Genomic DNA, 72,089 nt, shown 5'->3' with positions numbered 1-72,089 from the left:
TATAATCCATGTTTTACAGCATGAAATCACTCATTTGAAGTAAGTTTCTATCATTGTGAATATAAAAAACAATTCATGTTCCCTTGACATGTGATATATCATGTAATTTTAACTATAATAAAAATAAATTATTAGTCAATACCAGAATCTGCATGTAAAGGCATGCAGTACTTTTGTTTATTTAATTTAATAACAATTATATATATATATATATATATCCCAAGGCGTTCCCAGGCCAGCTGAGAGACGTAGTCTCTCCAGCGCGTCCTGGGTCGTCCCCGGGGTCTCCTACCGGTGGGACATGCCCGGAACACCTCCCCAGGGAGGCGTCCAGGAGGCATCCTGATAAAATGCCCGAGCCACCTCATCTGGCTCCTCTCAACGTGGAGGAGTAGCGACTCTACTCCGAGTCTCTCCCGGATGACCGCGCTTCTCACCCTATCTCTAAGGGAGAGCCCGGACATCCTGCGGAGAAAACTCATTTCGGCCGCTTGTATCCGAGATCTCGTTCTTTCGGTCACGACCCATAGCTCGTGACCATAGGTGAGGGTAGGAGCGTAAATCGACCGGTAAATTGAGAGCTTTGCCTTTTGGCTCAGCTCTCTCTTCACCACAACGGACCGGTACAGGGTCCGCATTACTGCCGACGCTGCACCGATCCGCCTGTCGATCTCACGCTCCATCCTCCCCTCACTCGTGAACAAGACTCCAAGATACTTGAACTCCTCCACTTGGGGCAGGATCTCATCCCCGATCCGGAGAGGGCATTCCACCCTTTTCCGATCGAGGACCATGGACTCGGATTTGGAGGTGCTGACCCTCATCCCGACCGCTTCACACTCGGCTGCGAACCGTTCCAGCGAGAGCTGGAGATCACGGCCTGAAGAAGCCAACAGCACCACGTCATCTGCAAAAAGCAGAGACGCGATGCTGAGGTCCCCAAACCGGACCCCCTCAACGCCTCGGCTGCGCCTAGAAATTCTGTCCATAAAAATTATGAACAGAATCGGTGACAAAGGGCAGCCTTGGCGGAGTCCAACCCTCACTGGGAACGAATCCGACTTACTGCCGGAAATGCGGACCAGACTCTGGCATCGGTGATACAGGGAGCGAACCGCCCTTATCAGTTGGCTCGGCACCCCGTACTCCCGAAGCACCCTCCACAGAACCTCCCGAGGGACACGGTCGAACGCCTTCTCCAAGTCCACAAAACACATGTGGACTGGTTGGGCGAACTCCCATGCACCCTCGAGGATCCTGCCGAGGGTGTAGAGCTGGTCCACTGTTCCACGGCCAGGACGAAAGCCACACTGCTCCTCCTGAATCCGAGGTTCGACCTCCCGACGGACCCTCCTCTCCAGCACCCCTGAATAGACCTTACCAGGGAGGCTGAGGAGTGTGATTCCCCTGTAATTGGAACACACCCTCCGGTCCCCCTTCTTAAAGAGGGGAACCACCACCCCAGTCTGCCAATCCAGAGGCACTGTCCCCGATGCCCACGCAACGTTGTAGAGGCGTGTCAGCCATGACAGCCCCACAACATCCAGAGCCTTTAAGAACTCCGGGCGGATCTCATCCACCCCCGTGGCCTTGCCACCGAGGAGTTTTTTAACTACCTCAGTGACTTCGACCCCAGAGATTGGAGAATCCGCCTCAGAGTCTCCAGGCCCTGCTTCCTCAATGGAAGGCGTGTAGGTGGAATTGAGGAGGTCTTCGAAGTATTCTCCCCACCGACTCACGACGTCCCTAGTCGAGGTCAGCAGCACGCCATCCCCACTGTAAACAGTGTTGACGTTGCACTGCTTCCCCCTCCTGAGACGCCGGATGGTGGACCAGAATTTCCTCGAAGCCGTCCGAAAGTCATTCTCCATGGCCTCACCAAACTCCTCCCACGCCCGGGTTTTTGCCTCAGCAACCGCCGAAGCCGCGTTCCGCTTGGCCATCCGGTACCTGTCAGCTGCCTCCGGAGTCCCGCAGGCCAAAACGGCCCGATAGGACTCCTTCTTCAGCTTGACGGCATCCCTTACCGCCGGTGTCCACCAGCGGGTTCGGGGATTGCCGCCACGACAGGCGCCAACGACCTTACGGCCACAGCTCTGGTCGGCGGCCTCAACAATGGAGGCGCGGAACATGGTCCACTCAGACTCAATGTCCCCCGCCTCCCCCGGGACGTGGGAAAAGCTCTGCCGGAGGTGGGAGTTGAAGCTCTTCCTGACAGGAGATTCTGCCAGACGTTCCCAGCAGACCCTCACAGAGCGTTTGGGTCTGCCAGGTCGGACCGGCATCTTCCCCCACCATCGGAGCCAACCCACCACCAGGTGGTGATCAGTTGACAGCTCCGCCCCTCTCTTCACCCGAGTGTCCAAAACATGCGGCCGCAAATCCGATGACACGACTACAAAGTCGATCATCGAACCGCGGCCTAGGGTGTCCTGGTGCCAAGTGCACACATGGACACCCTTATGTTTGAACATGGTGTTCATTATTGAAAATCCGTGTCGAGCACAGAAGTCCAACAATAGAACACCACTCGGGTTCAGATCGGGGGAGCCGTTCCTCCCAATCACGCCCTTCCAGGTCTCACTGTCATTGCCCACGTGAGCATTGAAGTCACCCAGTAGAACGATGGAGTCCCCAGAAGGAGCGCTCTCCAGCACTTCTTCCAGGGACCCCAAGAAGGGTGGGTACTCTGAGCTGCCGTTTGGTGCATAGACACAAACAACAGTCAGGACCCGTCCCCCCACCCGAAGGCGGAGGGAGGCTACCCTCTCGTTCACCGGGGTGAACCCCAATGTGCAGGCGCCCAGCCGGGGGGCAATAAGTATACCCACACCTGCTCGACGCCTCTCACCGTGGGCAACTCCAGAGTGGAAGAGAGTCCAGCCCCTCTCGAGAGGGCTTGTACCGGAACCCAAACTGTGCGTGGAGGCTAGTCCGACTATATCTAGTCGGAATCTTTCTGCCTCGCACACCAGCTCGGGCTCCTTTCTAGCCAGAGAGGTGACATTCCATGTCCCAAGAGCCAGCTTCTGCAGCCGGGGATCAGACCGCCAAGGTCCCTGCCTTTGGCTGCCGCCCAGCTCACATTGCACCCGACCCCTTCGGCCCCTCCCACAGGTGGTGAGCCCATGGGAAGATATATGTATATATATATATATATATATATATATATATATATATATATATATATATATATATATATATATATATATATATATATATGTATGTATATAAAACACACACATGCTGTTATACATACCTGTCGCCATGGACAGTTGGTGTCCCCATAGTCGTACACAATTTCTTCTCCTTTGTTTATTTTTGTGATTGCAAAAGCACACAGATGTGGTTTTTTCTGTTTATCCAGTATCTGTTGGTCATATAGGCACAGACAATAAATAGTAGGAATTACAGTCATTAACAGTAATTTTTCTGTCTGACGGTTTCAACAGTGTATACATATATATTGTTACTTACTATTCTAATTTTGCTGTTTGGCTTTATGTGATCATCATTTATGAATCTTCCAAGTCTTGCTGTGTGCTTGCTGCCATCCACGCTGTATAGGGGATTTATTGCACTTATTTAGTCTTTGTTGCATTTCAGCGATATTATCAAACATAGCTGAAGCATCTATAACTAAATGATTCATTTAATTGTTCTTACCAGAAAATCTGTCCCCGGAAAGAGTAAAAATACAGAAATGCCGCATCTGTATCTGAGTATTGTTTGAACAGGGCTTCTCCTTCTGAACCTGTCACGTGCCTTCCAACGTATTCAAGCAAGAACTCTCCTGCCTCCATGTTTTTGGTGGCAATTATTCCATAACCTGAAAAATGTGAGTATTTACATTTAATTATAGTATGATAAAAAGAAAAAAAAAAAGTTTTGCATAGCAGACCCGTAGTAGAGCCTTAAATTCTAATGTGATAACATACCTTTCTCTTTGTTGACTATTCTTTTTTGAAATGTGGGTGTTAGGTTCAGATTCAGCAAAAGGATCAGCAGACAAAACCAATGAGACAGAATGTTGATCTTTTCTCGCGAGGAGTGCATCCAGACTTACAGCAATCCAAAATACACTAAAGGTCTTGTTTACACTCCTCTCTTTTTATTAAGGAAATGCCCTACCTACAATGTGAGACTAGCCCCTGATAGGTGGGGGGGAAAGCGTGGGCTAGTCTCAAGAGTGAAGAAACGAGATTCTATGTGAAACTAGAAGTCGCAAGGATAAAATGTTATGGGAAACAAAGTAGTCATGTGAAAAGAGTGCATAGACAAAATGACATGTGCAGACATCAACAACTTTCTTGGATTCCCAGATGTGTAGAAGGTCAGGAAGCTCCAGCCAGCATCGTTTGACTTGTTGTGGACTAGGTGATGTCTGCAAGAAGAAACAGCAAGCATTCTGCGCAATAACTTTATTAATAAGTACTCATTAGGGAACGCATGATAACATATATATACAATTTATCTAACAATTCCCCCCTGTTTTATCATAAGTTCCCGGAGAACAACCCATCACCCATATGGCCACTTCAAAAAAGATTTTCAGCCAAGGGATCACATTTCGCAAGAACTAACTTACACTCAGGAGGAAACTGAGCCATAATCGGCAAAGCTAGGGTCAAGAAACAAACCGGACAGGTTTACCACAATAGAGTCGCCGACCGGGTCGTCACTAGAGAAGGAACCCGCGTCGATCGAAAGGTCATCCCTTTGGAGCAACGGGAAAGTCTCAGCTGGTGGAGAGATAGCAGTTGTAATTAGCCTGTTAATTAGGGATCGGAGACAAGGAATGCAACAACATCCACACAAGGTCAAAATGGCAGAGAAAACGGCTATGGAGACCAGGGCAGAGGAAACCAGGGTGCGGTACTTTCCGAACACGTTCAACCAGTCGGTCCAAACCTCTGTGTTCACCCCACTGTGCTCCTTCATCTTCCCGTTCAAGGTCCGCAGGCCCTCAAGGGCCTGGGACAGGCTTCCGCCGGCTGCAGTATTATTCGGAATAAACGTGCAACATTGCTCACCGAACATGGCGCAGACACCGCCCCCCTTTGAGAGTAGCATGTCAAGGGCCATTCGATTCTGGAAAGCCATGAGGGAAGTAGCGGCCAGTTGGGAGTGGACCGCCTTGAAAACCCGCCTCGGACCAGTTTCCAAGCCTCTGCACGTTGTAATGGACGTAGTTAATCCTGTCAACATTTTTGTTAATAGTACACCACCAACACAGGGCGGATTCAAAACCAGCTGCTATCTGATTCACCAGCTTATACTCATCCGGTACTCCTCTAGGAACACCAATGGCGTCAATGTAAGTTGGATTAGCCGCGCCCCGCCATTCGGCGCTTCGTTTTGTTCTCGGCCAGAATACGGGAACCACGGACTTAGCAAAAGATGTCAGATCATAAGACGACATCGGTATCAAATGAACGGGCAGCAATAGGGTTGCCAAAGCGCAAATTCCGGAGCTGTCGAAAGGCAACCTATCATAAAGTTTGTTACTATTACACCAAAACCAAACATCACTACGAGCAATGGGCAAAAAAGGGGCAGTGACATTGGTCACGGACCCACACCATAGAGGAGGCAGGGCGCCGAGCTTCTCACCGGTACCAGGTAATCTAAGACATGTAAAATTACCCTTAGCTACATCGGACGAAAAAAAAGGGGTTTATACTTTGTCATAGAGGGAACAGGGTAAACCTTATCACATTTAAAACAATCATGAGTGGGTGAAATGGATGAGTTTTACATTAAAGCAACAGCACACTTAGGAACTATATTTGCAGGTATGATTTTCAAAAGAGGTCTTCGACCCATGCATGCAATGCAACTGGTGTTAGCCATCTTCGCGGCCCGCTCAGCCAGAAGAAGCCAGTTGTTGGTTTGACCGCTGATTCCTGTGGAGGCTACAAAATAGCCGTCTACATCAGTGAGGAGCATACTTGTGATTTATGCTCCTGCTGACAGGGTGTAATCATTTGTAACGGGACGGTCAGCGATCGACATTGTTTTATTAAGGCAAATAGCAATAGGAAAGCGAGGATCGATTTCAGAGGACCAAGCCCACAGTTGAAAACCCCAACAAGAAGTGTTAAACAAGGTGGCATTTGGAGGAAGAATTTGACCATCAGCGATTGTAAGAGACAAAAGGAGGCTTTTGCCCTGATTTTTCAAAGTCACTCGTTTAGCAAAGAACACAGCCTCTTCACTGGAACCAGAGAGCGGGGTGACCATTTCGAAACCTTTCAAACTCTTCATAGGTAAAATAATAGAAGAAGATGTATTAGGAGCCACAGTAAACATTAATGACTTATTGTAAGTCCAAGACAAAAGCCATGGTACGCAAGTTGGAACGCAGACGGTTCCTGGAATACAAACAACCTGATCAAAAGGGGATTTAGTGTCGCGCTTATGTCTAGCAATTTTTCCCCCATGAGCCATATCAATTAGAATTAGCGTTGGTAGCTGCCTGAGAAAAGAATGTTCGAGGCTAATGGTACTCTATCCCTCCAAATAAAATAACCCCCGAAAAAAACACAATGGTAACACAAACCAGCAAAAGCAACCAAAAACACATGGCAGACTTAGCGCAGGCCACACCCTGATTAAAGCACACACCAAATGACTCTCTAATGCTCATGTTTTTTGGATCTCCTCAGAGTCAACACCCTGAGCTTCGGGTTGGTGTCTTGGAAATTGGCTTCTGCTAGCTTTCGTGTCAACCCTGGATCTTGGCACCAGGATCAGGCACTATTACCAGACTTTGCTCACCTTCCGTACTTTAGGTTGGGTCTGCAGAGATCATCTTTTTACAATGAGATAAATGAATCCACGTGTTGCGTTCGGCTATTTCCAAAGCATTAGGTGTCGTGAGTAGTACCAAAAAAGGACCTTCCCACTTGGGTGAATGCCAATTCTTCCTCTTGATACTCTTGATCAAGACCCAGTCTCCCGGTACCACTTTGGGGTCTTCCTGCGGAGAAATGGGTTCATCATCAGTGTTATTGGTTAGATTCTTTTGACGTTCCAACATTTTTCTCATGTAATCAGCTAACGTGGCTTCCTCGGGGATCTCCCATGTGTTCTTGAACTGAGGAAGCCTGTAAGGCCTTCCAAACATAGTTTCATAGGGAGTTAGCCCTGTTGTACTTGTAATATCTATGTACATTTTGACCAGGTCTAAGCACTGAGTCCATGGTCGTTTGGTTTCTTCCATACATTTCTTTAATCTGTTTTTTATAGTCGCGTTAGATCTCTCAACAACTGATTGTGAACGATAGGAACAATGGTTCTTTAGATTTATGTGGAACATTCTCCCAATGTGATCTGATTTACAAAATGTGGACCATTGTCGCTGTAAATTTTTCTGGAATACCGTATCTTGTCTTTGCATAAGGCCTTTGCCACCGTGAGTGCATCAGCATGTTTGGTAGGAAATGTTTCTACCCATTTAGAAAATGCGTCTATTATGACTAAACAATATTCTTTCCCTTCACATTTATGTAATTGGATATAATCCATATGTATTATCTGAAACGGATACAATGGAGTCGGGAATTTCCCTCTCTGAGGTCTTAAATTGCCTTGTGGGTTATGTTTAGCACAGATCAAACACGCTCTGCAAAATTGTTTTGAAAAAGCTGCAAAGCCGTATGTTGTATAAATAGCCTCAACTTGTTTCACCATACCCCCCGTCGAGACATGGGTGACCCCATGACTCGAAATAGCAGCCCATTTGAACAAGTTATGAGGCAAGACAGGTTTGCCCAAAGGTCACACAAGGGAGATGTGTGACATCGAATCATGAGCTGTGAGAGACGAGAGGACATGGAGCAGGCCTTCTGCAGCGGCCTTTGCGGATTTGTCAGCAAAAGCATTACCGAGAGAAACAGGATCAGAGCATGCAGTGTGAGCAGCACACTTGCAAACCGCTACCTTTAAAGGTAGCTGGACAGCGTCCAAAAATTGAGCCAGTAATGTGGAATGGGCGACGGGCTTCCCTGCAGAAGTGATCATGCCACGGTTGCTCCACTGGTGAGCAAACACGTGTACTGTAGCAAAAGCATACTGACTATCAGTCCAGATAGTGACGGATTTGTTTACAAACAATTTGCAGGCCCCAGTCAAAGCAATGAGCTCAGCGGCCTGTGCAGACATATTGGATGGCAGTTTAGCAGCCTCCAAAACCATGTCGGCAGCAACAATGGCATACCCAGTAAGGGTCACACCAGATTCATTTTTCTTAGAAGACCCATCAACAAAAAACACATGACCATCTGGCAGAGGCGTATCTTCCAAATCAGGCCGAGCCTTAGCAACTTGTTGGGCAGCATCGACGCAATCATGGAATTCGCCGCCGTCAGGAAGGGGAATGAGAGTGGCAGGAATGAGTGTCGTGCATCTTTCAACGGTCAGATGTGGCTGAGACAGCAACGTAGCCATGCAAGAAAGATGACGCGCAGGCGACAGAAAAGTCACTCACTCACTCACTCACTCACTCACTCACTCACTCACTCACTCACTCACTCACTCGCTCACTCACTCACTCGCTCACTCACTCACTCGCTCGCTCACTCACTCACTCGCTCGCTCGCTCACTCGCTCGCTCGCTCGCTCGCTCAATCAATCAATCAATCAACCAATCAACCAACCAATCAATCAATCAATCAATCAATCAATCAATCAATCACACAGGTGTTAATTAAATCGCAATTAAATTGCAAGCAATTTAAACTCTAATGGAATATGTGGATGTCCATATCCGTTTCATCAAATTCCAATCCAACTTTACCTTTGTATAAGGCGCAGGTGTCAAATTGTGCTTCACATACATGCGCCATCACTCGAATCGCAAATTATCTTCACTTTTAGTAATATGTTAAATTTCAAATATCAGACCAGTTTTTACTTGTCTGATTTGAAAGCGAGGTACTCGTCAGCTTGTTCCGCAGCCCCCACAATATGAGGCGCTCACACATCTATTCGGGTATGACAGTCATACTGGCCCTCCAAAAGAAGCCATGACTAAACCTCGGCCCGCGAACAAATGAGTTTGACACCCCTGGCACAAGGGTCTTCCCATTGATCAATCGCGTATCTTAAATCATGCTTTTCCTCCTTTGAAGCGACTATGTACTTCAAACCCAAACGGCACCATTTTCTAGGGAAAAAAATTGTCGAATTTATTCGTTGTCGACATAATACTGGTCGCAAATTTGCATGTAGAGCATTTTTGAGATGTTGATCATAGACATCAGTTGAACACTCTTTCTAGTCTGTGTCTAAAGTCTTCAAACAACTTATCTTGTTTTTGTTTAGTCCGGCCAATGTCTGTGTAATTTGCTCTACGTTGAAATATTATTTCTATCCTGCAATAGTTGGTCAATTTGTATTTGTAATGGCACCTCGTTATAGTCCAATGGACGGCCCTGGAGATCAAAAGGACTCCAGGTGTCTTTAACGCTTGCCCAATGTTTGGTTAAGGATGCCATGAAAACCTGTTGTATTTCATCACCTCTCAAATTATAGGAAGCAATGAGTTGTTTAATTTGGGGTACAAAGACGGAAAGGATGGTTCGCTTTGCCGTGCCACAACATCTGTCTCTGTAATTTGATCATTTTTCTCATTTTCATTCATCACATTCTCAGCTGCGGGTCTTAAGCGAGCTCGCGCTGACACTGTGTCATCATCTTCCTGTCTGTGCAACAGCAAGTTCTTTTTTATCTTTTCTTCGTCGTCCTTATCTTCCAATTTCCCTCACATCTGGGAAAATGAGAATGCAATTTTGCTTTTTAATTTTTTAATTTTAAGTCTTGGAAAATTTCTATATCCTTACTGCACCGAGATAAACTGTTAAACATATCTTAAAAAATAAACAAACAAAAACAATTTATGCTCTTCAAAAATGGGACCCAAATTTCAGATTACAAATCAAACCTCCTCCTTCACTCTCACATTTCTTTTTTTTTTTTAGAACAGTCTACTTAGCTAGACACTGTCATATCATACCAAATAATGGCCTGGAAATTAAATATAATGTTGTTGCTGTGGTCCCTCAAAACATGTGACTAGAATTTGGACAATTACTAACCCCCATCAATCGACAAATTATCTCCTCACTAAAGTCCCAGCCTGTTAACCTATCAGCTTCAAGAAGACATTTGCAATGCAGGGGATAAGAGAATAACAAGGGACACCTTAACAATAAACAAAATAAACCCAAACCACAAACAAAACCAAATAAACTAGGCCCATGACCTATGTAGACCAACACAGTACTCCAAATATTTCCCCATTAAAATTTAAGCCTTATTGTGTAGAGCACCATTGATTTCTAATCATTGACCTAATTTTATCCTTAATTCAATCCCAATCACGAATGCCCACTACTTAATACTTTACTTGGTGTTCTTTTGATAAAAAGCGCCCCCCTTGCAATGTTGTTTCTAACTCTAAATGATTCAAATCTTTGACTTGTCTTTACATGTGTCCTTGTATAGTTTTATGCCATAACGAATCAATAATTTCATTTTATCCAATACTACAATGTATGTTCTCTCCTACTCTCACAAATTTTATGAGGGCTGGGCACTCTCCTCGTTGGACGAGTTTCTGACCACAACCCTCAGATTATTCTATCATTTCTAATTTTTACATTTAACAATGCAAATCTGATAAACCATTGTCTAACACACCGCTTTTGTGCACCAATTTAACGCAATTCCAACCTTTATAACAAACTGATACACAAAGACAAACATACACAGAAACACACACACGGGCCCACAACATAGACATGTCAATCTTCCCAGCTGATAACAAGGGTGGGGGGAGCAACTGAAGTGCGGAGAGCCTCGCCACCGCCACGTCACATAATGCAACCCCCTCTGTCCAAAATATGCATTTGTCAAGATATTTTATATTGTCGGTGCCGACCCCTTGCATTTCAATTCATGTCGGGGTAGCGGCTTTTGTTTGCTATTTGATTTTCCCATGGTTTATTTCTCTAAATTTCGGAGTTGGCAATTCGAATGGCACCTACAGTGTCCTAAAGCCAACTTTATTCACCGGACAGTGGTAAAATATTCAATGAGTGGTAAGTCTCCTTTCCTCTGCTTTTACACAAAACCACTGTTTACATAAAGGAGAGCTCAAATGAGATCACTCTCAGTCAAATCACACACACACACACACAATGCGCACTCTTATCTTCCCACAGGCAAGCAGGGGAGTCCGCCCTCCCGTGGAACTTAACAAAATCTAAACTCTCTAACCTTCCTACTGTGTAAGAAAAACGTATTTTTGCCTTTTTCTCAAAGTAGATATAAAACCTATCTTTTCATGGATAAAGAAGCCAAACCAGCTAAACAAGAGTAAAAAAAAAAAAACCACCCCAGATGGCAGAAGAAAGCTAGGAAGGTTAACTAGGAGGCCCACGACACCTCAGCGGAATTTAACTGCTCCAAATTACCTGTACTTCTCTAGAAAACAGATGGGTCCGCTTTCCCATGGAATTTAACTGACTCATCAGTCAGGGGACTCCAACATCCCAGCAGAATTTACTGTTTCTAATTGCACTTGATAGGGTCTAGAATTGTCAAGGTTTTAAGTGACCTCTTGTCACTGCACTTTCATTACTTCAACAGAATCAAGATTCGTACTCACAGTCTGCTGGGCCTTCTCCTCGGATGATCTCGTCAACCACTCCGGTGTCCAACCGACTGATCGAGACAGCCCCGTGAAAAGGGTTTCTATATGCCTTGGCCAAGGACTTGTCCTGCGTCGAAAAGTCGGCCGGAACCAGAAATAGTCCTATTGAGATCCCGGACGAGCCCCCAAAAATCTGTTAGGTTCAGATTCAGCAAAAGGATCAGCAGACAAAACCAATGAGACAGAATGTTGATCTTTTCTCGCGAGGAGTGCATCCAGACTTACAGCAATCCAAAATACACTAAAGGTCTTGTTTACACTCCTCTCTTTTTATTAAGGAAATGCCCTACCTACAATGTGAGACTAGCCCCTGATAGGTGGGGGGGAAAGCGTGGGCTAGTCTCAAGAGTGAAGAAACGAGATTCTATGTGAAACTAGAAGTCGCAAGGATAAAATGTTATGGGAAACAAAGTAGTCATGTGAAAAGAGTGCATAGACAAAATGACATGTGCAGACATCAACAACTTTCTTGGATTCCCAGATGTGTAGAAGGTCAGGAAGCTCCAGCCAGCATCGTTTGACTTGTTGTGGACTAGGTGATGTCTGCAAGAAGAAACAGCAAGCATTCTGCGCAATAACTTTATTAATAAGTACTCATTAGGGAACGCATGATAACATATATATACAATTTATCTAACAGTGGGTTTATCTTTATCAGCAGAAATGAACTCCAAGGCTTCCTTTTCAGGGCAGATCCTTCTTGGTCGCATTTTCTGTCAAAATTGACTGCAAGCAGGGAAAAACATTAACCTGTTATACAACACCAATGCACCTTTACATACAGACTAACACTGCTACGTGCAATAACTATTTATTATTTACTTCATGTACATACTTCATTCATGATAATATAAATACTTGCATTGTGCATACTGTAAATAAGATCTTTCACGTTCATTCTTAGACTTCCTTCATACTTTTTTTATGTTCGTTATGTTTTTCACCAGAAAGTAGCCGCAATTTCATTGCACCATTGTGTTGTAAAACGACAATAAAGGGCACTCTATTCTATTCTACTTTTTTATCAAATAAGTTGTCTACCCTTACTGTTAATTGCTTAAAACTTTACTAAGAATATGTAAACCTGTGGACCTTACCGCTCTCTTGATGCTCAAAAACAGGTTTGAGGGGTGATTCTTGGTGCACAGTGCTCCAACCAATAATGCAAACTGCAATGAGGCCAGTCGTATTTATATGGTCCTGCCTGCTCAATGCAAATGAGGCCTGTCTGTTTTCGACCTGCATACCAGGTTGAATGTAACGACCTATTGACGTTGAGCATTACTTAAAAATTTGCATCAACGTAGAGCAAGGCTGGAGGTGACGACCTGACCCCTCTCTTCCACTCAATCAAAACCAGAATTTACCCACTTCTAACTTCTACGAAGTCACAGTTAGAAGTGTGGCTTCTAGTTCACTTCATGCTGTGCAAGGACAAGTTGAAAAAGCAGTTTGCATTATTGGTTGGAGCACTGTGTGTTTGTGGACCTTTTTTTGAGCATCAAGAGAGCGGCGAGGTCCACAATAATGCACAATTGGTTGGAGAAGTTGAATAAGTAGTTTGCATTATTGGTTGCAAACCAATTGTGTATTATTGTTGACCTTACCGCTCTCTTGATGCTCAAAAAAAGGTTTGAGGGTTGATTCTTGGTGCACAGTGCTCCAACCAATAATGCAAACTCCTTATTCAACTTGTGAAGTGAACTAGAAGCCACACTTCTAACTGTGACTTCATAGAAGTTAGAAGTGGGTAAATTCTGGTTTCGATTGAGTTGCTGATGCTGTGCAAGGACAAGTTGAAAAAGCAGTTTGCATTATTGGTTGGAGCACTGTGTGTTTGTGGACCTTTTTTTGAGCATCAAGAGAGCGGCGAGGTCCACAATGCCTGGTAGATGTCTTTTATTGGGAGCCAAAGCCACGATTCCGTTCAAACCGATGCAAAAGGAATGGATACGTTCTGGCCCGCGTGTTGTGCGTCTTTCGCATCCCGCACTTCATGCTTGCAGCTTAAGCGACTGAGAGAAACAGAAAGCCAGTTTCTGCCACTCCTGTACAAAAACAAACGCCTGAGCAGGAAGAATGAAGAACTCTCGCTGGTGCTGTGTCGCCTTGAAAACAAAGTGCGCTTTGTCACCCAGGAGAACGAGGAGATGGCAAGCTTGGTAAGTCGACGCGGACAACGGCGGCGTGCCAACAGAGTCCACTGCATTTGTGTTCCACAGAGAAGGCCTAGTTCGCTCAATGACCTGGAGCGCGGTTGCGGCCAGCAGGACGGTGAAATGGAGTTCCTTCAAGTTGTGGAGCAGCGGCACATCATCGACGACTTGTCCAAGGTCTTCAGGCAGGCGACTCGGTGCACGTACGGCATCGCCGCGCTCGCTCGCTGTCGCCAGGAAACCTTTTCCGTCCAAAGCTTGGCCGGCGGCCGCCATCCAAAAAATTGGCCCCTTAAATTCCGACCTTTCAAGCAGGAGCATTGTGCGCACGCGTTTGAACACGCTTTAGACTTGTTTTGCCGTTTTCAGCAGCTCAAAGCTCCCGTTTTGTCAGCGCCTTTGCCACTCGCTGTGCGCTGAAAACGACGGACTCGCCCGGCTGCTCAGCCCGTCAACCATGAGCCGCGAGCGCGACGTCATTGTCCGTAGGCAGCTAGTGGCAAAATGCACCCTGTTAGAGTTGCGCTCGCTCCAACTTATTTTGCAAGAACCACACGGGAGACAAGTAAGTTCTTTTGGACACCTGCAGGTGGAGAGTCCATCCGTTGTACGAATGAAGTCTGACTCTCGGCTCCCGCACGAGCATTTTTATTAAGAGAAACAGGGTGGGTGTAAGAGTGGATTGAATAGAGAAAGCCCTTGACCTCTAGTCAAAACATAGCAAGGGATGTTTTACGACTTTGTGTAGGAAGGGATAAGCGATAGGGATAAATAAGGGATAAATAATATTATTTATTACAGGTTGCAGTCAAAGTCAAAGCAACATAATCATACGATAAAGATAATCTGGAAAACCCTGACACACCCTGTAGTTGTCACTTTTGGAAAAGACGAGCGTCCCTCCAATCATCGCCGGTGACGGGTTTTTCAGGCTCTGGAGACAGGAGCTCATGTCAGAAATGTCATCGTGAGTCGCGTTTGTTTCTGCGCCGGAGCCGTTCGTTCCCTTTGCATCCAAAGAATCTCAAAGGCGGATTATTTGTGTCGACAGGAGAGAGATTTGCTGCTACGATACCGACGTCGAGAATCTCTGAGGAGGAACAAAGCTTGAGGTCCTGCAAGGTGAGTCTGTTTGTTTGCGGCTGCTTGGTGTTGCGCAAGATGAAATGGCCTTTTTCTCGCTATCGTTCCTCTCGTCGATTCATCGTGAGGTGTCGCTTCAGTTTGTTCAGAGAGATGTTTGCTTCCGCGCCCGCAGGTCATCGAAACATTTTACGGCTACGACGAAGACGTGTTGGTGGACTCGGACGGATCGTCCTTGTCTTTTCACACCGACAGAACCCCCGACACGGAACCCGAAGAGGTAGCCCGCCATTTCTGCCAGCGTATTGGCGCCAAACATTCCTCTTCAGCCTGGAATCGGACTCGTCTTTGCGTCGCGGGTGCTTTGTCGCCGGTCTGACTGATTCTGGTACTAGTGCTGTGTTGCATTGGTGTGTGCATGAGGAGGCGGAGCTTCGCTACCGCCAGCTGACGCAAGAATATCAAGCGCTGCAACGAGCCTACGCTCTGCTAGCCCAGACCAGCGGAGGGGACTACGACGCCGAGAAGGAGATCAAGGTGGCGCCCCTTCCCGCAACCCCCGGCCGGGTCGCAGCCTCCCCGTTCTCACCCAGCCTCGGGTGTTCTCTGGTCTGAAAGGAGGAGGAGGAGCCTCCCTCCTCCTCCTTTCAGACCAGAGAAAAGCTGATGATAGTGTCAAACGCACCTCTTTCAATAAGGTGCCCCCGGCTTCCCGGTAACGGGTTTGTCTTAGCCGGGTTCGGAGATTCGTCCGTAATCTAACCACCCGAGTTAAATTAACTCCACCGGAATCAATCTAATTTCTGTACGACGCCAATCCCTCTCAAGTCACCCTAAGCTCGAGCCGAGTAACTCAATTCGAGGCAAGACTTCGAAGTGACCGCATCGTATTGATGGCTCCCCGCTAATCAAAGTCAAAGTCAAAGTCAAAGTCAAAGTCAAAGTCAAAGTCAGCTTTATTGTCAATTTCTCCACATGCCAAAGACACACAAAGAAACCGAAATTTCGTTCCCCCCTATCCCACGGTGACAAGACATGGCTCACAACAGACAAACAAGTAAACAAGTATAACAAAAGCGTGCTGAATAAATAATGAATAAATAACACAACAATAAATAAATAAAGAAATAAAGAAATAGGAGGAGCAGAAAAAAAAGGAGCAAGTGCGTGTACAGCAGACATTCCCGAAAATAGCGCAACAGTGCCGCACGCTACGCAGAAGGGGGTAGCGAGTTCAGGGCCCTAACAGCCTGGAGAAAGAAGCTGTTGGCGAGTCTGGTGGTGCGGGAGCGCAGGCTCCTGTACCTCTTCCCAGAGGGCAGAAGGTCAAACAAAGAGTGAGCCGGGTGACTCACATCTCTGGCAATCGAGGTTGCCTTGCGGGCGACATGGGAGGTGTAAATGTCCTTCAGGGAGGGTAGCGAAGCACCAATAATCTTACCAGCCGTATTCACTATGCGCTGCAGGGCCTTCAAGTTCTGTTCAGTGCAGTTACCACCCCAGACAGCGATGCAACTGGTGAGGACGCTCTCAATGGTGCCACGGTAAAATGTAGACAGGACTGCCTGAGGAGCACATGCACGCCTGAGCTTCCGCAGGAAGTACAAGCGGCGCTGAGCTTTCTTTGCCAGTGACGAGGTGTTTTCGGACCAGGAGAGGTCCTCACTGATGTGCACCCCCAGGAACTTGGTGCAGCTCACCCTCTCCACCACAGCACCATCGATGATCAGCGGCAGGTGTGTTGTGTGACCCTTCCGGAAGTCAACAATCATTTCCTTGGTCTTATTGACGTTCAGCAGGAGGTTGTTGTCCCTGCACCACGTGGTCAGAAGGTCAACTTCTGACCTGTACCGAGTCTCGTCGCCCTTCGTGATGAGACCCACCAGAGTCGTGTCGTCAGCAAACTTCACTATGCGGTTGTCGCTGTAGGTCGCAGTGCAGTCATGCGTCAGCAGGGTGAAGAGCAATGGACTGAGCACGCAGCCCTGGGGGGCTCCCGTGCTCAGCGTGATGCTGGCGGAGATTTTGTCGCCAACACGCACCACCTGAGGCCTCTGACAGAGGAAGTCCAGTATCCAGTTGCAGAGGGAGGTACTGAGGCCCAGCTCGTCGAGTTTGCAGATGAGTCGCTGCGGCACAATGGTGTTGAAGGCAGAGCTGAAGTCGACAAACAGCAACCTCACATATGAGTCCTTTCTCTCCAGGTGGGTGAGGGCCGAGTGGAGGGCAGAGCAGATGGCATCCTCAGAGGACCGCTTGGCACGGTACGCAAACTGGAAAGGGTCAATGGTGGGGGGGAGAACGGACTTGATGTGCTCCATGACCAGCCGCTCAAAGCACTTCATGATGATGGGCGTCAGTGCTACAGGGCGGTAGTCATTGAAGCAGGATGGTGCAGGTTTCTTTGGCACAGGAACGATGGTGGCAGCTGTCAAACGCACCTCTTGCAATCAGGTGCCCCCGGCTTCCCAGTAACGGGTTCGTTTTAGCCGGGTTCGGAGATTCGTCCGTAATCTAACCACCCGAGTTAAATTAACTCCTCCGGAATCAATCTAATTTCTGTACGACGCCAATCCCTCTCAAGTCACCCGAAGCGCGTGCCGAGTAACTCAATTCGAGGCAGGACTTCGAAGTGACCGCATCGTATTGATGGCTCCCCGCTAATGTTTGAAGTTCTTATTCGTTACGGATATTTTTTAGATGTCTTTGTTAAGACCTCAGGGATTCGTTTGTATAGCGCACCCAAGCACTAGTTTTGCCGAAGTAAATGTTCATACGGGTCCGTTCCACTTGGTCGCTCATGCACCGAGCCGACCAACTTTTTTTATTCGAAAGAGAATCGAATTAATAAAAGTGTGACAATAATAGCATTTAAGAAGAAAATTAATGCCCTTTATATTATTAATTCTAACTTCGTATACGTAGACCTAGCACTTGACCGTCGGAGTTCTTCACCCCACTTAATTGCTTCGAAGAGAATAGCGACTTTCTTACCGAATAAAAATGTCGTGCTGTCTTTAGATTTGCCCAATAATTAATTTGGAAGGCAAGTCTATTTTTTGGTCGTGTCCTATTTAACTTTTGACGCGGCCCGACAAAAGGGGAACTGGGCCGCGCCCGACGGACAATCGAAATATTTTTATCCTCCACCAACTTCACTGATTTATTTTAATCATCGTCGTTATGTTATTTAAAGGAAGTAAATTCTCAACCGAATTCACTTTCAACGAACTCAACTCTTCCGTTAAATATTTACGAAAGTTATTTAATTCTCTAACTTGCTCAGAGTTACTTTTTACGCGGCCCGTCAAAAAAAGGGGAACTGAGCCGCGCCCGACGGACAATCGAAATATTTTTATTCTCCTCCAACTCCACTGATTTATTTCAACCGTCGTCGTTAATTTATTTAGAAGAAGTAAATTTCCAACAATTCACTTCTAACGAAATCCACTCCTCCTTTAAATATTTACGAAAGTTATTTAATTCTCCAACTGGCTCAGAGTTACTTTTTACGCGGCCCGTCAAAAAAAGGGGAACTGAGCCGCGCCCGACGGACAATCGAAATATTTTTATTCTCCTCCAACTCCACTGATTTATTTCAACCGTCGTCGTTAATTTATTTAGAAGTAAATTTCCAACAATTCACTTCTAACGAAATCCACTCCTCCTTTAAATATTTACGAAAGTTATTTAATTCTCCAACTGGCTCAGAGTTACTTTTTACGCGGCCCGTCAAAAAAAAGGGGAACTGAGCCGCGCCCGACGGACAATCGAAATAGTTTTATCCTCCACCAACTTCACTGATTTATTTTAACCGTCGTCGTTAATTTATTTAGAAGAAGTAAATTTCCAACAATTCACTCCTAACGAAATCCACTCCTCCTTTAAATATTTACGAAAGTTATTTAATTCTCCAACTGGCTCAGAGTTACTTTTTACGCGGCCCGTCGAAAAGGGAAAGCGGGCCTGAGCCTTTCAAATAGTTAAATAACTTTTCGTTCTACACAAAATAATAATCCGATTTAAACACTTCCGTTGATTTATTTTATTTAAATCGGCCCCAAACCATCGGTTGCATATTCAGTACAAATCCGCGTACAACGAAGTAAGTAATATACAAAACACATTTATTGAAGAAACATGGAATAGAATTACAAATCTCAATTACCCCAGAAACTGAACAATTTCACTCACTGATACCCGTGTTAATAAAATCATTCAATCCCAGAACAATTCGATTGCAAAACACAGTTCATAAAAAAGGGAAGCGGTGATTACCAGCTGCGTGCTATTTTTGGTGAAAGCAAAGTCGAGTGATCAGTTCGATCTTGCTTCTAAATCCAAATTAAAGAAACAGGCTGGCCACGAGGAATCCGGCGGCCCGATGACTATTCCCCCCTCTCGCTAAAATACATAAAAAATATAAATCCCTCTCACCTATTTCTCCTATAAAGTTGTCCAGTCCAATTTTTGGGAGTAAACCCAAGTTAATTTCAGTCCAGCGATCCTGCGTCTCACACAAAGATCTTCGGGACTTTGGAAAAAATCTTGAAACTCCTCCGGGCCTCTTCACGTATAAGCGCTCTTTTGGGGAAAAAAGCCCTGAAGCTACTCCAGCAGGACCTTTTATAGACCTCTCCGTCTCCCCCCCTCCCCTTTCTTTTCTCCTGTACTTTCCCTATAGGGTAAGACTGCCCAATTCTCCCACGCGTATAGAAGGGACTGGCCAGCATTCCCACGCCTATGGACTGGCCAGTTTTTCCCCCGCCCATAGAGGGAACTGGACAGCCCCTCCCACGCTTTGTTTTCTGTGACCTTTAGCAGCTGTTTCCGCCCTGACCACGCAGTACTTTCCACCAAATGCACAGCTAGTGGTAAAACCTTTCACTTCCCCTTTTCACCTTTGACCTACTTTCTGTTACATGAATTGATCGAATTGACAAATAATATTGCTTTAAAGCGGTTACAGAGTACATTTTTAGCCAAGCAAAAAAATCAAAAAATTAAAATCACATAATAAACATTTCATTTGTGCTTCTCCAAACAATTTATGTCACGCCACTATTCTCAGTGACGGGTCCCTTGATCGAATTGACAAATAATATTGCTTAAAGCGGTTACAGAGTACATTTCAAGCAAAAAAATCAAAAAATTAAAATCACATAATAAACATTTCATTTGTGCTTCTCCAAACAATTTATGTCACGCCACTATTCTCAGTGACGGGTCCCTTGATCGAATTGACAAATAATATTGCTTAAAGCGGTTACAGAATACATTTTTAGCCAAGCAAAGAAATCAAAAAATAAAAAACACATAATAAAAATTTCATTTGTGCCTCCATGCGTGACTTACACTCTGACACCGTGTTCCTCTTTTCTATTTTAACTGGTCTAGCTTATTCTGGCCTCTCTTTTGGTCTCATGTTTTGGTCTGGCGCCATCTTTTGGACAAATTTGGAAATATCAGCTCTGTCAATTTATCCCTGTGAACAATCCATATTCTACCATTTGGACCATCTCTACCCCCATGTTACATGACACCACCTCCTTGGATTGAAAAACAGGTATAAATTTTCTCTGCTCACTCCCTCCCCCGTTACGAGCTAAGCAGTCATGTCGTCGTCTCCGTCTGAGATACTCACAACCTCAGCGGTTGTTGAAGTAGGGCAGGCCGCCGCCATATCACCTTGTCTGGCGATCTCCGCGAGGGCGTTGATCAGGCGCGACAACCGACCAGCAGCGTTGTCGTCGTCAGCGTGGTCCTCCAGCACCGGTGGCGTAGAATCCCCTGTGGCCACACTCTCGACATCTGCTTCCTCATCCTCAGCCCCGAGGTCGCTCTCGCGTTCTCTGTCTTGAGCCTCATCGTCGTCCTCAGACCCAGAAGGAGCTGCATCCACATCCAGCGGGCTTATCAGCCGTACGGGGCTGGTGGGCGAGTCGAGGGGAGGACCGTCACCGTAGCCAGGCCCTCCATACATACGGCTGTCGTCTGAATCCCGACGCCTCATGGAACCCTCGCCTGGCTCTCTGTACCGTCCTCCTCCCCGACGCGCAGGCCGGACAAGCCCCACAGGGGCCTCGCTGGGTATCACCATAGGTCGGTGTGCTCCATATTCCGCGTTCGGGTGGGTGTAAAAGTCAGCCGGGAGAAAGCGATGAGGAGCGCTCACCGCCAGACAGCGCCCACATTGCCAATGCGAAGTGACGCATCGAGTGCCGTTCCGTTGACGCCAGGTCAGGTGAATTAAAGGCCAGATGGTGCCGTGGGTTCTTCCTGCTCCTTGCGTGAGAACCGTACATGCTGTTAGGGGCCCTCGAGTTGTCTCGAGCAGAGTCGCGGTGATCATCAACTCCGCACATCCTTCCCATCCGAGATGGTCCAAGCTGGACTGCTCTCCCTCTTTTACATACAGACCGTCAGGGACCAGCCAAGTCAAACTAAAGCCGGCCTGATAACAACAGCTTCCCACATAAGATCTCCCGATCACCCAGGCCAATTTCATATGGCTCATTCCGCACAGGATGCATTTAGGTGCATCCCCAAACCAGTGTACAGTCTGTAAAACATGGAAGCACAAATTTTAACATTCTTCATCAAACAATCACCCCTCTGCCAGCCCCTTGGTATACAATAGGGGGGCTTCTCTGCGGCCGTCCTCCCGCCTCTCGGGGCGGGAGGGGAAAAAAAACAGAGTATGTAAAAAACCAGGTTATCATTGCCAATTGGTCCACCACTTCGACCCAAAGTAACACAGACAATGACCCCCATATCACGCACCAGAGTACGAGTTTGGCCGTACGCCATCTCCACGCGACAGAGGTGCGTGCATGCTGGTCAAGTCCGGCTACCATCTTTATAACATACATGGCCATTCCTATCACCAATATCGCTTCCAATATGACAACCCCAAAAACGACATAATAAACAAAAATTGACACCACTTCCAAAACACTCCACAAAATAAGCAATACAATTTCGGCGATACCTCTGGGTGTATCAGGGTCAACATACATTCGGCCATGCATGTAGACTACAAAAAGACCCAAACCCATCGTGTGTCTTGTGTATAAAAATCTCAAAATCAAAACCTTGAATATTGATATGACCAAAATTACGGGGCGAGTGAGTTGTTGCAAATCCCAAGACCCAGAACAGCAGTAGGCTGTCCAGATACTGAATAAAACCCAATATTGAACTTCGTTACTCACTCTCATCGCTCCTGGCCTCCCCCTTGGATCTAAAAACCCACTTGAGCTGTTTGTTGCCATTATTAGTTTTAGTTCCTTTTTTTTTTTTTTTTCTCTCTCTTGTAGTCCCTGTCTCTGAGCTGTCAGGCTCGAATGCCCGACGGCTGGCCGACTTCTCCTTTTAATACGACGTTCCGACCACCCCTCTTGCGGGCCGTCATTTGCCTAACTAGAGACACCCCTCTTTCGCGGGGGTCGAATAAAATCTTCTTAATGCTTCCTTTTATGGCAATGCACAGAGTCGTTGCTATCCCTATTAATGCAAACCCTACTAGCACCCACGCCCAGATTGGCCCCAGTACCACTTCCAACGCACCAGTGATCACGTCCCCAAAGGCCTCAACCGCGGCACTTGTTGCTGACTGCAGCGCCGCCCCTATCTTCTCATACCAAGTGCAATCATGAATATTGTCTCCATGACCACATTTTATCCACTGCTCTGACGGGGAGAAACATGTTCCATTATTGAAAATTCTATTGGGGCCAACCCAATCAAAACCTATAAACTGCCGCCCCTCACACAGACTCTTTCGGAACGCACGCCCCTCAGCAATCTGCATCAGCGCAGGCAGCCGATAGGGGATAGACACTGGCTTGCCTAAATTTAGCAATCCTTCATTTTGTACCCAGGTACTACAAGGCACCCGGTCTCTAGCGGGCTGCCGCCTCCACCTGTTTTGTGGCGAGACGTACTCCCACAAAGCCCCTTCTACACTTCTGTATCTCTCATCTTGATATTTATCCAAACAATATTCTTTCCAATTAGGCAGTGTAACACATTGTTCACGAGCTAAGGCAATCAAACATTTTGTTTTCTCAGTGTTACAAGTCATCGCCCAGGGCCGAGGATTCACATAGATATATGGGGAATATATTCCCGTGGGCTTGATATCAGTCTCTTTTGAATATACTGTTGACATAAATTGGTATTGAACCCAGTAATTTGTTGTTACGTTTAAACAGGGTATAACCCATTGCTTCATCTCATACCCGTTAAATCCCCACCATGTCTTGGCGGGGTCCCGAACGTTTATCTCAGACCATGCCTGTAAAATTCCTTTCACTGTTTTGTTTACTAAGAGACTGGCACAGTTGTGAACCCACCTGGTGCCCAAGACGGATCGCTTGATCTCATCCAGGTCACATCTTGGTGACTTCCCAACTGTCCAATCCCTCCCATGCAATCCAGCATAAATTTTGCCCACTACACATTGGTCAATTTTATCAAATTCTCCCGGAGTTACCGTCAACAAATCGGCAGGAGTGGGTAACCGTTGAACCCATAAGTGCCTTGCCGATGGGTACAACCGGTGTCTGCCCTGGTCACTGCTGGGCACAGCGATCTGTCTCTGTACCTGCCATAACCATGGAAATGAACTATTTAGCCAAAATTCAAAATCCACTGGTTCCTTATTTGGGTTGAACTTCCTCCCTCCCCTTGTTGACACTGCGACAGGGGACTTCATCTTTTGGAATTTATAGGCCCACATTATCACATGATAATTATTCTCACAAAATTGTCCCACATTAAAGTAACACGCATTTAGCCTACTAAAAACTCTCTGACAGTCCCAAAATACTGGCTTCTGGCTGTCGGACAGGCTTCTCGGCACCCGGTTAAGGCGACGCTTACTTGAATAATCCTGAGTTTTTTCACAAACCAAATCTAAACAACTCCAGCACGGCTCCCATCCGGGATAAGTGCCACGGCACGTGGAGTTTTTCATTGGGGCCGGGAATGAAAATTCATCCGGCCTTTTCCCACTCTTTTCCCAATACCCTCCTTTTGATTCGGGAAACGGGACACACGAGGCATTGCTATACCATTCCGCATGCTCCTCGCCCACTTTTAAAATCCAATTTCTTTTAACAATTTTCTCTTCACGTTTGTTCTTGCAAATCAAGCTTATCGTTAGATTAGCAAAGTTTCCTGGCGCTTTGAAGTACCTCATATCACAAGCACTGATGTTACTTATTATTTGCCCTGTCCAATTCACGAGACCCAAATGATCGGGAAAGTGAGTTACTTCACTCACTATTTCCCTTTTTGTCTTATATCGTCTTTCCTCCTCGTCTCCTGCGCGCGGAATTGCTCCTGGTTCCACTGGCAAGGCGATCATCTTCTCTCGTCGTCGCAGCATCGATGTCCAATATTGTCTGGTAGCGATGTCTGGTGCTATGGATGTATTCCATTTCACGGTGACGCTTCCAAAGTCCACTGCCCAACAGGTTTGATTGAAGAGCTTCGTTCCATCGTACTCGATATTGATCATCTCCATCGGATCATAGCGGGCCGCGCTCTTCCAAAGTGTGAAGCTGAGTAGGATGCCTGTCAAAATGACTGACAGTATTATAGCTGTCAGCCAATCCGTCATCAGGGTCTTCTTCCATGATATCGCTGGCTGAGGAAAAATAGATGGTCTCCATTCAATTGTGTTCCAATCCATTGGAGGGTTGTCGGGTAAATTCGGTGGTTCGTCGCAAAAAGGCGAAGTGCTGGGAATCTCATACCCACCGTCTGCACATAAAGTTATTCTTCGCCTTTCAAAATTTGGCTCTGGATTCCTGCTCACGGGAACTGCATTCGCGTAGAGTGGCTCCAGAGCTATCCATTCCCGGTTTGCATAAATCTCTTGTTCCTCTTGCGCAAAAAACGGATTCCTCCCGTTTTTCCCATCGTTGTCTGTGGAAGCCCCGGTCCCGGGGCTCAGCCTACCCGCTGGTTCCACCGGGTTGCAGCCAGCGGGATCATCCGTGTAGCCTGGGGGGGTCATTGGTGACTCCCCACTCTCCAGGCTCATTGTTCTCTTTCTCTTGACTCCGCGCGGGAAGTTCATGGTTGGTCACTTCTCAGGGCTGAATGAAGATCTGGTTCTTCTCTCCTGGGTTTATAGGGGATCTTCCAGCCCCTCCTCCTTCCCTGGCTCCTCCCTTGTGCCAAGGAAAACGTCCACCTCCTTGGCCAAGGTGGTCACTCCTTCCGCTGTCCCCGTCTGGTTTTCTTTCTATTATTGGTTATGTACAGTCCATTAATGATACATCGTTATCATACTTTTATATACACATGTATACATACACAATTACATGTCTATTCATTTACATATACACGTATGTACACATTCTTCTCTTTTTTTTTCAGTTGTCCCCCCCCCCTGGGAATCTGGCCGCCTCCACAGCTTAACCAACCCCTCCACTGCGGCTCGACCCCTTTTTTTCTTTTGAGGGTCTGTCTCTTTAGACCGCAGTGTATAGTAGGAGGCCGCTTGAGCCAACGTTCCTAGCGGCCTATCAGAGGTGGACGGCCCTGGTTCCCCCGGCCTGGTGTCTACCGCATCTTCTGCCATGTTGCTCTCTTGGCCACCGGCTTGTTTTCTGGTTTCGGAGGCTTTGCGCTTCATTTCTGCCAGCACTGGACATGTCTTAAGGGTGCGGTGACGCTCCGGACCCCATCTGGTGTTTCCTTTTCCATCACATCCCGGCGTGGGACACACCTCGAGGCTCCCCACATATATCGGACAAGCTCTAAATGAGCGGTGGTAAGTTGCCCCTGGTCGTGTGCTACCGCTTCCGTCGCAGCCAGGAGTAGAGCAATTTGCCGGATACAACTTCGTCCAATCAAAAGGGGTCCAGTCCGGTAGAATCTTCCCGGGTCGGTCACTTACGCCACCACCTTCCGCCTTTGGAAACAGGTTTTCCTTCTGGACTCCTGTCTCTGGCGGGAGAGAAGTTGTTGGATTTTCCACTTGGACTCCTACTTCTAGCGGGAGAGAAGTGGTTGGATTTTCCACTTGGACTCCTACTTCTGGCGGGAGAGAAGTGGTTGGATTTTCCTCCGTCACCAACGATTGGAACATGCTTCCTCCAGCTGGACATCCCTGTGTCCACTCCTGGCTGGGACCTTTATCCCATTCTCTTGCTTCCGACCGGTCAAGGTCATCTGTCTCCTTGGCCTTTCTTTGAGATTCTATCGCCGCTACTGTGCCGTGCTCCTTTCTTGTTTGTATTTGTTCACTAAGAACATTCCGTATCTGGGACCCGGCGTTTCTTATGGCTACAACTTGGCTAAGCCTTTTGGCCTCCAATTTGATTCCCAGTGAATATATTCCTTCGTAAGGAATGATGGCCATTTTCACTGTAATCCTTACCAGTGCTGCTTCACCCTCATTCACTATAAGGACTGATCCAACTTTATTCCCAGGGGCAAAACAGTATATTCCTTTTTTTGTCACATACTGGAAGTCCTTGTTACACATGTCCAAAATACTTCGATAGCAGTACATGTTGCTCACAGTCGGGCTTGTTTCCGCAGGGGCTGCCTCCACTTTGACCAATGGTGCGTCCTTGCACGCCAACAACTGGGCTACAGCCCGAGCCCAAGTCATGGGCCTCCAAGGTCCCTCAAGCAGGTCCCCAAGGACTGCGGTTCCTCCTGCGGAAAGAACCGACTCACGAGCAAACAAGGCCATTTCGTCGGCCTCTTCTGTATAACTGTCGGGGGCAGGCCGGCCGACTGGCCTTGGCCAAGGCCAACAATGGCCCAAGGCCAGATAAAGGTTCTTCATGGCCTGATTATTATCATATGCCGGCCAAGATGCCCCTCCCAACACTGGATAGAGGGTCGCCAGGGGGGTCATTGCCCTGGTGATTTGCCATCCCTCTGCTTCTCCGACCTTCAATAATTTTCCTCTTGCCATGTGTTCTAAACACATGGGGCAATATTCCAGCTCATCGCCGTCCCATATACACGTGCACGAGCTAATTTGTCGAGCCCGTACATCCGTAGTTGGTCCGATCTCCCACTGTGAAAAGAACACCATTCGTGTCAAAATGGTAATTCGACACTGGTGGCATACCATGGCATCTAACACTTTGACTGGAAGCTTGTCCTCATTCCTCTGGGCAAATTCCAGTTCTCTTACATCGGTGGTCAGTACCGGTGGCATCATGAAGCCTACTCCCGACCACATAGTAGGCAACAGGTTGGGTGTCAAACAAATGACACACGCTTCGTCGACCCATGTCCAGTGAAAATGTTCTGGTCCACCGGGTGTGCTACCCCGCTTGGCCAATCTCACCAGATTTAGGGCCCTTCCGGTTTGGATCCCATTTGGCGTTCTTCTTACGATGACCGCACCTTTGTGTGCGGCCATGCGCACGAAGGCCGGGATTATTCTGTAGTCCGTTGCCATATGTTATTTAAATTACTTCTTGGCTTGAATCGGGTCAGCCGATAACGGCTTCAGCTGTTCAACTCCTTGGATACCTTTCTTCTTTAGTCGTACTGTGTTCCTGTCCAAGACTTCACTAACGATGTCCGAGCAGTCGTACTTGGCCTTCACTGCCGTGTTGCTGTTCAGGTCCCTTGACTTGATCCACACCTTCTGTCCAACGCTGAACCGACACTTCTCTTTATCCTGGGACGGGCTGTCTTGGGTTCTGCCCACTTCCTGGGACACAAAGAGTCGTTGATTGAGTTCTTCGGACGGGGAGGGCCGGCTGCTCCTACTCCTCCCGTTCAGGTCTGCAACCAAATCAAGTAGTTTAGTACTCCACTCTTTCCCGTTTGCATTTTTTCCCAACCAGGTTTTGACTAGGCCAATACTTCTTTCGGCCACTCCATTTGCCTGTGGTGTATAGGGAGGCGAATAGACTCTGACTATTCCCCACCTACGACACCATTCGTCTACCTGGGCGTTTTTGAAATGAGTTCCATTGTCTGTTCTCAACTCTTTTGGGATTCCTAGCCACATGCACCCATCTTCTAGTGTCTTGATCACACTGTTTGCATTGGCTTTTCTCACTGCTTTCAGCCCGACGTGTCCTGACATCGAGTCTACCAGCACAACCAGGTATTTTTCACCCTTTGCGCCACTTATTCCCATGGGGCCAGCTACGTCCATACAAACCGAGCCCCACGGCACAGTACTCCTGATCGTCAATCCGTCCGTGCGTCGTCCTCTTCGCCCTGCGTTGTATTTGTTGCACGGATTACAATCCCGCAGAACCGCACGAATCATTCGGTCAGGGACCCAGAGTTCCAGCTTCTCTAACTCTTTCCGCGTAGGCAGTGGACCCGCGTGGCCTAGTGCTTCATGCACTGCCGACACGACTTGCCTCACGCTCTTGTCTGGGACCACTTTTCCGCGAGGGGTCTTGTCCCATTTTTCTGCTCCTACAACTATTATCCTTCTTTCCTGGACGTATCGATCAACTTCGTTATTCCCTCTCCAATGAGCTCCTTCTTTTACATGAGATTTCTGGTGAACCACATCCAAACTCAAATTTAGCCGTAACTCGGCTATTTTTTTTCCAGACTTCATAGTGGGCCACTAGTTTTCCTTTCGCGCCCTCAAAGCCATTCTCTTCCCAAATGGCTAGATCGAATTTGAGAGCTTGCGCGCAATAATGACTGTCAGTTATAAGTCTTACGCGTCCAGCGTGATTTTTTTCTGCTTCTAACAGTCCTTCCAGCACTGCCGTGGCCTCTCCTGCTTGCGCGCTGCCGGGTGTCTTTCCTTTGCGGCGGCAACGCTCCACTCCATTGTGCTTCAGAATAAACCCCCAGTGGGCATTCTGCTCTCCTTCCTTTTTTGACCCATCGGTGTAAAGAGTCCATTCATAGGGCTTCTCTTCATCCATACTCTTTTTGGGTATCGGCTTCTTTGTGGAGGTTGTATTTGGTCCAATTTCCAAGTCGGGGTCTAGTAGGATGTCTTCCCATCTGCCCCATCGGATGTTGGTCGCTTTAGTGCTCTCGATTGTAGTCTTTCTTAGAAAACGATGCACGTTACTTCCGGTCTGGACTTTGATACCTTGTCCCTGGGCCAGGTCTTTTAAATTACTCCAGTACCTTGCCAACACTGCAAGTTCTTTCTCCTCCTGGGGGAATTTTTTCTCGACGCTGGACAGGGTGTAGGTCCACAAGGCCACCAAACCGGCACCTTCGTTGCTGACCGACACCATTGCATCATTTTCTTCGCACTGCACCTTTGCGACCAGTCTTACTGTCAAACTTCGTGGCTCAAGCCGCACGGCTTCTCGGACGGCCTGTTTCAAATTATTCAAGTTCTCATTGTCTTTGTCTGACCACTGCCACTTTGTTGGTTTTTGGCCCTCCGGTGTTTTCTTCAAGCGGCCGTACAGTGGCCTTGCATGTTTCTGATAGTGAGGAATATGATCCCGCACATAATTGCACAGTCCAAGTATTCGCTGCAACTCTGTTTCTGATCTCGGGGGCGAAATCTGTTCAATTTTCTGTCGAAATCCTTCTGAGATTCCTAGGTTCTCAGTCACTTGGAATCCCAAGTAATCCACTTGGAATCGAGCTAGTTGGCATTTCTTGAGATTCAGCTTGAGGCCGGCAGCGGAGACTCGTTCCACCACTTTCTGCAGCAAGTCCAAATGTTCTTCCTCTTCGTCATTTGAAACAAACACATCATCGATGTACACCGTAACATCCAAACCACTCAAAACTTGTAAAACCGCTGATTGAAACACATTTGGGGAGTTTTTGTATCCTTGTGGCAATCTTTGCCACACGTATGATTTCCCTTTATGCGTGAATGCTGTTTTTCCTTGTGATGTTTTGGCCAGTCGTAGTGAAAAGAACCCGTTTGCTAAATCAATGCATGATTTGTATTTCTTCACTCTTAGCGTCTTTAGGGATGCCTGGGGATTTATGAGGCTAGCTCGATTAGCCACCGTCCGGCGGTTAAGAGCTTTAAAGTTGATAACTGGCCTCCATCCTCCCCCGGACGCCTCTGGTTTTTTCACTGCCTGAATCGGGCTGTTGGTCACTGGATTTGATTCTTCCCGAATGATGCCAAGCTGTAGAAGTTCCTTCACAATTGTTTCCATTTCAGCCACTGCTTCGGGATTCAAGGGATATTGTCTCACCGGTGGATGCACTCCTCCTTCAATTGTGTGGATGTATTTTGATCCAAGGTCACCACAGTCGTTCTTGAAATACGCCACAGCTGCCCTTTCCAATATGGCGGTCAGTTTCTGCTTCCCATCTGGAGACAGGTCGCTGTTTTGGACCAATTGGATCCGGACGGAGTCCACATCCACAGGTTTGTACCACTCATTCAGTGGCATGGTTTTAGTTGGACCCACTCGGACTGTTTTTGCTTTAATATTTTCCAACCTTGCTTTTACTGGCTGACGCTGATGTGCTGGTTTTTTCAGATCTTCGGCGTCTCTTAATGTCAGTAAATTGTGGGGCCCTTTCACCCAAACGATTCTTTTCCAGACTCCAATTGGCATGCTGGTCACTGATCCATCTGCCATCATAACAGTTAGGTGTCCTATCACTTTCAAGGCTTTGCGGGTCATCGACACCTCAGCTCCGGTATCTACTAAATATGGAGCTCCATCAATATCAGTGTAGAGATTGTCTCCCTCTCTGTACACGCCTGACAGGGTGACCCGCGCCTCTTTTTCACTTATTTTCTGGGCCCAGCAGGGGCCGCAGCCTTGCGAGCCTCTGCCAGGGCCTTTCTTTCTTCTGGTGACATTTTGTCATACACATCTTTTGCCACATAACCAGTTGAATTCACTTTACCATAAGGGGGTTTGGGATTCTCTCGGGTGTTTTGTCTCTGATTATCATTAAATTTTTGCCCCTTCCCATAAGTTGGCTGTGGTGGTGGTTTCCGACTTGCTTGTGTATCTTCTGTGCGAGTGCGAGTGCTGCCCGATGGATTCGGCTTTTGTCTCTCCATGTAGTGTTTTGTTACTCTGTCCCATTTCTTTATGGATTCTTCGATTCGTGCCAGAGTTGCCTCCGCACCCAGCTTCACAAAAGTGGTGTCCTTGTCCTCGGTAACTGCTCTCAATACTCGCACGTATCTGTTTGGGCTTATCACTTGTTTCAACTTATGCCACACATTCAGCAAGGTGAGACCCTGTTTTAATGCTTCCTTAGCTCTGGTTATATGTGCATCTTCGTCATCTTCTTCATCATCCACCCACCTCTGGTAGGCTTCCTGGGCTGTCTCATCCCTTCCAATGGGCTCGGCTGTAATATATTGCAGCCACAACTTCTTTGACAACTCTCCGCCCGGACCGTCTTTGATTACTGGCCAAGTTGCCAATAAATATTCTTTGACACTTTCTTTTTGGTACTTTACGCGTACCATTCCTTTTAAAGTTTTAAAGGCTCGTGTCTCTCTTTCCAGGTCATTTCCGGGCATCCCTGTATTTTCCAGATAAGTCGCTCCCAGTTGTGTGGTGCTCGGCTGAGCTTGTTGGGTGAAGTTTCCAATTATGTTGGTTTGTGTGGACATTGCGGGATTAACAGCGTGTGTGTCCAACTCTTCACACGCTCTTAGTTCTGCTTGAGCGGCATCATACACACCCTGCTTCATCCTCCGCAACAATACGTCATACATTACGGTCACAAAGCCTTCCCTAAAATTTTTTGTCAAATCTGTGTAACTTACTAGGGTGTGGTAGGCTGGTGTGTTTAACACATTCATCGCCTCCCTGTAAGTTAGCTTCACCGGGACGTCTATATTTCCTTCTATTTTTTCCCACCAGGCTGGTGGGAAGGGGTATTCTTTCTGCCTAACTTCTGGGATATAGGTTTTCCTTCCATCCTTGGTTTCCACCCATCCTAATTGAACCTCCCTTGCCAGCCTTTCCGAAGCCTGGAAGATGCTTAACACCGGCTGTTGCTTCTTGAATCCTTTCCGGGTTGCTCCTAGCACAACTCTCGGTGGGGGGTCATTAGGATCAGGAGGGCCTACTGCCGACATCACCGAAGCCTGATTTTCCTCTTCGGAGACCACGTCATCACTCGAGGTGGCCGCCTCCCTGTCTTCTCCCTCTCCATCATTATTACCCTCTTCCTCGTGGGATGTATGAGCATGGTCAGTGGCCCCAACTCCGGTGTTCCTTGATTCTATTTGTTGACGTGGGCCCTGAACCGTGGAGGGTCTATTTTTGGGAGTAGACGTCAGGCGTGCTCGGTAAGAGGTACCAGCCACTTCTCGGTTTGATCTTAAAACCACTCTCCTCTCCCTTTCAATTCTTCTCCCTCTTTCCTGAGGTGGTTTCTCGGGAGCCGGGACCTCAGTTGGTGCCGGATCCGGCCCCCCCGGTTTAGTTATCTCTGGGTTGATTTTGTGGGTCACGGTTTCGTCCACATCCCCTGTAGTTGGGGATGGTGTCCTGGACCGTACGGTCCTCTTTTGCAATTCTGGGGTAGCACTTGAGGCTGCCCCTTTTTCTTCTTCTGTTCGAATTGTTTTGGCTGATGGATGAGGCAAGACTGTCACCTTACGTTTTGTTTGCTGTTCCATCTTCTGCTCTTTACGAGCCACCTGTAGCGCTTGGTCATATGTGGCTTCCAGGGCTACCAATTCCCTTTCTCTTCTTTGAGAGGCTGATATTGCCAACACCAACTCCAGCCCTTCCACTGCTGTGATCGGGGTGGATATCTGCAGTTTATAAGCTCCTGCAATTGCTGTTTCCGCAATTTTCCATGACATCCGTCCAGATCTAACGCCATTTACTTCCGTAACTATTCTTCTGGCCCCCCTCTCGATGGCAGCATCCACCGCTCTCTCCAGAATTTTTGTCATCATCTTCAGGTAATCCTGCTGGTCCAGGTCCGCACTCCACTTCTGCACGACGGCATGTATTATCATGTGATATTTTGATCTTCCCCCACTTGTGAAGATGAAGGTAAGATCCTCCGGGACATGTTCCATCTGCCGTCTTGCATCTTGTAGGTCCTCAATATATTTTTCACCGGCCATCAACCTCATCCGTGAATCAAAGGTCTGGTTCCAGGCACGGAATTTGTCGTTGGTGAAAACAATGAGGGCGTCTCCTGTCAGTGACCAAATATCTCCGACAAACTGGCACATCAGCACTCCGTTGCCCACAATCACTTTCTTGGTTGATTCTTCCGGTAAAGACGGTAGGGGGTCTTTTCTAATAAGGGGATTGAGCTTTGGTGCAAAGGCGCCTTCGCGCCTGGTGTCCTTGGTCTCCCATAGCTCCTCTGTGTCCTTGCTCGTGCCCAACCCTTCTTCCTCTTTAGGCACTTCCTCTTCGTCTTCACTGGAGAATACCGGCTGATCAGTTCTTTTCTCCAAAATACTTCTCATCCTCGCCAGGTGCTGCATGCACTCGTAATAGCGAGGCACTGCCTGCACTTCTCCAGGTAATGGAGTTGCAAGCTCGCTCTGGATGCCAGATTCGTTGGTCAGCATTTTCACTATTGAGTCCAAATCTGTACTTGTACTTATTATTTTTCTCATATTACATTCCTCCACCATTTTTGCCCCCCATTCACACCAGTCAGGTGCTTCTCTTCGAGTGTAGCCCCTTTCAGGGTGGGCTGACACTATTATTGTTAGTCCATCTTCTCCTGGCTGCTCGGCAAAAAATCTTCCATCTTTCTCGATGGCTTCTTCCATTCGCGTTGAGAGGCATTCCGCCTCTATCGACGGGTTAGATCCCACTATGTACTCAGTCCATTTCTGAGGCCACTTCTCCAAGCCTCCTCCATACAATATTACACATGCTGGTTCCTCATGTCGTCTCAGAGGGTCTGGATTAGACCCCTCCTTTCTGGTTCCTTCCATAGGATTACCAGGTTCGAGGTCCAGTCCTCTTCCACCGCTAGCCATCTCTTTAATGAATAGCAGTTTTTTCAGTTGTAGGGTCGAGCTGTGTTCTTTCGAAGCCTTTCCGTGTGCACTCGGGACAGGGACGATACAGCTCTTAGTTACTCAGCGGCGCCTTTTGCGTCGCCTCTACTCAGAACACCAATATGAGAACTCTTGCCTCACTTATTGATGCTCTCAACGGCGGGATGCACGTTTTTTTTTCTTTCTTTTTCCCACCAGGTTTTTCTACTGACAGGAAATCCTAACAAGGGTACATTCAACAGCAAATTCTAATTCAAATGTTATTGTAGCGAACAGGAAATGACGACTAATCATCAGCCCGAAGCCCCTCAGCCCTTCAATTCTTGGGAACCTGTAAGTCACAGCAGGTCGCCAACAGTTAAGGGTCATGAACCATATAAGCCTCAGAAGAATCGTTGTGGCCGATTTTTGACTGTCTGGAGAGTATGTACGTTTACTACTCCTGGTGAGCTTCAATTGTCGTCCTCAACAAGCGGAAAAAGGGAAAGGGCGGAAAGAAGGGGAGGAAAAAAAAAAAAAAAAAAAATCCTTTTGTGAGTTCAGCGGACAAAAATCTGTAATCCTCTGATGCGTCCGGGAACAAAAAAAATTGTAATCCACACAGGTGTCCGGAAACAAGAAAATTTGTAATCCACACAGGTGTCCGGGAACAAAAATCTTTGTAATCCACACAAGTGTCCGGGAACAAAAAAATTTGTAATCCACACAAGTGTCCGGAAACAAGAAAATCTTGTAATCCACACAGGTGTCCGGGAACAAAAATCTTTGTAATCCACACAAGTGTCCGGGAACAAAAACATTTGTAATCCACACAAGTGTCCGGGAACAAAAAAAAAAATTGTAATCCACACAAGTGTCCGGGAACAAAAAAAAAAATTGTAATCCACACAGGTGTCCGGGAACAAAAAAAAAATTGTAATCCACACAAGTGTCCGGAAACAAGAAAATCTTGTAATCCACACAGGTGTTCAGCAACAAAAATCTTGTAAGGGGGAAATTAGTATATATTATAAAATGAAATTAAGAAGGAAAAAGGGAAAAAGAAGAGAGGAGAAAAGCCTACTTTTCTTTCTTTTTTATCTTTCAAAATAAAAAGCCCTCTCTTCTGTCGGTCTCCTAACTATCTGCCTCCTCCTCGGCTTTGGTTTTGGCATGAAATCTAAAACATTTGCAGGCTCCTCGTCGACTGGTTCATTTTCTGTATTTATACCCAATATCCGTGCCCATGTACCGGCCCCTCTGGCTTTTGCAAGTTCTGCTGCATACTCTGCGTATACTACAAACATTACTTTCAGCACCCCATACAAGTACAAGCTGTGAAGGAACTCCTCCTTACTCATGCTTAAAGTAATGTGCTGAGGGGCAACGGTCACCGTTTACTATGACACAATACAGTTCTAATCCTCCCGTGCTAATAAGGTTCTTTTCTAGGAAACTCTATTCCTTAAAGAGACTGTACTTATGTCACTCAAGGCCGTTCTGACATTTATTTGTATCAGTGAGCGGAATTAAGACAGTTTCTGGGAAGAAAAAACTGAAAAACTCCACACAGGTTCGTTTTGGAGCTGTGAGCAAAACAAAAAAACAAATGCTCTTCTATTGTCTCATTTTTATTTTTTTTCTAAACTTTTACTCACAACCCCCCTCCTACTCGTTGGGCGCCAAAATGTCAAACGCACCTCTTGCAATCAGGTGCCCCCGGCTTCCCAGTAACGGGTTCGTTTTAGCCGGGTTCGGAGATTCGTCCGTAATCTAACCACCCGAGTTAAATTAACTCCTCCGGAATCAATCTAATTTCTGTACGACGCCAATCCCTCTCAAGTCACCCGAAGCGCGTGCCGAGTAACTCAATTCGAGGCAGGACTTCGAAGTGACCGCATCGTATTGATGGCTCCCCGCTAATGTTTGAAGTTCTTATTCGTTACGGATATTTTTTAGATGTCTTTGTTAAGACCTCAGGGATTCGTTTGTATAGCGCACCCAAGCACTAGTTTTGCCGAAGTAAATGTTCATACGGGTCCGTTCCACTTGGTCGCTCATGCAGCGAGCCGACCAACTTTTTTTATTCGAAAGAGAATCGAATTAATAAAAGTGTGACAATAATAGCATTTAAGAAGAAAATTAATGCCCTTTATATTATTAATTCTAACTTCGTATACGTAGACCTAGCACTTGACCGTCGGAGTTCTTCACCCCACTTAATTGCTTCGAAGAGAATAGCGACTTTCTTACCGAATAAAAATTTCGTGCTGTCTTTAGATTTGCCCAATAATTAATTTGGAAGGCAAGTCTATTTTTTGGTCGTGTCCTATTTAACTTTTGACGCGGCCCGACAAAAGGGGAACTGGGCCGCGCCCGACGGACAATCGAAATATTTTTATCCTCCACCAACTTCACTGATTTATTTTAATCATCGTCGTTATGTTATTTAAAGGAAGTAAATTCTCAACCGAATTCACTTTCAACGAACTCAACTCTTCCGTTAAATATTTACGAAAGTTATTTAATTCTCTAACTTGCTCAGAGTTACTTTTTACGCGGCCCGTCAAAAAAAGGGGAACTGAGCCGCGCCCGACGGACAATCGAAATATTTTTATTCTCCTCCAACTCCACTGATTTATTTCAACCGTCGTCGTTAATTTATTTAGAAGAAGTAAATTTCCAACAATTCACTTCTAACGAAATCCACTCCTCCTTTAAATATTTACGAAAGTTATTTAATTCTCCAACTGGCTCAGAGTTACTTTTTACGCGGCCCGTCAAAAAAAGGGGAACTGAGCCGCGCCCGGCGGACAATCGAAATATTTTTATTCTCCTCCAACTCCACTGATTTATTTCAACCGTCGTCGTTAATTTATTTAGAAGAAGTAAATTTCCAACAATTCACTTCTAACGAAATCCACTCCTCCTTTAAATATTTACGAAAGTTATTTAATTCTCCAACTGGCTCAGAGTTACTTTTTACGCGGCCCGTCAAAAAAAAGGGGAACTGAGCCGCGCCCGACGGACAATCGAAATATTTTTATCCTCCACCAACTTCACTGATTTATTTTAACCGTCGTCGTTAATTTATTTAGAAGAAGTAAATTTCCAACAATTCACTCCTAACGAAATCCACTCCTCCTTTAAATATTTACGAAAGTTATTTAATTCTCCAACTGGCTCAGAGTTACTTTTTACGCGGCCCGTCGAAAAGGGGAAGCGGGCCTGAGCCTTTCAAATAGTTAAATAACTTTTCGTTCTACACAAAATAATAATCCGATTTAAACACTTCCGTTGATTTATTTTATTTAAATCGGCCCCAAACCATCGGTTGCATATTCAGTACAAATCCGCGTACAACGAAGTAAGTAATATACAAAACACATTTATTGAAGAAACATGGAATAGAATTACAAATCTCAATTACCCCAGAAACTGAACAATTTCACTCACTGATACCCGTGTTAATAAAATCATTCAATCCCAGAACAATTCGATTGCAAAACACAGTTCATAAAAAAGGGAAGCGGTGATTACCAGCTGCGTGCTATTTTTGGTGAAAGCAAAGTCGAGTGATCAGTTCGATCTTGCTTCTAAATCCAAATTAAAGAAACAGGCTGGCCACGAGGAATCCGGCGGCCCGATGACTATTCCCCCCTCTCGCTAAAATACATAAAAAATATAAATCCCTCTCACCTATTTCTCCTATAAAGTTGTCCAGTCCAATTTTTGGGAGTAAACCCAAGTTAATTTCAGTCCAGCGATCCTGCGTCTCACACAAAGATCTTCGGGACTTTGGAAAAAATCTTGAAACTCCTCCGGGCCTCTTCACGTATAAGCGCTCTTTTGGGGAAAAAAGCCCTGAAGCTACTCCAGCAGGACCTTTTATAGACCTCTCCGTCTCCCCCCCTCCCCTTTCTTTTCTCCTGTACTTTCCCTATAGGGTAAGACTGCCCAGTTCTCCCACGCGTATAGAAGGGACTGGCCAGCATTCCCACGCCTATGGACTGGCCAGTTTTTCCCCCGCCCATAGAGGGAACTGGACAGCCCCTCCCACGCTTTGTTTTCTGTGACCTTTAGCAGCTGTTTCCGCCCTGACCACGCAGTACTTTCCACCAAATGCACAGCTAGTGGTAAAACCTTTCACTTCCCCTTTTCACCTTTGACCTACTTTCTGTTACATGAATTGATCGAATTGACAAATAATATTGCTTTAAAGCGGTTACAGAGTACATTTTTAGCCAAGCAAAAAAATCAAAAAATTAAAATCACATAATAAACATTTCATTTGTGCTTCTCCAAACAATTTATGTCACGCCACTATTCTCAGTGACGGGTCCCTTGATCGAATTGACAAATAATATTGCTTAAAGCGGTTACAGAGTACATTTCAAGCAAAAAAATCAAAAAATTAAAATCACATAATAAACATTTCATTTGTGCTTCTCCAAACAATTTATGTCACGCCACTATTCTCAGTGACGGGTCCCTTGATCGAATTGACAAATAATATTGCTTAAAGCGGTTACAGAATACATTTTTAGCCAAGCAAAGAAATCAAAAAATAAAAAACACATAATAAAAATTTCATTTGTGCCTCCATGCGTGACTTACACTCTGACACCGTGTTCCTCTTTTCTATTTTAACTGGTCTAGCTTATTCTGGCCTCTCTTTTGGTCTCATGTTTTGGTCTGGCGCCATCTTTTGGACAAATTTGGAAATATCAGCTCTGTCAATTTATCCCTGTGAACAATCCATATTCTACCATTTGGACCATCTCTACCCCCATGTTACATGACACAGCCTTGAAACACGAGGGGACGATGGCCTGCTGCAGGGAAACGTTAAAGATGTCCGTGAAGACACCCGACAGCTCCCCAGCACAGTCCTTCAGCGCTCGACCCGGGATGTTGTCAGGGCCCGCCGCCTTACGGGTGTCAATAGCGGCAAGCGCCCTCCTCACACCGTCGGCAGAGAGGCGCAGGGGCTGCTCGTGTGGGGGGGGAGTGGACTTCAGTGGGCAAGTGCTGTTCTGGGCGTCGAAGCGAGCAAAGAAGCGGTTCAGATCGTTCAGCAGACGGACGTCGCCCTCACAGCTCCTCGGCGCGGGCTTGTAGTCCGTGATGGTCTGAATGCCCCGCCAAAGGCTACGTGCGTCCTTGCTGTCCTTGAAGTGGGTGGAGACCTTGCACGAGAACGCCTTCTTCGCTTCTTTGATGCCTCGGGACAGGTCGGCCCTCGCTGTCCTCAAGCCAGCCTCATCCCCCGCTCTGAAAGCCTTGTCCCTGGCCCTCAACAGTCTGAGGACAGCCCCCGTCAGCCACGGCTTCCAGTTCGCGCGAGTGACGACGGATTTCGAGCAAGTCACATCATCGATGCACTTTGTGATGTAAGAGGTAACAGAGTCAGTATACTCCTCTATGTCCGTCCAATCGTTGTAGGTGGCTGCCTGCTTAAATAAGTCCCAGTCAGTGGTGTCGAAGCAGTCACGAAGTGCATCGGAGGCACCCTCAGGCCACACTCGAACCTGCCTCCGAACCGTTTGAAGTTCTTATTATGTTACGGATATTTTTAGATGTCTTTGTTAAGACCTCAGGGATTCGTTTGTATAGCGCGCCCTAGCACTAGTTTTGCCGAAGTAAATGTTGATATGGGTCCGTTCTACTTGGTCGCTCAAGCAGCGAGCCGACCAACTTGTTTATTCGAAAGAGAATCGAATTAATAAAAGTGTGACAATAATAGCATTTAAGGAGAAAATTAATGCACTTTACGTTATTAATTCTAACTTCTTATATGTAGATCTAGCACTTAACTGTCGGCGTGCTTCACCCCACTTGATTGCTTTAAAAAGAATAACAACTTTCTTAAAACGAATAAAAATGTCTTACTCTATTTAGATTTGCCCAGTAATTAATTTGGAAGGCAAGTCTATTTTTCGATCGCGTCCTGTTTAACTTTTGACGCGGCCCGACAAAATTAAGAACTGGGCCGCGCCCGACGGACAATCGAAATACTTTTATCCTTCACCAACTCAAATGATCTATTTTAACCATCGTCGTTATTTTATTTAGAGGAAGTAAATTTTCAAACGAATTCACTTTTGACGAAATTCACTCTTCCCTTAAATATCTACGAAAGTTATTTAATTCTCTAACATGTTCGGAGTTACTTTTTACGCGGCCCGTCAAAAGGGGAAACGGGCCTGCGCCCTTCAAATAATTAAATTACTTTCAGTTCTACACCAAACCGATAATCCGATTCAAACACTTCCGTTAATTTATTCAGACGAAGCAAACTTTCAAACGGATTGAAATTCACTCGTGTCTCAAATAACTACGAAAGTTATTCAATTCTCTAAAATTGTCTGATGTTACTTTTATTTATTACGGTCCTATGTTATACCATAATAACCCCCCGCACATTAATCAAATTGTCAAATCAACCCCGAACCATCGATTGTACATTCAGTACAAATCAGCGCACAACAAAGTAGATGAATATACACAACACATTTATTGAAGAAACATGAAATAGAATTACAAATCTTAATCACTCCAGAAACCGAACAATTTCACCCACTGATACCCGTGTTAATAAAATCATTCAATCCCAGAACAATTCGATTGCAAAACACAGTTCATGAAAGAGGGAATCAATTTTTAGCCAAGCAAAGAAATCAAGAAGTAAAAATCACATTTGTGCTTCTCCAAACAATTTATGTCACGCCACTATTCTCATAGTGACGGGTCCCTTGATCGAATTGACTAACAATATTGCTTTAAGCTGTTACAGAATACATTTTTAGCCAAGCAAAGAAATCAAAAAGTAAAAATCACATTTGTGCGTCCATGCGTGACTCACAATCCGACACCGTGTTCCTGTTTTATTTCTATTTTAACTTGCTTAGCTTATTTTGGCCCCTTTTTTGGTCTCATGTTTTGGTCTGGCGCCATCTTTTGGACAAATTTGGAATTTCAGCTCTGCCAATTTATTCCTGTGAATAATCCATATTTTACCATTTGCACCATCTCTTCCCCCCATGTTACATGACAGTAGAAATGGGTCACTATCAAAGCAGAGTAGCAGATCTGGAGTCAGCGCTGAAGCAACAAGGACAGGTAAGCTTATCAATGAGCACACCTTTTTCTCAGACAAAATAGCTACATTCTTCAGTCACTCATTCGTCTGACATTACTGGACCAACCCCCCCCCCCCCCCCCCCCCCTGAACGTGGCTGGGAAAATGCGGAGAAAAGCAAATGTCATTTTCCAGTCAACCAAAGAATTTGTGGATGAAAATGACACAACATTTCAAAGCTGTCCACGCGTTTGTCTCTTCTAGAATGTCAAGTGGGTGGAGGAGAAGCAGCTGCTGCGTCAGAGCAATCAGCAGTTGGCCGAAAAGGTGACGGAAAGAAAGGCGCTGGGCGGAGTCGCTTGGCGTCACACCCGTCCGGAAGCCCCGCAGATGAGGTCTGACTGTCTTTTCAGGTCAGGCGGATGGAGGCGGAAGAAGCGCGTCTGAAAGAGCACATCCAGGATATCCGAGACCAAAACGAACTGCTTGAGTTCCGCATCCTGGAGCTGGAGGTGGGAAGACTCGCACAAGCGTGTTGAGGCCAGAGATGTGACGGACGGACGGACGGACGGACGGACGGACGGACGGATGGATGCATGCCTCTGCCTTTCAGGAGAGGGAGTGGCGCTCCCCCGTCTTGAAGTTTCTGCAAGTCCGTTTCCCAGACGGCCTCAGCCCTTTGCAGATCTACTGCGAGGCCGACGGCGTGAGCGTACGTAAGGCGTCCCTCGCAACCCTAACCTTAACCTGAGGTCCCAGAACACCTTACATTGCTCCTTGCGCCTTTCCCCAGGACATCGTCATCAGTGATCTGATGAAGAAGCTGGACATCCTGGGCGATAACGCCGTAAGTGTATGTCGAACTCCTTATGTTCGCACTCCACGAGACGCGGCGGCTCAAATGTGACTTTTGGAAGGCTTTGCGCTGAAAGAACCTTGTTGACGCTGTGCCTTTGGGCTCTTGCAGAATCTCACCAACGAGGAGCAGGTGGTCGTGATTCACGCCAGGACCCTTCCCACCCTAGCCGAGAAGGTAACGCGCACGTCCACGCACGCTCTCGCATTCTGCTTATGTGACAGCAGCCTTTCCTCAGTGGTTAGAATACATCAAAGTGACCAAGTCAGCACTTCAACAGAAGATGTTGGACATTGAAAGTGAGAAGGTAGACAGACACGCGACATCAGCCAAGGGGAACTCGGGGCAATGTGCCCCAACAATTCTGACCTTGAGCTGTGCTAGGATATGTTCTGCAACCAGAAGGGCTACCTGGATGAAGAGTTGGACTTCAGGAAGCGTTCCATGGACCAGGCTCATAAGGTAAGCCGCCCTCAAATCTCCCGCCGGACTACTGATGGACGAGGATTGCGGCCCAGAGGATCATGGAGCTGGAGGCCATGTTGTACGAGGCGCTACCGCAGAGGGACTGCCCCGCCACGGACGGCGAAAAAGCCAGCCACGCTGGCGTGAATGACGTGCTGACGGCGGATCAGAGACAAGAGCTTAGGAGCGCCGTGGACCAATGGAAGCGAGCCCCGATGTGGGAGTTGAGGGAGCGCGACGCTTGCATCCTCCAAGAGAGAATGGATCTGCTGCACAGCGCGCAACAGGTAAGGGCCCAAAGCCAGCCCGGCACTTACTTGCACGCTTACTGGCTTTTGAAGGCTACTTTCCATTTGTCCGTCCTAGAGGAACAAAGAGCTGAAAGAATTCATCGAAGCTCAGAAGAGACAAATCAAACAATTGGAGGAGAAGTTTCTGTTTCTCTTTCTAGTCTTCTCCTTGGCCTTCATTCTGTGGCCCTAACACCAGCTGGTGAGTGAGCTCCAGCGGCACCGCACTCGACACCTCCGATACACTGCCAGCCGGTCTCAGACGTTGGCAGACGCTCCGATGCCGACGTATACCCCCCGCCACGGTGACAGAGGCACCGCGTCACACCGGCGCTCATCCAATCAGAAGGCAGGAAAGGCAAATTCACATGCAGGGCACTCTTGAACCAGAAGAGAGCGCCACAAAAAACGGTTGTTGCCCCAAACGCGCACTAAAAAGGGTCAGAATAACAAGAGTCCCACCGGCCAGCCGGGGCCACCCGTCCATCCATTTCTTCAGGGGGGGAAAAAATTGGAGTCACCGGTGAGTACATTTTGCATTTAGCTCTGCTTTTCTGCTTCTGTCTTCAAGTGTGTGGCATCCTGCGACCAAAGATTCAGCCAACCCCAAAGCGGTTGACCTCAACGTCCCACCACCATTCCTACCAGAGCAGGTGACGTGATGCTTTGGACATCCTTCCGTCTCAGATGCCCAAAAGTACTCTTTGCCACATCTGCGGCAATACGGTGTCTTTTCAAAGGTGCAAATAAATCCAGCGTGGGCGGAACACGCACGTCTTCGTTTTTTCCCGCTTTGTTTGTGTGACAGCTGTTGTGAAAATTTTACACAAATAAAGTTGTATAGTACAGGTTTGGCCAAGCCGCAACTCCCGAACCGCATGCGGCTCTTTTATGTTCATATCAACATTTGTGTGTGTGTGGGGGGGGGGTTGTGCGTGTTGGCTTCACTTGAGTTCAATTTACTATTTTCGTCAAAAGCGCATGTGGTGAAATTCCACAAAGTAGTAAAGGAAAATGTGCTTTCGGCAGTTTGCAAACATATGTTTTAAGGTTGTGTTAAACTTATAATCATATTAATATCTAGTATTAGAGTGCTCGTGTGGATTGGTGGGGGGCGAGGAATGTGCAGACAAACTGCATGAACTTGTTTTCTTCAAAGTGTTGTGGAATAGGCCCGGATAGGGAGTACCGGAGGAGACCATCTCAAGGTCGGTTAGGAACAAGAACAACAGCACGTCTATGAGACCGGCCTTCGAGGGAAAAACCCAACTGTCTGACCTCAGCGACACCTGGACCGGGGAGGAGATGGCCATCGACCAATCATCTCACAATATTTTGCATGCTTTAATATTCATATTGTGTTTCTTTAAAACTGGGCAACCCGGAAGAATGTGTCGTCTTTTGGTGGTCACAAAAACGCACGAGTTTTAGTGTGAGGGACCCGGGACCCAGGCCTGTATTAGTGCGCTCTGTCAGGAATAAATAATTGGTAAATTTGGTCTGATTGATCTACTGGTCTTCTCTTTGACAGAACGAACTCGCAAAATTGTTAGGTGCGCCAGTGTGTGGATTAGGACATAGCAATTTATGTGTTAAGTGTTGATCGCAATTTGGAGTCAGATCAATAACTAGAATCCGTAACCTAACAGTAGGATGGGCAAACACATTCCAGTAAACTATTAGTGTCAATTGGGCTCTCGAAATGGCAGGGAAAAGATGCACAGCAAAACGAAAATATGTAGATGAACACAGGACGTTTTTATCAGAGTGGGAAAGTTTCTATTTTTTGTTGAACGTGATGGCAAACCATTCTGCCTGATACGTCAGACCTCAGCGCATTTCAAAGATTCAAATCTTCAGCGCCATGCACTTCAACTCACTCCATGCTAACATTGATCAGGCGTCGAACCCGCAACATCATGCTTAAGAGGTGGACATGCTAACCAGTGCGCCATTATGTCAACGCATAACAACTGTAAGAACTTCCGCCGGAATTCAAATCCGCGGGGAGAGTTAACTTGTTTAAAAGGGAGTGGGCAGAAGAATTATTTAATTTATTTAAATCTATTTGGAGTGTGCGCCATTATGTCAATGCATAACAACTGTAAGTCTACTAAACAAAACAGCGGTTGCTATATGACGTCTGCCACGTCGTGGTCACGTGACGCGGACGTGACGTCGACGCCTACTTTACATCCCACCGATCACAGGACCCCTCGGCTGCATAACCTCGCCCCCTTCCCAACCAATCGGATTTGCTATACGCGAAAACGACGCCAATGGGCGGGCTCTTCCGCCAGAATTTAAATCCGTGGGCGTGGCTCGCAACAGGAAGTAGGAAAATGGCGATGTTGACAAAGACACAGCGGATGGTAACATACGACTAACGAGAGAAATATTTTTATTTTCTGCTTGCAACTGGACCGTCCAGAGCGTACACGGTAAGTACAACTCATCGTTTTTAAAAAGAAGTACTTTTGTTGCCCTGAAAAGCGAGTGAGTGTGGCGTTTGGGGGGAACGTCGAATTTCGACGATTCTTTCTGGTCAACGGTTGTAAATGATTGCGTTGATTAAAAAAGAAAACTTGATGTAACTCTACTTTTAACTGCCGTTTCAGATAAGCGGGTATTACGTCGCAGTCATGTGCCGCGGATATGACGTAATTGGCTGACCTTCCACCAAAATTCAAATCTGTTGGCGCGATGGCCGTGAGCCACTGAGCAACGACGAATATCAACAGAAATATCTTTATTTTCTGCTTGCAACTGGACCGTCTACAGCGTACACGGTAAGTAACACTCATTGTGTTTAAAGAGATTTACGTTTGTAATAGCAACGTGTAGCTGAGGCGCTAGCAGAAGTGTAGCCGCGTTGCGTTGTACGTGTGAATATTGGTCCAGGCGAAATGTTAATGTTTAATTTCATTCCTTTAGGTTCCACGGTGTTTGTTGGCTGCAAGTTTTCCATTGCAAGAAGAGGCTCGTATCATTGACCAGGAGCGAGCTACAACGGTGAGTAGCCATAACATTTATGTTAAACACTTCCTATTTCATGTCTAACAGTACTTGATTTAACAAATAACCATAAATAAATACAGTGTGGGCACTGAAGTTAACATATGTGATTATACTGCCTAATCTGTCACCGAGTATATTGTTGCAAAGTAATATAAGATCCAAAGTTGTAATTCAGAATAGTTTTCAAAAGAAGGCCATTAGAATTATATACAAGTCTGATTACCCTGAACATAACAACAAGCTATTAATTAAATCACAAATTCTTCAATTCAAAGATTTGGTAGATTATCAGAATAATAATGTCTAACAGTAATTGATTTAACACATCACGATAAGTAGATTGAGTGTGGGCACTCTCAAGTTAACATATGTGATTATACTGCCTAATCTGTTACAGAGTATGTTGTTGCCAAGTAATGTAGAATAGATCCAAAGTAGTAATCCAGAATAGTTTTGAAAAGGCCATTAGAATAATAAACAAATCTGATTACCTTGAACATAATAGTTAAGTGTTGAATATGTCCTATGAAGTCAACATTTGGCACCATCATGTGGTGAAATTTGGAATTGCATCACATCCAATTTTGCCTGGGAACAAACAGATTAAATAAATCTTAGACTTAAATAAGCCACTCCTTCTCAAACAAGTAAACTCTGCCCATTTTGCGCAGTAGATGTTCTGTTAATATCTAGTATTTATACAAAGTCATAATTTAAATTGCTTTTAACCTTCATTCATCGCTTCAACCAACATTACTCGCTCTTATTACCAACTTGTATCGATTTAACTGAGCGTTTAATACTTCCTATCAGGTCTCAAGTCAAGATTTGGCAAAATACAATTTCAGCAAATCCAATTTTGCCAGGCAACAAAAAGAGATTAAATAAACTAAATAAGTCTTCTTCCCATTAAATAAATCAGAAAAGTCTGTCTTGCAACCAGTCCTCTTCAAACAAGTAAAGTCTGCCCGTTTTGTGCCGTAGATTTTGTGTCTATGCCTAGTATTTATACAAAATCATAATTTAAACGACTTCATTCCTTCATTCACTTTGGAAATTTGGAATTGCAGCAAATCGAATTTTGCCAGGGAACAAAAATAGATCAATTAAACTAAATAAGTCTTCTTCCCATTAAATAAATTAAAAAAGTCTGTCTTGTAACCAGTCCTTTTCAAACAAGTAAAGTCTGCCCATTTTGTGCCGTAGATTTTGTGTTTATGCCTAGTATTTATACAAAATCATAATTTAAAGGATTTCATTCCTTCATTCACTTTGGAAATTTGGAATTGCAGCACGTCAAATTTTGCCTGGGAAGAAAAGTAGATTAAATAAATTTAATAAGTCTTACTACTTCCCAATAAATAAATTAAATACGTCTTACTTGTTCCCACTCCTTTTCAAAAAAGTAGTTTAAAACGAGGGCCCTTCACTCAACCTTTAACCTCAACACCGCACGTCACATTGTGTTGTATCTGTGAATGTTGGTTGTGGCCAAATGATAGTTTTCTTTCATTCGTTTAGGTTCCACGGTGTTTGTTGGCTATATGTTTTCCACTGTCAGAAGGATGAAAATACAAAGTACAACGCTTGGACGTGGGCGACGACGTCACCGGTGAGTCCTTCCTTCCTATTTATTTACCTTCTAGGTGCTAGGTGCCGCACTGAACAACATTATGCCGCACTGAACAACATTATGCCGCACTGAACAACACCATGCCGCACTGAACAACACCATGCCGCACTGAACAACATTATGCCGCACTGAACACCATGCCGCACTGAACAACACCATCCCGCACTGAACAACACCATCCCGCACTGAACAACACCATGCCGCACTGAACAACACCATGCCGCACTGAACAACACCATGCCGCACTGAACAACACCATGCCGCACTGAACAACACCATGCCGCACTGAACAACACCATGCCGCACTGAACAACACCATGCCGCACTGAACAACACCATCCCGCACTGAACAACATTATGCCGCACTGAACAACATTATGCCGCACTGAACAACATTATGCCGCAGTGAACAACATTATGCCGCACTGAACAACATTATGCCGCACTGAAAAACACCATGCCGCACTGAACAACACCATGCCGCACTGAACAACACCATGCCGCACTGAACAACACCATGCCGCACTGAACAACACCATGCCGCACTGAACAACACCATGCCGCACTGAACAACACCATGCCGCACTGAACAACACCATGCCGCACTGAACAACACCATGCCGCACTGAACAACACCATCCCGCACTAAACAACACCATGCCGCACTGAACAACATTATGCCGCACTGAACAACATTATGCCGCACTGAACAACATTATGCCGCACTGAACAACATCATGTCGCACTGAACAACACCATGCCGCACTGAACAACACCATGCCGCACTGAACAACACCATCCCGCACTGAACAACACCATGCCGCACTGAACTACACCATGCCGCACTGAACAACACCATGCCGCACTGAACAACACCATGCCGCACTGAACAACACCATGCCGCACTGAACAACACCATGCCGCACTGAACAACACCATGCCGCACTGAACAACACCATGCCGCACTGAACAACACAATGCCGCACTGAACAACACCATGCCGCACTGAACAACACCATGCCGCACTGAACAACACCATGCCGCACTGAACAACACCATCCTGCACTGAACAACACCATGCCGCACTGAACAACATTATGCCCCACTGAACAACAATTTACCGCACTGAACAACATTATGCCGCACTGAACAACACCATCCCGCACTGAACAACACCATGCCGCACTGAACAACACCATGCCGCAATGAACAACACCATGCCGCACTGAACAACACCATGCCGCACTGAACAACACCATGCCGCACTGAACAACACCATGCCGCACTGAACAACACCATGCCGCACTGAACACCATCCCGCACTAAACAACACCATGCCGCACTGAACAACATTATGCCGCACTGAACAACATTATGCCGCACTGAACAACACCATGCCGCACTGAACAACACCATGCCGCACTGAACAACACCATGCCGCACTGAACAACACCATGCCGCACTGAACAACACAATGCCGCACTGAACAACACAATGCCGCACTGAACAACACCATGCCGCACTGAACAACACAATGCCGCACTGAACAACACAATGCCGCACTGAACAACACCATGCCGCACTGAACAACACCATGCCGCACTGAACAACACCATGCCGCACTGAACAACACCATCCTGCACTGAACAACACCATGCCGCACTGAACAACATTATGCCCCACTGAACAACAATTTACCGCACTGAACAACATTATGCCGCACTGAACAACACCATCCCGCACTGAACAACACCATGCCGCACTGAACAACACCATGCCGCAATGAACAACACCATGCCGCACTGAACAACACCATGCCGCACTGAACAACACCATGCCGCACTGAACAACACCATGCCGCACTGAACAACACCATGCCGCACTGAACACCATCCCGCACTAAACAACACCATGCCGCACTGAACAACATTATGCCGCACTGAACAACATTATGCCGCACTGAACAACACCATGCCGCACTGAACAACACCATGCCGCACTGAACAACACCATGCCGCACTGAACAACACCATCCCGCACTGAACAACACCATGCCGCACTGAACAACACCATGCCGCACTGAACAACACCATGCCGCACTTAACAACACCATGCCGCACTGAACAACACCATGCCGCACTGAACAACAACATGCCGCACTGAACAACAACATGCCGCACTGAACAACACGACGCCGCACTGAACAACACTACGCCGCACTGAACAACACGACGCCGCACAGAATAACACAATACCGCACAGAACAACACCATGCCGCACAAACAGTTTTAGATAATATTACGTCGCAGTCATGCGACGCGGACATGACGTCAATAGGCGGAACTCACGGCAAAATTATAATCCGTGGGCGTGGCTTGCAACAGAAAGTAGGAAAGCGGCAATGCTGGCAAACAAGACACAGCGGTTAGTAACACGACGACTAACAAGACAAATATTTTTGTTTTCAGCTTGCAACTTGACCGTCTAGAGCGTACAAGGTAATTACAACTCATTGTTTTGAAAAATATGTTTTTTTGTAGCCCTGAAAAGCGAGGGAGTGTGGCATTTGGGAGGAACGTCGAACTCGGCGTCTGCTTCCAGCCACAGACGCCAAATTTCGACGATTATTTCGACTGGTCAACGTTTGTAAATTATTGCGTTGATTAAAAACTTTATTTAACTCTACTCTTAACTTTGCCGTTTCAGATATGCGGGTATTACACCGCGGAAATGACGTCGATAGGCTGAACTCTCGCCAAAATTCAAATCTGTGGGCGCAATGGCCTTGAGCGAGACAACGGATACAAACACGACGATTATCAACAGAAATATCTTTATTTTCTGCTTGCAAGTGGACCGTCTAGAGCGTACACGGTAAGTACAACTCATTGTGTTTTAAAAGATTTATGTTTGTGTAGTTTGCGTTGCGTTGTATCTGTGAATGTTGGTTGAGGCTAAATGTTAATGTTTAATTTCCTTCCTTTAGGTTCCACGGTGTTTGTTGGCTGTATGTTTTCCACTGCAAGAAGAGGCTCGTATCATTGACCAGCAGGAGCTACAATGGTGAGTACCCCTTTCGTCGTCCATTTATGTTAAACACTTCCTGTTTCATGTCTAACAGTACTCGATTTAACAAATAACCATAAATAAATACAGTGTGGGCAGTCAAGTTAACATATGTGATTATCCTGCCTAATATGTTTATCACAAATATGTCACTAATATGTTTATTTGTTTATCACAACACCTTTGGACCTTCAGCAATCGATTATTTCCCTTCATCTACATAGAGACAGAACGATGGTGTCTTAAACATCTCATTCATTTCACCAAATAACTTCACGCAGGTGGATAACGGCCGTCTCGGTCACGCTATGTTGCGTGATGCAGTTTTGAAGAACCAAATGCATTTATTCAATGAATAAGTCAAGCTAGATCTATGTTTATGATGTTGTACGTTACGGTACCGATTGAAGTTGAGTCCGAAGCCAGTGGAAAACAGCGCTGCGTTTGTGCTCTCCAGGTACAAATGTTGTGATCTCTGACTGACGACCGGGCGAGACTCGAGTAAGAGATGTCCAAACGAGCTCCGGCAGGGCGGGTCAAGGCGGAGCGAACGGACGCCTTTCAGGCCGCCAATGACGAGCTGAGAGCCAAACTGATGGACGTCCAGTTAGAACTTCAGCAGGAGAAGAACAAGGTGAAAACCTCAACAGACAGACACTGCCTTCCTTCCTGCCTGCTTCCCTGCCTGCCTCCCTGCCTGCCTCCCTGCCTGCCTGCCTCCCTGCTTGCCTCCCTCCCTCCCTCCCTCCCGCCCTCCCTCCCTCCCTCCCTCCCAGTTTCCCCGATGTAGATTTGACATGCGTGTGCCATGACTGTGTCAGCCTACGTCAACAAATGCACCGAGGACATCAGCACCACTAAGAATATCATCACCCGGGGCAACCAACGACCCTGGATGACTGAGGAGGTGCGTCAAACGCTACGAGCGCGGAACTCTGCCTTCAAGTCTGGCGACAAGGAGACACTGAGGACAGCGAGAGCCAACTTGAACCGTGCCATCAGGGTAGCGAAGCGAGACCACAGTCGAAAAATTCAGGATCGTTTCCACGACGCCAACAACACCAGGAGTATGTGGCAAGGCATACGGGCGATTACAGACTACAACTCACCCTCCCCCCCGGTGGGTGAAGTTGATGCTGACTTTCTAAATGGTCTAAATAACTTCTTTGGGAGGTTCGAGGCACTAAACGGCACTCCAGCAGTTAAAACTGTCCCCCATCAGGAAGAGGAGGTACTCTGCCTTGACCCCGCCGATGTGTTGAAGACCCTGAGGAGAGTCAACCCCCGTAAGGCCCCTGGCCCCGACAACATTCCTGGGCGTGTGTTCAGGGAATGTGCAAGTCAGCTGGCTGGGGTCATCACAGACATTTTTAACACCTCGCTGGGCCAAGCCACAGTGCCAGCGTGCTTTAAGACTGCCTCCATCATTCCGGTGCCGAAGAAACCTCAAATCACCTCATTGAATGATTACCGGCCTGTTGCACTGACTCCGGTCATGATGAAGTGCTTCGAAAGGCTGCTTAAAGATCACATCGTTTCCAGACTCCCCCCATTATTTGACCCGTTCCAGTTTGCCGACCGGCAAAACCGCTCCACTCAGGACGCCATCTCCTCCGTTCTTCACCTGAGCCTGGCTCACCTGGAGGAGAAGAACACCCATGTTCGGATGCTGTTCCTGGACTTCAGCTCAGCGTTAAACACCATCATCCCACAGCATCTAGTAGGAAAATTGGAACACCTGGGCTTCAACACCCCCCTTCGCAACTGGCTGCTAGACTTCCTCACCAACAGACCTCAGTCAGTCCGGGTCGGACAGAACACCTCTGATGTCATCACCCTCAGCACAGGCTGCGTCCTGAGCCCCCTGCTGTTCACCCTGATGACACACGACTGCGTCCCCAGGTTCACCACCAATCACATCGTGAAGTTCGCAGACGACACAACGGTGGTGGGGCTCATCAGAGACAACAACGACCTGGACTACAGAGAGGAGGTGGAGCAGCTGGTGGGCTGGTGCAGAGACAACAGCCTGATCCTGAATGTGGAGAAGATGAAGGAGATCATCGTCGACTTCAGGAAAAACCAGCCTCACCACGCTCCACTGATCATCAACAGCTCAGCTGTGGAGGTGGTCAGCAGCACCAAATTCCTGGGGGTCCACATCACAGAAGACCTCACCTGGACTATGAACACTACGGCACTGATCAAGAGGGCACAGAAGCGCTTGTACTTCCTGCGGAGGATGAGGAGAGCCCACCTGCCCCCACCCATCATGAGGACGTTCTACAGGAGCACCATAGAGAGCATTCTGACAAGCTGACTCTCTGTGTGGTGTGGAGGCTGCACCGCCTCCGATTGGAAGAACGTGAGGAGAGTGGTGAGGACAGCAGAGAGGATCATAGGGGCTCCTCTTCCCTCCATTCAGGACATTTCATCTCAGCGCTGCATGTCCCGTGCCCGTAACATCATCAATGACCCATCACACCCCCACCATGGACTGTTCTCCCTGCTGCCCTCTGGGAAGAGGTTTCGCACAATCCGCTGCAGGTCCACCAGGTTCTGCAACAGCTTTTTCCCTGCTGTCATCAGACTGTTGAACATTAGAACTGTTGAGCTCTAAACTGAACTCTGCATCACACATTCACAGAACTGTACTTTATAACACTACGGACCTCTATCTTGCACTATCTCGCACTACCAACTTTACTGAACTTGTGTAAACCCTTTAAATAGAAGTTTAATACATGGTTTAGCATTCCTCTGCACACTCTTGAATACTGTTTTGCCTACTTGCACTATTGCATAATTAGCACTGCTGCACTTTATACTTATTTGTAATATATATATACAGTATATGTATATATATATTTTCATAGGATATGTTACTTCTATTCAACTGCAATATCACTACTTTGTTGTAAGCCGTGTGCAACGAAATTTCGTTTTGTATGCACCATGTGCAGACAAGATGACAATAAAGTTTGTCTAAGTCTAAGTCATGTCAGGTCAGCTGTCTGGAGAGAGAGAGAAGTCAGGACCTGCGGGCGGAGCACCACCGTGCCACCGCCGCCATGACGGAACTCAAAAGCAAACTCCATGAGGAGAAGCAGAAAGAGTTAGCCGTTACCAGGGAGACATTACTGCGGCAGCATGAAATGGAGCTGATGAGAGTGATCAAAATCAAAGATGGAGAGATCCAGCGAGTGAATGCCTTGGTCCTCAACCTGAGGGACGGCTCCATGGACAAGGTGATCCGCTCAATCCGTGTCTGACTATCCGCACGCCACGTCGGGCTCCGATGCGGCCGCTACCGTATTGTGTAGCTTGTCCCCAGTAAGCGTCGCGGCGCTCCGTTGCGGTCTCAACGGCCCGATGTGGCGCAATGTCTGCTCAGGTGAGGAGCGGGGGCGCTTTGCTGGCGGAAGTGGAGGAGACGCGGCGGTGTCGGGAGACCGAGCGGTGTCGCCTCCACCAGGAGCGTGGAAGAAGCCCTGGCAGCGGCCCAGCAGGCCTGGCAGTCCCGAGCGGCCGAGCTCCGATCGGCTCATCACCAGCATCGGGAGGAGCTGAGCCGAACCAAGAGAGACTGCGAGAGGGAGATCCGCCGACTGGTAGGACTGATCAGATGCGCGGTGCGTGGCTATGTTCCCAATTTCATTGTATACCTGCAGTGCAATGACACCTAAGGCATTCTATTCTATTCTATTTCACAAGAAGAAAACGTCCGGTTGCTCGCTTCGCTTTTGTCACAGCAATGGTGTTCTAGTCGATTCAAGATAAAAATTGGCCGGTTGCTCTCTTTGTTTTTGTCACAATTCTGGCAAATGAGTTTGCCCGCCTGCCTGAACGCTCCCCGTTTGTACATCCGGATGGATGAGATCAAGCTGAAAGACAGAGCGGTTAGTGTTTTGGATAAATCCCTGGGGCCGGCCACGTCCACCGCCTTCAGCTGCAGACTCAGGCTGCCGAGCAGCAGATCGCTGCCCTGAGGGATTCCCAAAGGGCGGGCCTAAACTACCCTGGAAGTGGGGTCAACGGCGCTACTAGCAATCCTCTTCATAGCGTAAGCCACCTCATCACACACTTGCAGTACGCATGACTTAGTTCGTTGCTGGAGGAAGGTAGCACAAAAACAGTTTTGAACTTTGAACGAGTGGTTGTGTGTGTGTGTTGCGGGGCGTTTTCAGTCTCAGGAGGATCGGGACACGCGAAGGTTTCATCTGAAAATCGCTGAGCTCAGCGCAGTCATCAGGAAACTGGAGGATCGAAACGCCCTGCTTTCTGAAGAGCGCAATGAACTGGTAATTTATTGACGGCACGCTTGAAGGTTTGCGCTACGTTTGATGCGCGCCATCCAGCGAGGCACCCATTGCGCTTGCTTATTAGTTGAGCGGCGCGGCGAGTCGGTTGCCTGGTTGATGTCTTTTATTGGGAGCCAAAACCACGATTCCGTTCAAACCGATGCAAAAGGAATGGATACGTTCTGGCCCGCGTGTTGTGCGTCTTTCGCATCCCGCACTTCATGCTTGCAGCTTAAGCGACTGAGAGAAACAGAAAGCCAGTTTCTGCCACTCCTGTACAAAAACAAACGCCTGAGCAGGAAGAATGAAGAACTCTCGCTGGTGCTGTGTCGCCTTGAAAACAAAGTGCGCTTTGTCACCCAGGAGAACGAGGAGATGGCAAGCTTGGTAAGTCGACGCGGACAACGGCGGCGTGCCAACAGAGTCCACTGAATTTGTGTTCCACAGAGAAGGCCTAGTTCGCTCAATGACCTGGAGCGCGGTTGCGGCCAGCAGGACGGTGAAATGGAGTTCCTTCAAGTTGTGGAGCAGCGGCACATCATCGACGACTTGTCCAAGGTCTTCAGGCAGGCGACTCGGTGCACGTACGGCAGCGCCGCGCTCGCTCGCTGTCGCCAGGAAACCTTTTCCGTCCAAAGCTTGGCCGGCGGCCGCCATCCAAAAAATTGGCCCCTTAAATTCCGACCTTTCAAGCAGGAGCATTGTGCGCACGCGTTTGAACACGCTTTAGACTTGTTTTGCCGTTTTCAGCAGCTCAAAGCTCCCGTTTTGTCAGCGCCTTTGCCACTCGCTGTGCGCTGAAAACGACGGACTCGCCCGGCTGCTCAGCCCGTCAACCATGAGCCGCGAGCGCGACGTCATTGTCCGTAGGCAGCTAGTGGCAGAATGCACCCTGTTAGAGTTGCGCTCGCTCCAACTTATTTTGCAAGAACCACACGGGAGACAAGTAAGTTCTTTTGGACACCTGCAGGTGGAGAGTCCATCCGTTGTACGAATGAAGTCTGACTCTCGGCTCCCGCACGAGCATTTTTATTAAGAGAAACAGGGTGGGTGTAAGAGTGGATTGAATAGAGAAAGCCCTTGACCTCTAGTCAAAACATAGCAAGGGATGTTTTACGACTTTGTGTAGGAAGGGATAAGCGATAGGGATAAATAAGGGATAAATAATATTATTTATTACAGGTTGCAGTCAAAGTCAAAGCAACATAATCATACGATAAAGATAATCTGGAAAACCCTGACACACCCTGTAGTTGTCACTTTTGGAAAAGACGAGCGTCCCTCCAATCATCGCCGGTGACGGGTTTTTCAGGCTCTGGAGACAGGAGCTCATGTCAGAAATGTCATCGTGAGTCGCGTTTGTTTCTGCGCCGGAGCCGTTCGTTCCCTTTGCATCCAAAGAATCTCAAAGGCGGATTATTTGTGTCGACAGGAGAGAGATTTGCTGCTACGATACCGACGTCGAGAATCTCTGAGGAGGAACAAAGCGTGAGGTCCTGCAAGGTGAGTCTGTTTGTTTGCGGCTGCTTGGTGTTGCGCAAGATGAAATGGCCTTTTTCTCGCTATCGTTCCTCTCGTCGATTCATCGTGAGGTGTCGCTTCAGTTTGTTCAGAGAGATGTTTGCTTCCACGCCCGCAGGTCATCGAAACATTTTACGGCTACGACGAAGACGTGTTGGTGGACTCGGACGGATCGTCCTTGTCTTTTCACACCGACAGAACCCCCGACACGGAACCCGAAGAGGTAGCCCGCCATTTCTGCCAGCGTATTGGCGCCAAACATTCCTCTTCAGCCTGGAATCGGACTCGTCTTTGCGTCGCGGGTGCTTTGTCGCCGGTCTGACTGATTCTGGTACTAGTGCTGTGTTGCATTGGTGTGTGCATGAGGAGGCGGAGCTTCGCTACCGCCAGCTGACGCAAGAATATCAAGCGCTGCAACGAGCCTACGCTCTGCTAGCCCAGACCAGCGGAGGGGACTACGACGCCGAGAAGGAGATCAAGGTGGCGCCCCTTCCCGCAACCCCCGGCCAGGTCGCAGCCTCCCCGTTCTCACCCAGCCTCGGGTGTTCTCTGGTCTGAAAGGAGGAGGAGGAGCCTCCCTCCTCCTCCTTTCAGACCAGAGAAAAGCTGATGGTAGTGTCAAACGCACCTCTTTCAATAAGGTGCCCCCGGCTTCCCGGTAACGTGTTTGTCTTAGCCGAGTAACTCAATTCGAGGCAAGACTTCGAAGTGACCGCATCGTATTGATGGCTCCCCGCTAATGTTTGAAGTTCTTATTATGTTACGGATATTTTTAGATGTCTTTGTTAAGACCTCAGGGATTCGTTTGTATAGCGCACCCTAGCACAGTTTTGCCGAAGTAAATGTTGATATGGGTCCGTTCTACTTGGTCGCTCAAGCAGCGAGCCGACCAACTTGTTTATTCGAAAGAGAATCGAATTAATAAAAGTGTGACAATAATAGCATTTAAGGAGAAAATTAATGCACTTTACGTTATTAATTCTAACTTCTTATATGTAGATCTAGCACTTAACTGTCGGAGTGCTTCACCCCACTTGATTGCTTTAAAAAGAATAACAACTTTCTTAAAACGAATAAAAATGTCTTACTCTATTTAGATTTGCCCAGTAATTAATTTGGAAGGCAAGTCTATTTTTCGATCGTGTCCTGTTTAACTTTTGACGCGGCCCGACAAAATTAAGAACTGGGCCGCGCCCGACGGACAATCGAAATACTTTTATCCTTCACCAACTCAAATGATCTATTTTAACCATCGTCGTTATTTTATTTAGAGGAAGTAAATTTTCAAACGAATTCACTTTTGACGAAATTCACTCTTCCCTTAAATATCTACGAAAGTTATTTAATTCTCTAACATGTTCGGAGTTACTTTTTACGCGGCCCGTCAAAAGGGGAAACGGGCCTGCGCCCTTCAAATAATTAAATTACTTTCAGTTCTACACCAAACCAATAATCCGATTCAAACACTTCCGTTAATTTATTCAGACGAAGCAAACTTTCAAACGGATTGAAATTCACTCGTGTCTCAAATAACTACGAAAGTTATTCAATTCTCTAAAATTGTCTGATGTTACTTTTATTTATTACGGTCCTATGTTATACCATAATAACCCCCCGCACATTAATCAAATTGTCAAATCAACCCCGAACCATCGATTGTACATTCAGTACAAATCAGCGCACAACAAAGTAGATGAATATACACAACACATTTATTGAAGAAACATGAAATAGAATTACAAATCTTAATCACTCCAGAAACCGAACAATTTCACCCACTGATACCCGTGTTAATAAAATCATTCAATCTGATTTAAACACTTCCTTTAATTTATTCAGTCGAAACAACTTTCGAACGGATCGAAATTCACTCGTGGCTCAGATAACTACGGAAGTTATTTAAGTCTCTAACTTGTTCGGAGTTCCTTTTTACGCGGCCCGTCTAAAAGGGGAAGCGGGCCTGAGCCTTCGGTTGCATATTCAGTACAAATCCGCGCACAACGAAGTAAGTAATATACAAAACACATTTATTGTAGTAACATGGAATAGAATTACAAATCTCAATTACTCCAGAAACTGAACAATTTCCCTCACTGATACCCGTGTTAATAAAATCATTCAATCCCAGAACAATTCGATTGCAAAACACAGTTCATAAAAAAGGGAAGAGGTAAATACCAGCTGCGTGCTATTTTTGGTGGAAGCAAAATCGAGTGATCAGTTCGATCTTGCTTCTAAAATCCAAATTAGAGAAACAGGCTGGCCACGAGGAAGCCGGCGGCCCGTTGACTATTCCCCCCTCTCGCTAAAATACATAAAAACGGTCATCCTCACCGATTTCTCCTATAAAGTTGTCCAGTCCAATTTTTGGGAGTAAATCCAAGTTAATTTCAGTCCAGCGATCCTGCGTCTCACACAAAGATCTTTGGGACTTTGGAAAAAAAATCTTGAAACTCCTCCGGGCCTCTTCACGTATGAGCGCTCTTTTGGGGGAAAAAGCCCTGAAGCTGCTCCTGCAGGACCTTTTATAGACCTCTCCGTCCCCCCCCTCCCCTTTCTTTTCTCCTGTACTTTCCCTATAGGGTAAGACTGCCCAGTTTTCCCACGCCTATAGAAGGGACTGGCCAGCTTTCTCACGCCTATAGAGGGAACTGGCCAGTTTTCCCACGCCCATAGAGGGAACTGGCCAGTTTCCCCACGCTTGGTTATCTGTGGCCTTCAGCAGCTGTTTCCGCCCTGACCACGCAGTACTTTCCACCAAATGCACAGCTAGTGGTAAAACCTTTCACTTCCCCTTTTCTTCTCTTTCTGTTACATGAAAATAACTTTTTAAAGTTACGCTTCAATTAACTCTGAAATAAAAATCCAAACCCTTGACCTACTTTTCTTAACAATTTATGTCACGCCACTATTCTCATAGTGACGGGTTTCTTGATCGAATTGACAAATAATATTGCTTAAAGCGGTTACAGAATACATTTTTAGCCAAGCAAAGAAATAAAAAAATAAGAATCACATTTGTGCTTCTCCAAACAATTTATGTCACGCCCCTATTCTCATAGTGACGGGTCTCTTGATCGAATTGACAAATAATATTGCTTAAAGCGGTTACAGAATAAATTTTTAGCCAAGCAAGGAAATAAAAAAAAAATAAAAATCACATTTGTGCTTCCATGCGTGACTCACACTCTGACACCGTGTTCCTTTTTTATATCTATTTTAACCGGTTCAGCTTATTCTGGCCCCTCTTTTGGGCTCACGTTTTGGTCTGGCGCCATCTTTTGGACAAATTTGGAATTTCAGCTCTGCCAATTTATTCCTGTGAACAATCCATATTCTACCATTTGCACCATCTCTACCCCCATGTTACATGACACCCCCTCTTTGGATTGAAAACAGGTATAAATTATCCCTGATCCCCAAGAGCGACACAGCCATGTCGTCGTCTTCGTCTGAGATATTCACAACCTCAGCGGTCGTTGAAGTAGGGCAGGCCGCTGCCATGTCTCCCTGTCGGGCGATCTCTGCGAGGGCGTTGATCAGGCGCGACAACCGACCAGCAGCGTTGTCGTCGTCAGCGTGGTTCTCCACGGCGAGGGCTCTCAGCTCCGGTGGTGTTGAACCCCCTGTGGCCACACTCTTGACATCTGCATCCTCATTTTCAGCCTCGCTCCTGCGTCCTCCGTCTCGAGCCTCATCGTCGTCCTCAGACTCAGAAGGAGCTGCATCCACATCCAGCGGGCTTATCAGCCGTACGGGGCTGATGGGTGAGTCGAGGGGAGGATCGTCATTGTAGCCAGGCCCTCCATACGCACGGCTGCCGTCTGGATCCCGACGCCCCATGCAACCCTCGCATGGCTCTCTGCACCGGACGTAAGACCCATCCAGGGTCCAATGTCCAACACACCGTCCTCCTCCCCGACGCGCAGGCCGGACAAGCCCCACAGGGGCCTCGCTGGGCATCTCCATAGGTCGGTGTAATCCATATCCTGCGTTTGGGTGCGTGTAAAAGTCAGCCGAGAGAAAGTGATGAGGAGCGCTCACTCCCGTCCCGAACACACGTGCACGAGCTAATTTGTCCAGCCCGTACATCCATGGTTGGTCCGATCTCCCATTGTGAAAAGAACACCATTCGTGTCAAAATGGTAATTCGACACTGGTGGCACACCATGGCATCCAATACTTTGACTGGAAGCTTGTCCTCATTTCTCTGGGCAAATTCCAGCTCTCTTACTTCGGTGGTCAGTACAGATGGCATCATGAAGCCTACTCCCGACCACATAGTAGGCAACAGGTTGGGTGTCAAACAAATGACACAAGCTTCGTCGACCCATGTCCAGTGAAAATGTTCTGGTCCACTGGGTGTGCAACCCCGCTTGGCCAATCTCACCAGATTTAGGGCCCTTCCGGTCTGGATCCCATTTAGTGTTCTTCTTACGATGACCGCACCTTTGTGTGCGGCCATGCGCACGAAGGCCGGGATTGTTCCGTGGTCCGTTGCCATATGTTATTTGAATTACTTCTTGGCTTGATTCGGGTCAGCCGATAACGGCTTCAGCTGTTCAACTCCTTGGATACCTTTCTTCTTTAGTCGTACTGTGTTTCTATCCAAAACTTCACTAACGATGTCCGAGCAGTCGTACTTGGCCTTCACTGCCGTGTTGCTGTTCAGGTCCCTCGACTTGATCCACACCTTCTGTCCAACGCTGAACCGACACTTCTCCTTATTCTGGGACGAGCCGTCTTGGGTTCTGCCCACTTCTTGTGACACAAAGAGTCGTTGGTTCAGCTCTTCGGACGGGGAGGGCCGGCTGCTTCTGCTCCTCCCGTTCAGGTCCGCAACCAAATCAAGCAGTTTAGTACTCCACTCTTTTCCGTTAGCATTTTTTCCCAACCAGGTTTTGACCAGACCAATAGTTCTTTCTGCCACCCCATTTGCTTGTGGTGTATAAGGAGGCGAATAGACTCTGACTATTCCCCACCTACGACACCATTCGTCCACCTGGGCGTTTTTGAAATGTGTTCCATTGTCTGTTCTCAACTCTTTTGGGATTCCTAGCCACATGCACCCATCTTCCAGTGTCTTGATCACACTGTTTGCATTGGCTTTTCTCACTGCTTTCAGCCCGACGTGTCCTGACATCGAGTCTACCAGCACAACCAGGTATTTCTCACCCTTTGCGCCACTTATTCCCATGGGGCCAGCCACGTCCATACAAACCGAGCCCCACGGCACAGTACTCCTAATCGTCAATCCATCCGTGCATCGTCCTCTTCGCCCTGCGTTGTATTTGTTGCACGGATTACAATCCCGCAGGACCGCACGAATCGTCCGGTCAGGGACCCAGAGTTCCAGCATCTCTAACTTTTTTCGCGTAGGCAGTGGACCCGCGTGGCCTAGTGCTTCATGCACTGCCGACACGACTTGCCTCACGCTCTCATCTGGGACCACTTTTCCGCGTGGGGTCTTGTCCCATTTTTCTGCTCCTACAACTATTATTCTTCTTTCCTGGACGTATCGATCAACTTCGTTATTACCTCTCCAATGAGCTCCTTCCTTCACATGAGATTTCTGGTGAACCACATCCAGACTCAAATTTAGCCGTAACTCGGCTATCTTTTTCCACACTTCATAGTGGGCCACTAGTTTTCCTTTCGCGCCCTCAAAGCCATTCTCTTCCCAAATGGCTAGGTCGAATTTGAGAGCTTGCGCGCAATAATGACTGTCAGTTATAAGTCTTACGCGTCCAGCGTGACTTTTTTCCGCTTCTAACAGTCCTTCCAGCACTGCCGTGGCCTCTCCTGCTTGCGCGCTGCCGGGTGTCTTTCCTTTGCGGCGGCAACGCTCCACTCCATTTTGCTTCAGAATAAAACCCCAGTGGGCATTCTGCTCTCCTTCCTTTTTTGACCCATCGGTGTATAGAGTCCATTCGTAGGGCTTCTCTTCATCCATACTCTTTTTGAGTATCGGCTTCTTTGTGGAGGTTGTAGTTGGTCCAATTTCCAAGTCGGGGTCCAGTAGGATGTCTTCCCATCTGCCCCATCGAATGTTGGTCGCTTTAGTGCTCTCGATTGCAGTCTTTCTTAGAAAACGATGCACATTACTTCCCGTCTGGACTTTGATACCTTGTCCTTGGGCCAGGTCTTTTAAATTACTCCAGTACCTTGCCAACACTGCAAGTTCTTTCTCCTCCTGGGGGAATTTTTTCTCGACGCTGGACAGGGTGTAGGTCCACAAGGCCACCAAACCGGCACCTTCGTTGCTGACCGACACCATTGCATCATTTTCTTCGCACTGCACCTTTGCGACCAGTCTTACTGTCAAACTTCGTGGCTCAAGCCGCACGGCTTCTCGGACGGCCTGTTTCAAATTATTCAAGTTCTGATTGTCACTGTCTGACCACTGCCACTTGGTTGGTTTTTGGCCCTCCGGAGTTTTCTTCAAGCGGCCGTACAGTGGCCTTGCATGCTTCTGATAGTGAGGAACATGATCCCACACATAATTGCACAGTCCAAGTATTCGCTGCAACTCTGTTTCTGATCTCGGGGGCGAGATCTGTTCGATTTTCTGTCGAAATCCTTCTGAGATTCCTAAGTTCTCAGTCACTTGGAATCCCAAGTAATCCACTTAGAATCGGGCTAGTTGGCATTTCTTGAGATTCAGCTTGAGACCGGCAGCGGAGACTCGTTCCACCACTTTCTGCAGCAAGTCCAAATGTTCCTCCTCTTCGTCATTTGAAACAAACACATCATCGATGTACACCGTAACATCCAAACCACTCAGAACTTGTAAAACCGCTGATTGAAACACATTTGGGGAGTTTTTGTATCCTTGTGGCAATCTTTGCCACACGTATGATTTCCCTTTGTGCGTGAATGCTGTTTTTCCTTGTGATGTTTTGGCCAGTCGTAGTGAAAAGAACCCGTTTACTAAATCAATGCATGATTTGTATTTCTTCACTCTTAGAGTCTTTAGGGATGCCTGGGGATTCATGAGGCTCGCTCGATTAGCCACCGTCCGGCGGTTAAGAGCTTTAAAGTTTATAACTGGCCTCCATCCTCCCCCAGACGCCTCTGGTTTTTTCACTGCCTGAATTGGGCTGTTGGTCACTGGATTTGATTCTTCCCGAATGATGCCAAGCTGTAGAAGTTCCTTCACGATTGTTTCCATTTCAGCCACTGCCTCGGGATTCAAGGGATATTGTCTCACCGGTGGATGCACTCCTCCTTCAATTGTGTGGATGTATTTTGATCCAAGGTCACCACAGTCGTTCTTGAAATGCGCCACAGTTGCCTTCTCCAATATAGCGGTCAGTTTCTGCTTCCCATCTGGAGACAGGTCGCTGTTTTGGACCAATTGGATCCGGACGGAATCCACATCCACAGGTTTGTACCATTCATTCAGTGGCATGGTTTTAGTTGGACCCACTCGGACTGTTTTTGCTTTGATGTTTTCCAATCTTGCTTTTACTGGCTGACGCTGATGTGCTGGTTTTGTCAGATCTTCGGCGTCTCTCAATGTCAGTAAATTGCGGGGCCCTTTCACCCAAACGATTCTTTTCCAGACTCCAATCGGCATGCTGGTCACTGATCCATCTGCCATCATAAGTTAGGTGTCCTATCACTTTCAAGGCTTTGCGGGTCATCGACACCTCGGCTCCGGTATCTACTAAATACGGAGCTCCATCAATATCAGTGTAGAGATTGTCTCCCTCTCTGTACACGCCCGTTTGTTTGCGGCTGCTTGGTGTTGCGCAAGATGAAATGGCCTTTTTCTCGCTATCGTTCCTCTCGTCGATTCATCGTGAGGTGTCGCTTCAGTTTGTTCAGAGAGATGTTTGCTTCCGCGCCCGCAGGTCATCGAAACATTTTACGGCTACGACGAAGACGTGTTGGTGGACTCGGACGGATCGTCCTTGTCTTTTCACACCGACAGAACCCCCGACACGGAACCCGAAGAGGTAGCCCGCCATTTCTGCCAGCGTATTGGCGCCAAACATTCCTCTTCAGCCTGGAATCGGACTCGTCTTTGCGTCGCGGGTGCTTTGTCGCCGGTCTGACTGATTCTGGTACTAGTGCTGTGTTGCATTGGTGTGTGCATGAGGAGGCGGAGCTTCGCTACCGCCAGCTGACGCAAGAATATCAAGCGCTGCAACGAGCCTACGCTCTGCTAGCCCAGACCAGCGGAGGGGACTACGACGCCGAGAAGGAGATCAAGGTGGCGCCCCTTCCCGCAACCCCCGGCCGGGTCGCAGCCTCCCCGTTCTCACCCAGCCTCGGGTGTTCTCTGGTCTGAAAGGAGGAGGAGGAGCCTCCCTCCTCCTCCTTTCAGACCAGAGAAAAGCTGATGGTAGTGTCAAACGCACCTCTTTCAATAAGGTGCCCCCGGCTTCCCGGTAACGTGTTTGTCTTAGCCGAGTAACTCAATTCGAGGCAAGACTTCGAAGTGACCGCATCGTATTGATGGCTCCCCGCTAATGTTTGAAGTTCTTATTATGTTACGGATATTTTTAGATGTCTTTGTTAAGACCTCAGGGATTCGTTTGTATAGCGCACCCTAGCACTAGTTTTGCCGAAGTAAATGTTGATATGGGTCCGTTCTACTTGGTCGCTCAAGCAGCGAGCCGACCAACTTGTTTATTCGAAAGAGAATCGAATTAATAAAAGTGTGACAATAATAGCATTTAAGGAGAAAATTAATGCACTTTACGTTATTAATTCTAACTTCTTATATGTAGATCTAGCACTTAACTGTCGGAGTGCTTCACCCCACTTGATTGCTTTAAAAAGAATAACAACTTTCTTAAAACGAATAAAAATGTCTTACTCTATTTAGATTTGCCCAGTAATTAATTTGGAAGGCAAGTCTATTTTTCGATCGTGTCCTGTTTAACTTTTGACGCGGCCCGACAAAATTAAGAACTGGGCCGCGCCCGACGGACAATCGAAATACTTTTATCCTTCACCAACTCAAATGATCTATTTTAACCATCGTCGTTATTTTATTTAGAGGAAGTAAATTTTCAAACGAATTCACTTTTGACGAAATTCACTCTTCCCTTAAATATCTACGAAAGTTATTTAATTCTCTAACATGTTCGGAGTTACTTTTTACGCGGCCCGTCAAAAGGGGAAACGGGCCTGCGCCCTTCAAATAATTAAATTACTTTCAGTTCTACACCAAACCAATAATCCGATTCAAACACTTCCGTTAATTTATTCAGACGAAGCAAACTTTCAAACGGATTGAAATTCACTCGTGTCTCAAATAACTACGAAAGTTATTCAATTCTGTAAAATTGTCTGATGTTACTTTTATTTATTACGGTCCTATGTTATACCATAATAACCCCCCGCACATTAATCAAATTGTCAAATCAACCCCGAACCATCGATTGTACATTCAGTACAAATCAGCGCACAACAAAGTAGATGAATATACACAACACATTTATTGAAGAAACATGAAATAGAATTACAAATCTTAATCACTCCAGAAACCGAACAATTTCACCCACTGATACCCGTGTTAATAAAATCATTCAATCTGATTTAAACACTTCCTTTAATTTATTCAGTCGAAACAACTTTCGAACGGATCGAAATTCACTCGTGGCTCAGATAACTACGGAAGTTATTTAAGTCTCTAACTTGTTCGGAGTTCCTTTTTACGCGGCCCGTCTAAAAGGGGAAGCGGGCCTGAGCCTTCGGTTGCATATTCAGTACAAATCCGCGCACAACGAAGTAAGTAATATACAAAACACATTTATTGTAGTAACATGGAATAGAATTACAAATCTCAATTACTCCAGAAACTGAACAATTTCACTCACTGATACCCGTGTTAATAAAATCATTCAATCCCAGAACAATTCGATTGCAAAACACAGTTCATAAAAAAGGGAAGAGGTAAATACCAGCTGCGTGCTATTTTTGGTGGAAGCAAAATCGAGTGATCAGTTCGATCTTGCTTCTAAAATCCAAATTAGAGAAACAGGCTGGCCACGAGGAAGCCGGCGGCCCGATGACTATTCCCCCCTCTCGCTAAAATACATAAAAACGGTCATCCTCACCGATTTATCCTATAAAGTTGTCCAGTCCAATTTTTGGGAGTAAATCCAAGTTAATTTCAGTCCAGCGATCCTGCGTCTCACACAAAGATCTTTGGGACTTTGGAAAAAAAATCTTGAAACTCCTCCGGGCCTCTTCACGTATGAGCGCTCTTTTGGGGGAAAAAGCCCTGAAGCTGCTCCTGCAGGACCTTTTATAGACCTCTCCGTCCCCCCCCTCCCCTTTCTTTTCTCCTGTACTTTCCCTATAGGGTAAGACTGCCCAGTTTTCCCACGCCTATAGAAGGGACTGGCCAGCTTTCTCACGCCTATAGAGGGAACTGGCCAGTTTTCCCACGCCCATAGAGGGAACTGGCCAGTTTCCCCACGCTTGGTTATCTGTGGCCTTCAGCAGCTGTTTCCGCCCTGACCACGCAGTACTTTCCACCAAATGCACAGCTAGTGGTAAAACCTTTCACTTCCCCTTTTCTTCTCTTTCTGTTACATGAAAATAACTTTTTAAAGTTACGCTTCAATTAACTCTGAAATAAAAATCCAAACCCTTGACCTACTTTTCTTAACAATTTATGTCACGCCACTATTCTCATAGTGACGGGTTTCTTGATCGAATTGACAAATAATATTGCTTAAAGCGGTTACAGAATACATTTTTAGCCAAGCAAAGAAATAAAAAAATAAGAATCACATTTGTGCTTCTCCAAACAATTTATGTCACGCCCCTATTCTCATAGTGACGGGTCTCTTGATCGAATTGACAAATAATATTGCTTAAAGCGGTTACAGAATAAATTTTTAGCCAAGCAAGGAAATAAAAAAAAAATAAAAATCACATTTGTGCTTCCATGCGTGACTCACACTCTGACACCGTGTTCCTTTTTTATATCTATTTTAACCGGTCCAGCTTATTCTGGCCCCTCTTTTGGGCTCACGTTTTGGTCTGGCGCCATCTTTTGGACAAATTTGGAATTTCAGCTCTGCCAATTTATTCCTGTGAACAATCCATATTCTACCATTTGCACCATCTCTACCCCCATGTTACATGACACCCCCTCTTTGGATTGAAAACAGGTATAAATTATCCCTGATCCCCAAGAGCGACACAGCCATGTCGTCGTCTTCGTCTGAGATATTCACAACCTCAGCGGTCGTTGAAGTAGGGCAGGCCGCTGCCATGTCTCCCTGTCGGGCGATCTCTGCGAGGGCGTTGATCAGGCGCGACAACCGACCAGCAGCGTTGTCGTCGTCAGCGTGGTTCTCCACGGCGAGGGCTCTCAGCTCCGGTGGTGTTGAACCCCCTGTGGCCACACTCTTGACATCTGCATCCTCATTTTCAGCCTCGCTCCTGCGTCCTCCGTCTCGAGCCTCATCGCCGTCCTCAGACTCAGAAGGAGCTGCATCCACATCCAGCGGGCTTATCAGCCGTACGGGGCTGATGGGTGAGTCGAGGGGAGGATCGTCATTGTAGCCAGGCCCTCCATACGCACGGCTGCCGTCTGGATCCCGACGCCCCATGCAACCCTCGCATGGCTCTCTGCACCGGACGTAAGACCCATCCAGGGTCCAATGTCCAACACACCGTCCTCCTCCCCGACGCGCAGGCCGGACAAGCCCCACAGGGGCCTCGCTGGGCATCTCCATAGGTCGGTGTAATCCATATCCTGCGTTTGGGTGCGTGTAAAAGTCAGCCGAGAGAAAGCGATGAGGAGCGCTCACTCCCGTCCCGAACACACGTGCACGAGCTAATTTGTCCAGCCCGTACATCCATGGTTGGTCCGATCTCCCATTGTGAAAAGAACACCATTCGTGTCAAAATGGTAATTCGACACTGGTGGCACACCATGGCATCCAATACTTTGACTGGAAGCTTGTCCTCATTTCTCTGGGCAAATTCCAGCTCTCTTACTTCGGTGGTCAGTACAGATGGCATCATGAAGCCTACTCCCGACCACATAGTAGGCAACAGGTTGGGTGTCAAACAAATGACACAAGCTTCGTCGACCCATGTCCAGTGAAAATGTTCTGGTCCACTGGGTGTGCAACCCCGCTTGGCCAATCTCACCAGATTTAGGGCCCTTCCGGTCTGGATCCCATTTAGTGTTCTTCTTACGATGACCGCACCTTTGTGTGCGGCCATGCGCACGAAGGCCGGGATTGTTCCGTGGTCCGTTGCCATATGTTATTTGAATTACTTCTTGGCTTGATTCGGGTCAGCCGATAACGGCTTCAGCTGTTCAACTCCTTGGATACCTTTCTTCTTTAGTCGTACTGTGTTTCTATCCAAAACTTCACTAACGATGTCCGAGCAGTCGTACTTGGCCTTCACTGCCGTGTTGCTGTTCAGGTCCCTCGACTTGATCCACACCTTCTGTCCAACGCTGAACCGACACTTCTCCTTATTCTGGGACGAGCCGTCTTGGGTTCTGCCCACTTCTTGTGACACAAAGAGTCGTTGGTTCAGCTCTTCGGACGGGGAGGGCCGGCTGCTTCTGCTCCTCCCGTTCAGGTCCGCAACCAAATCAAGCAGTTTAGTACTCCACTCTTTTCCGTTAGCATTTTTTCCCAACCAGGTTTTGACCAGACCAATAGTTCTTTCTGCCACCCCATTTGCTTGTGGTGTATAAGGAGGCGAATAGACTCTGACTATTCCCCACCTACGACACCATTCGTCCACCTGGGCGTTTTTGAAATGTGTTCCATTGTCTGTTCTCAACTCTTTTGGGATTCCTAGCCACATGCACCCATCTTCCAGTGTCTTGATCACACTGTTTGCATTGGCTTTTCTCACTGCTTTCAGCCCGACGTGTCCTGACATCGAGTCTACCAGCACAACCAGGTATTTCTCACCCTTTGCGCCACTTATTCCCATGGGGCCAGCCACGTCCATACAAACCGAGCCCCACGGCACAGTACTCCTAATCGTCAATCCATCCGTGCATCGTCCTCTTCGCCCTGCGTTGTATTTGTTGCACGGATTACAATCCCGCAGGACCGCACGAATCGTCCGGTCAGGGACCCAGAGTTCCAGCATCTCTAACTTTTTTCGCGTAGGCAGTGGACCCGCGTGGCCTAGTGCTTCATGCACTGCCGACACGACTTGCCTCACGCTCTCATCTGGGACCACTTTTCCGCGTGGGGTCTTGTCCCATTTTTCTGCTCCTACAACTATTATTCTTCTTTCCTGGACGTATCGATCAACTTCGTTATTACCTCTCCAATGAGCTCCTTCCTTCACATGAGATTTCTCAAATTTAGCCGTAACTCGGCTATCTTTTTCCACACTTCATAGTGGGCCACTAGTTTTCCTTTCGCGCCCTCAAAGCCATTCTCTTCCCAAATGGCTAGGTCGAATTTGAGAGCTTGCGCGCAATAATGACTGTCAGTTATAAGTCTTACGCGTCCAGCGTGACTTTTTTCCGCTTCTAACAGTCCTTCCAGCACTGCCGTGGCCTCTCCTGCTTGCGCGCTGCCGGGTGTCTTTCCTTTGCGGCGGCAACGCTCCACTCCATTTTGCTTCAGAATAAAACCCCAGTGGGCATTCTGCTCTCCTTCCTTTTTTGACCCATCGGTGTATAGAGTCCATTCGTAGGGCTTCTCTTCATCCATACTCTTTTTGAGTATCGGCTTCTTTGTGGAGGTTGTAGTTGGTCCAATTTCCAAGTCGGGGTCCAGTAGGATGTCTTCCCATCTGCCCCATCGAATGTTGGTCGCTTTAGTGCTCTCGATTGTAGTCTTTCTTAGAAAACGATGCACGTTACTTCCCGTCTGGACTTTGATACCTTGTCCTTGGGCCAGGTCTTTTAAATTACTCCAGTACCTTGCCAACACTGCAAGTTCTTTCTCCTCCTGGGGGAATTTTTTCTCGACGCTGGACAGGGTGTAGGTCCACAAGGCCACCAAACCGGCACCTTCGTTGCTGACCGACACCATTGCATCATTTTCTTCGCACTGCACCTTTGCGACCAGTCTTACTGTCAAACTTCGTGGCTCAAGCCGCACGGCTTCTCGGACGGCCTGTTTCAAATTATTCAAGTTCTGATTGTCACTGTCTGACCACTGCCACTTGGTTGGTTTTTGGCCCTCCGGAGTTTTCTTCAAGCGGCCGTACAGTGGCCTTGCATGCTTCTGATAGTGAGGAACATGATCCCGCACATAATTGCACAGTCCAAGTATTCGCTGCAACTCTGTTTCTGATCTCGGGGGCGAGATCTGTTCGATTTTCTGTCGAAATCCTTCTGAGATTCCTAAGTTCTCAGTCACTTGGAATCCCAAGTAATCCACTTAGAATCGGGCTAGTTGGCATTTCTTGAGATTCAGCTTGAGACTGGCAGCGGAGACTCGTTCCACCACTTTCTGCAGCAAGTCCAAATGTTCCTCCTCTTCGTCATTTGAAACAAACACATCATCGATGTACACCGTAACATCCAAACCACTCAGAACTTGTAAAACCGCTGATTGAAACACATTTGGGGAGTTTTTGTATCCTTGTGGCAATCTTTGCCACACGTATGATTTCCCTTTGTGCGTGAATGCTGTTTTTCCTTGTGATGTTTTGGCCAGTCGTAGTGAAAAGAACCCGTTTGCTAAATCAATGCATGATTTGTATTTCTTCACTCTTAGAGTCTTTAGGGATGCCTGGGGATTCATGAGGCTCGCTCGATTAGCCACCGTCCGGCGGTTAAGAGCTTTAAAGTTTATAACTGGCCTCCATCCTCCCCCAGACGCCTCTGGTTTTTTCACTGCCTGAATTGGGCTGTTGGTCACTGGATTTGATTCTTCCCGAATGATGCCAAGCTGTAGAAGTTCCTTCACGATTGTTTCCATTTCAGCCACTGCCTCGGGATTCAAGGGATATTGTCTCACCGGTGGATGCACTCCTCCTTCAATTGTGTGGATGTATTTTGATCCAAGGTCACCACAGTCGTTCTTGAAATGCGCCACAGTTGCCTTCTCCAATATAGCGGTCAGTTTCTGCTTCCCATCTGGAGACAGGTCGCTGTTTTGGACCAATTGGATCCGGACGGAATCCACATCCACAGGTTTGTACCATTCATTCAGTGGCATGGTTTTAGTTGGACCCACTCGGACTGTTTTTGCTTTGATGTTTTCCAATCTTGCTTTTACTGGCTGACGCTGATGTGCTGGTTTTGTCAGATCTTCGGCGTCTCTCAATGTCAGTAAATTGCGGGGCCCTTTCACCCAAACGATTCTTTTCCAGACTCCAATCGGCATGCTGGTCACTGATCCATCTGCCATCATAACAGTTAGGTGTCCTATCACTTTCAAGGCTTTGCGGGTCATCGACACCTCGGCTCCGGTATCTACTAAATACGGAGCTCCATCAATATCAGTGTAGAGATTGTCTCCCTCTCTGTACACGCCCGACAGGGTGACCCGCGCCTCCTTTTTACTTATTTTCTGGGCCCAGCAGGGGCCGCAGCCTTGCGAGCCTCTGCCAGGGCCTTTCTTTCTTCTGGTGACATTTTGTCATACACATCTTTTGCCACATAACCAGTTGAATTCACTTTGCCATAAAGTGGTTTGGGATTATCTTGGGTGTTTTGTCTCTTATTTTCATTAGATTTTTGCCCCTTCTCATAAGTTGGTCGTGGTGGTGGTTTCCGACCTGCTTGTGTATCTTCTGTGCGAGTGCGAGTGCTGCCCGATGGATTCGGCTTTTGTCTCTCCATGTAGTGTTTTGTTACTCTGTCCCATTTCTTTATGGATTCTTCGATTCGTGCCAGAGTTGCCTCCGCACCCAGCTTCACAAAAATGGTGTCCTTGTCCTCGGTAACTGCTCTCAATACTCGCACGTATCTGTTCGGGCTTATCACTTGCTTCAACTTATGCCACACATTCAGCAAGGTGAGACCCTGCTTTAATGCTTCTTTAGCTCTGGTTATATGTGCATCTTCGTCATCTTCTTCATCATCCACCC

The 72,089-nt window shown here is 47.0% G+C and overlaps 1 protein-coding gene and 2 long non-coding RNA genes across 3 annotated transcripts in view; 2 read left to right on the top strand and 1 right to left on the bottom strand.

Annotated features, from left to right (window-relative positions):
- LOC137840985 (uncharacterized) overlaps positions 1 to 3,847 on the bottom strand; it is a 7,017-nt gene extending 3,170 nt beyond the window's left edge. Inside the window, exons 1-3 of the long non-coding RNA XR_011088251.1 lie at positions 3,667 to 3,847; positions 3,478 to 3,559; positions 3,260 to 3,370 (exon numbers count right to left, since the gene is read on the bottom strand). This is a non-coding gene — a long non-coding RNA (uncharacterized lncRNA). The remainder of the gene's footprint in view (positions 1 to 3,259; positions 3,371 to 3,477; positions 3,560 to 3,666) is intronic.
- A 38,214-nt stretch (positions 3,848 to 42,061) lies between these two features.
- LOC125982061 (janus kinase and microtubule-interacting protein 3-like) lies at positions 42,062 to 44,044 on the top strand. Its single transcript, XM_068653291.1, has 3 exons — positions 42,062 to 42,542; positions 42,622 to 42,747; positions 43,117 to 44,044. Exons 1-2 carry the CDS (start codon positions 42,315 to 42,317, stop codon positions 42,736 to 42,738), a joined length of 345 nt encoding a protein of 114 aa, XP_068509392.1. The 5' UTR covers positions 42,062 to 42,314; the 3' UTR covers positions 42,739 to 42,747; positions 43,117 to 44,044.
- Positions 44,045 to 50,188: 6,144 nt separating this feature from the next.
- LOC125982610 (uncharacterized) lies at positions 50,189 to 51,259 on the top strand. The gene is made up of 3 exons (XR_011088160.1): positions 50,189 to 50,259; positions 50,720 to 50,896; positions 51,084 to 51,259. It is a non-coding gene; the product is annotated as an uncharacterized lncRNA (long non-coding RNA).
- The last annotated feature ends 20,830 nt before the right edge of the window (positions 51,260 to 72,089 follow it).

This window comes from Syngnathus scovelli, chromosome 15 (assembly GCF_024217435.2).
Source record: "Syngnathus scovelli strain Florida chromosome 15, RoL_Ssco_1.2, whole genome shotgun sequence".
NCBI classification, from domain to species: Eukaryota; Metazoa; Chordata; class Actinopteri; order Syngnathiformes; family Syngnathidae; genus Syngnathus; species Syngnathus scovelli.
Note: the sequence above shows the minus strand (reverse complement) of the source record. Positions and strands in the feature narration are given on the sequence as shown.

What these genes read in the sequence shown, in the direction of transcription:
- LOC125982061 (XM_068653291.1), top strand. Translation starts at nt 42,315, where the DNA reads ATGGAGCTGGAGGCCATGTTGTACGAGGCGCTACCGCAGAGGGACTGC. An exon ending in TGCTGCACAGCGCGCAACAG is followed by an intron (nt 42,543 to 42,621) that starts GTAAGGGCCCAA and finishes TGTCCGTCCTAG; the next exon opens with AGGAACAAAGAGCTGAAAGA.